Raw genomic sequence first — 67,894 nt, 5'->3', positions numbered from 1 at the left:
TGTCACTAGGTTCAGCCTAACCAACTCATTCATGCTTATTTTTATTTCATTTTCATTTTTTTTTTCAATACACATGACAACTACAGCTATCCAACCCCATTAGGCTCTAGTAAGGTCCATGTAGCGAGCTTTCAGTCAATGACCCCCGATCCAGTTGGCTCAAGACATTAGGTGAAACACCCCTCGGACTTAATTACTCGAACCAGACTACGCCACGAGGCCAGACTTGTCATCATAAGTATTATTATTATTATTATTATTTTTTGAATAATAAATATGCAAGAAAAGAAATGATAGACTGAACCATATAAATATTTTTATTATATATGTGACTGCATCGTGACTATAGGTCAACCAAAGTCGGATCATAAGGCACCTAAGTAATCTAGTCGGGATATTTAACCTCTATCTTTATGTGAAAACCAAATCCTGAACTTTATGGTACGAACAAGGATACTCATACTTCTTTTATGGATAAAGCTAACAAAAATGCAGTTAACAAATATGAACTCCTGAGGCCTTCCTATTGTCATTAAGTACACGTGTGGGGATCTAATAATAGGTCTCTGATCAGTCATAGTATGCATGTGTTCCTTGCCTTAATAGTTGTACACACTCAATATGAAAATACATGTGCATTTGCTCAGAAAAGAAAGTAGTAGAATAAATCAAATGCAAAAACAAGTTTTTTTTTTTTTTTCAAAATATTTTCCTCCCCCCAACTTAAACATTGCATTGTCCTCAATGTAAAAAAAAATGCAAGAAAATTATATATTAGAGACAATAGAGAAAATAATAGAGAGAAGAAGAATACCTTGAGCTGTTGATTTTCAGAAAAGAAGACCTACAAAATAAGAAGAAAACTAGAAATAAAAGAAAAAATTTAATTCTAACTAATATACACATACCTTGGCCGTCATGCTCAGTCATAAGAAGGCTCCTCCAAGGGAAAGGAGTCCTCTTCATCTGCAAAATTCTCAAGAAAAGGTTTTAATCTGTGTCCATTTACCTTAAAAATTTGACCATCCTGTGGATTCTCAATTTCAACTGCCCCGTGTGGAAAAACAGTTTTTACAATGAAAGGACCTGTCCATCTTGATCGTAACTTTCTAGGAAACAGATGTAAGCGAGAGTCATACAAAAGAACTTTTTGTGCAGGTTCAAAAGATTTTCTTAGAATTGATTTATCATGCCTAATTTTCATTCGTTCTTTACAAAGTCTAGCATTGTCATACGCATCCCGACGAATTTCATTCAACTCACTTAATTGTAATTTTCGAATTAAACCAGCATCTGACAATTCAAAGTTCAATTTTCTAATGGCCCAATATGATTTATGCTCTAATTCAACAGGTAGATGACATGCTTTTCCATAGACTAGCCGATACGGGGACATACCAAGAATAGTTTTATAAGCAGTACGGTAAGCCCACAATGCATCAGAAAGTTTTAAAGACCAGTCTTTGCGTGATGGATTCACCGTTTTCTCTAAAATTCGTTTAATCTCCCGATTGGCTAGCTCTACTTGGCCACTAGTCTGCGGGTGATAAGGAGTTGCAATTCTATGAGTGATACCGTACTTTCGTAATAGGATCTCAAAAGGCTTATTACAGAAATGTTTTCCCCCATCACTAATTATAACCTTGGGCATCCCAAATCGTGAAAAAATATTTTCTTTTAGAAATTTCAAAACAGGTTTGTGATCATTAGTTCTACAGGCAACAGCTTCTACCCATTTTGACACATACTCAACACCAACTAAAATATACTCATATCCAAACGACGGTGGGAATGGGCCCATGAAATCGATGCCCCACATGTCAAAAATTTCAATAGCAGTAATAGGCTGAAGAGGCATCATTTGCCTACGAGTTAGACTTCCAACACGTTGACATGGGTCACATGTCCTACAGAACTCGTGGGCATCTTTAAATAGTGTAGGCCAATAAAAACCACATTGCAACACCTTAGCTGCCGTTTTCTTAGATGCAAAGTGTCCTCCACAAGCACTGGCATGACAAAAAGAGAGTACACTTTGTATCTCATGTTCCGGAATGCATCTTCTAAAGATTTGATCATTGCAATACTTGAACAAATAAGGAGCATTATAATAATAATTTCTTACTTCACGCAAGAAATTATTCTTATCATTCGATCCCCAATGCTCCGGCATCCGGTTAGTGACAAAAAAGTTTACAATATCAGCATACCATGGCATAGTAGAAAGTGCAAACAATTGCTCTTCAGGGAACGAGTCCTTGATGGGCAACTGTGGCACCGAATCATTAAAAACTAGCCGTGATAAATGGTCAGCAACCACATTCTCTACTCCCTTTTTATCTTTGATAGTGATGTCAAATTCTTGGAGTAGAAGTATCCATCGTATTAAGCGTGGTTTAGCCTCTTTCTTATCCAGTAAATATTTTAGCGCTGCATGATCCGTAAAGATAACAATAGGAGCACCAAGGATATAAGAGCGAAATTTGTCTAATGCAAATACTACTGCAAGCAATTCCTTTTCGGTGGTGGTGTAATTCATTTGAGCATCATTTAAAGTTTTGCTTGCATAGTAAATGACATATGGCTTATTATCCTTGCGTTGTCCTAGGACAGCTCCTATCGCAGAGTCACTAGCATCGCACATGATCTCAAAAGGTAATGACCAATCGGGTGGTCGCACGATGGGTGCAGTGCTAAGCATAGACTTCAACTTTTCGAATGCCTCTTGACAGGTTTCAGTCCAATTGTACGGTGTATCAAGGGATAGGAGGTTACATAATGGTCGGGCTATGACACTAAAGTCCTTGATGAACCTCCTATAAAATCCGGCATGACCCAAAAATGATCTAACATCTCTAACCGTCTTGGGTGCAGGTAGCTTGGCGATTAAGTCAATCTTGGCTCTATCAACTTACATGCCCTTCGATGAAACAATATGTCCTAGGACAATTCCCTTTGGCACCATGAAGTGGCATTTCTCCCAATTCAGTATCAGGTTCTTTTCTATACACCGAGCTAAGACAGCTTGTAAATGTAGTAAACAATCATCAAAAGAATCGCCAAAAACAGAAAAATCATCCATGAACACTTCCAAAAACTTCTCATTCATGTCTTCAAAAATACTGAGCATGCATCTTTGAAATGTTGCAGGTGCATTACATAACCCGAACGGCATCCGACGGAAAGCGAATGTACCAAAAGGACAAGTGAAAGTAGTCTTCTCTTGATCTTCTGGTGAAATCTCGATTTGATAGTATCCGGAATAGCCATCGAGAAAACAATAAAAATTATGTCCTGCAGCTCTTTCCAAAACTTGGTCTAGGAAGGGTAAGGGAAAGTGATCTTTCCTAGTGACCAAATTCAATTTTCGATAGTCAACACACATGCGCCAACTCGTGGGGACACGAGTCGGGACTAACTCACCCTGCTCATTTTTGACTACCGTTAGACCTGCTTTTTTGGGCACAACTTGAGTAGGACTTACCCACTTGCTATCGGAAATTGGGTAAATAATACCCACATCAAGCAACTTGAGGACTTCTGCTTTAACCACATCTCTCATCGTAGGGTTCAACCTGCATTGCATTTGCCTTGTGATTTTGGCATTATCCTCCAAATATATCCGGTGCGTGCAAATCAAAGGGCTAATCCCCTTCAAGTCTGCAATAGACCACCCTAAAGCTCCTCTATGATTCTTTAGAACACCAAGTAATTTTCTTTCTTGGGCATGATCAAGATCAGATGAGATGATTATAGAAAAAGTGTCATCGGATCCAAGAAAGGCATACTTGAGTTCCTTCGGTAAAGGTTTCAACTCGAGCTTAGGTGCTTGTTCATGGGATGGTACTATCTTTATTCCTCGAGATGGCAAATGTTCAAATTCCTCTATTCGCGGTCTCCACCCATTGACCATCATAACATCCGAATTATCTAAACCAGGTGGGACCTCATCATTAGCAGTACCTTCAGAACACCAATCTATCAAACCATTGTCGGCCGATTCAGTAAATGTTTCTTTTAACAAATATTCTTCCGCAATGGTTTCAACCCATTCAACTTCTTTACTTTCTTCATGATCACTGGGTTGTTTACCTATACTAAAGACGTTCAGTTCCAAGGTCATATTGCCAAAAGAAAGCTTCATGACACCATTCCTACAATTGATCAATGCATTAGAAGTTGCAAGGAATGGACGTCCTAAGATGACCGGAATCTGATGTGGTGAATTGGAAGCCGGATGTGTGTCCAGTACGATAAAATCAACAGGAAAATAGAACTTGTCTACTTGGACCAACACATCTTCGATAATCCCTCTAGGGACTTTCACTGACCTGTCAGCTAGTTGTAAGGTCACAGTTGTTGGCTTCAACTCACCCAAACCGAGTTGCTCATATACCGTATATGGCAACAAATTCACACTCGCTCCTAAATCTAGCAATGCTCGCTCAATCCTAAAATTGCCAATGATGCACGAGATAGTTGGGCAACTTGGATCCTTATATTTAGGAAGAATGTTATGCTGTAAAATTGCGCTCACATTTTCAGCCAGAAATGCCTTCTTCTTGACATTTAAACGACGCTTGACAGTGCACAAATCTTTTAAAAATTTTGCATAGGAAGGCACTTGTTTTATTGCATCAAGAAGAGGTACATTGATTTTTACTTGCTTAAAAAGCTCAAGAATTTCAGAGTTTGGTTCAAGCTTTTGCAAGGGCTTTAACCTTTGTGGAAATGGTGCAGGAAAAGGACATTCAATTTTTTCAGTAGATGTTGATGCTTCAGTTTCTTCATTATCCTTTTCTTTTGTCTTGGGAGGGTCAAAATCAGGTATGACTTGAGTTTGTTCCGGGACTGGTCGGTCAATAATCTTTCCACTTCGCAAAGTTATTATACTCTTTGCTTGCTCTTTATGCGAAGTTGAAGATGATGCATTGCTACCGCCGTAGACTTGAGGGTTAGTTTGTGGTTGAGCTGGTAGCTTACCCTTCTCTTGAGCACTTAAAGCAGTGGTCAGCGTTGTCAGTTGATTTCTTAATTCATCATTGATTTTAGCTTGACCTTGCATGAAAGATTGTAAAGTTTCTTCGAGACTGGGTTTTTGAGGGGGTGCGTGTGCATAATGAGGTGGCGGAGGTGGAGGAGTTGGGTTATATACTTGTTGAGGTTGGTCATTCCTCCACCTGAAATTTGGATGGTTCTTCCATCCAGGGTTGTAAGTACCCGAAAAAGGATTATTGAAAAATTTTTGATAGGTATTCATAACATTGGCCTGATCGTGCAAGACTTCCTTGAATGCGGGTATTGTGGGGCAATCAGTGATGAGATGGCCAGGCATCTCGCAAATCCTACAACACTCGCTGTTATGTTCTACGGTCTTGACGGGTTCAATCCTTCTAAGTTCAATTTCCTCTACCTTCCGAGTAAGGGCTGCCATTTTAGCTTGAATATCATCCTGAGTATTAAGGTTGTAAAGGCCCCCGTGTGGAATGCTAGTAGGCTTAGGCAAAGGTTTATTCACTCTATCCCCTGTATCCCATAATTGTGCAGTCTCTGCGAGAGAGTCTAAATAGTCCCATGCCTCATCGGGTTGCTTTTCCAGAAATAGACCATTGCACATAGTCTCTATAAATTGTTTCAACTGTGGGGACAACCCTTCATAAAAGAAACTAATGGTTCTCCATGTTTCAAACCCATGATGAGGACAAGAGAGAAGCAAATCTTTAAATCTCTCCCAGCATTCATAAAATGTTTCATGGTCTTTTTGTTGGAAATTACTAATGTGCCTTTTCAAAAAGTTAGTCCTTTGTGCGGGAAAGAACTTTTTCAAGAATTCTCTTTGCATATCATGCCATGTTCCTAACGATCTTGGTCTCAAGGAGTTCAGCCATGTTTTGGCTTTATCCTTCAAGGAAAAAGGAAACAAGGTTAATTTAAGGACATCTTCCGATACATTTGGCACTCTAAATGTGATGCTAATTTCCTCAAAATCCTTAAGGTGAAGATAAGGGTTCTCGGATTCCATCCCATGATACTTGGGCAGCAATTGAATTACTCCTGGTTTGATTTCAAAGTGTCCTACATTTTCAGGAATAATCATGCATGAAGGTTGACTAGTCCTAGTGGGATGTAAGTATTGTCGAAGTGTCATAACTGGGGGTCTACCTTCATCACCATGGTGACTTCCTACATCATCATCAGCCATCTCACCAGATCTGAGATTTTGCGAAAAAGTTTCAATAATGTGATCTAAGGAATTGTCAAATGTTTGTCGACTCAGACGTCCAGTGTTGTCCCTATTCCAACCTAGCATACAAAATTTCAGAGTTTATTTATTTGTTTGTTTTTTTTTTGTTTTTTCTTTTTGGTTAAATGATTACCCTTGATCTTTTCTTAAAGTTCTTATCAATTTTCAAGTAGCAACAAGGGTTAATGAGATATGATGATAATAAAATTCTGATTCTAAACAAAAAAATTAAACACAGAAAGTTCAAAGCAGACAGCAGCAAGGTTGTATATTAATTTAATGGTCGAAACAACTCAGAATATCAATCAGACCGTTCAGATGAAAGCATCCTGTGTCCTACACCAGTCGACAAAATTTGAATGCAATCAGACGGTGGATTACTCAGATATCAGAGTTTGATGCAGACTGTGCAGGAAATAAAAACAGCAGAAAAAAAATTTTTTTTTTTTTTTTTTTCTTTTTGGAAACAGGGCCTCCCCTGTTTCCTCTCTCTGTTTTTTTTCTTTGAATGGGGACTCCTCTGTTTTCACCGAATGAGGGATATTCGGCTCTCCCCCAGCCGAGCGGAAGATATCAAGCTGGCCTTTGATCCCCTTCTCGTACGCGGTGGAGACCGACGGATAGGATTCTGATGCCCCCCGGATGAAGACGCTTGGATGGCTGAGATGAAGCTGAGACGCGAACGGAAATGGATTGCGGATGCTGGGATCGCGGAAGAAGTTTGAGGTGCGGAAACGGACGACTGCAGGGAATTGGACGCGGGAGAATCGCCACGGACGGCTGGATCGCGAGCTCGGGACGCTGGGATTCGGTTGATGCGCTGGTTTGGCTGAAGAACGAGATGCTAGGACGATCGCGAGTCCGGAATCCGCTGCTGTTCCATCGCGGAAGAAGGAGATGCTAATCTCGGCTGGGAGGAAGGCTGATCGTGGGGTGATTGAACGGCTGGCGCCTGGAAGATGCAGAAGAGGCGGACGGCTCGATGAGGCTGTGGCTCGTAAGGCGAACGGGATGAGCGGACGAGGAGTGCGTTCGTGAGGAGCATCCTAACCAGCTGCGAGATACCCGGACGCGGATGCTGAGGATTGTGAGACGCGCTGGATGGGGAAGGAAATCGTGAGAGCTGGACGTGGAAGCTTGGATGCGGACGGATGAGCCTTGGGAGGAGCGGACGGACGCGTGGGATAGCACGAGATTGTCGACGAAGAAGCCTGCCGCGGGATCTTTGGCATGCATTGCGAGAGGGTCGTGGACGGCTGGGAAAGGGAATGCTCAATCTGGGAAGTCCTTGATTTGGAATCAGGAAGCTGACTGCAGATGGCTGGATTGGGGGCTTGGACAGCTGAAGATGAAGCGTGGGATAGCCAGCCAATACTCGGAATAATTCCCCAATTACACGTGATCTTTCTTTATTTTGATCCCCAATGTGCTCAAAAAGCTGTGGCATGTAGGCTTGTGTAGCTCCGGTGCAAGTATGCTTGACCAGGTTCAATTACGCTCCTAACATCATCAGGCTTGGAACCATGCCTTATCCCAAACTATACAAAATGCGTATTCAAACTCTAATTTACAATAACCTGTGCCAACAAAAATATAATATTAAATCAGCCATATTATCATTGTCTTGTTAGCAATAATACTAATTTAAGTGGTATGTAGATCGCACTTTTGTGCTCTCATCAACCTCCGACCCGGAAAACTCCCGACATCCGAGGTCTGTTTTTATCGACCACCTACTACGGCCGTACCCCCCGAGGTCCGGCCGAGGGCCATATCCTGCCACTGCCCCGGCATTTATTGCGCATGACCCCTGCAAACCCCCGGTTCACTCAACAATTAATGCGGATCTCCGGCTTACTCCACAATTAATGCGCATGGCTCCTGTTATCTACGGACCCGCAGCTCTCCACGGCAAGTCAGCTCCGCAGAGTCCAATCAACCATGATAAGTCTCTGATCTCGGCCTTACCTCCGACATCAATGCAATGATTCACTCGATCGCGTGCCAGCTCGGGTCGTACAACGACCTCACCTCCGACATCAATGCGATGATTCACCCAATCGTGCGCCGATCCGAGCAACATGCCGAGCCGTACAATGGCCTCGCCCCATCACATCACAGGTAAACCGACCCCCCCTATAAAAGGGAGCCCTTGCTTCTCAGAGGGGGGTTGGAGACTCCGCACTCTACAAATACTGTTCTTCTTCTTCTCTTCTCATACAATTTGCCCCCCTTCTGACTTAAGCGTCGGAGGGCCGGCGCCGGAAGACCCGGCCACCGGCTTTCCTGCAGGCACCCGGACGGAGGACGCCGCCCGCCGACGGACCGCCGCTCCCCTGTGAACACCTGCCGCTCCCTCTCTTCGATCGACGATCGCCCCCGGATTCATTTTCCAGCAACAGTTGGCGCTAGAAGGAGGGCCCGAGTAGCGATCATGAAGTTGAGAAGCAAGGGAGCCTCCAACATCTCCCGGCGTCCCCCACAGAGTCCTGGACATTCCGTCCAGAATTCACCTACTCCGGCTGACCCAGTTCCTCAGGTCCGGCCGGAGCAATTCAATGCTCTGGTACAGCAAGTCCAGGCCCTGGCCGCCGCCGTTCAAAGCCTGCGACGCGAGGAGGCCTTACCAACGCTCCCCCCGCAGGCCCAGGTCCAGCCGGAGTTTCCTCCCAACGGCCCGGTTCTCCCAGGCCAGAACTTTCATGGCTCCTCCAGAGCCAACAATGAGGGGCGAACCTCCCCCCAGAGAGAGCTACTAGGGGAAGGTCTCGGCAGAAGACCCCAACCCTCTGAAGCTGAATCAGCCCCAGACCACCGTGAGCCGGAGCAAACCACGGCGACGATTCCACGGGTTGGGGAGCTCGACAGGAAAGTTGAGCACTTGGAGCGCCAGATTGAAGCGCTCCACAGTAAGAAAGCAAGGCAGGAGGGAGATTTTGAGTTCACCACCAAATCCCCCTTTTCCCGCCAGATCGAGGATGAGCCGGTCCCCACGAGGTTCAAAATGCCTCAGGTGGAGCCCTACAGCGGAATTACCGACCCCCTCGACCACCTAGAGAGCTACCGAGCCCTCATGGCTCTACAAGGATCCTCGGAGGCCGTACTTTGTAAGGCCTTCCCAGCGACTCTTCGAGGGATAGCTCGGCTTTGGTTTTCTGGACTAAAGCCGAACACGGTATCCTCCTTTGAGCAACTCGGCAGGCAGTTCGCTACCAATTTCGCTGCCAGCCGACGCCAACGGCGGACGTCAGACTCCCTCCTGGACGTCAAGCAGAAGGAGGGGGAATCCCTCAAGGAGTATCTGGACCGTTTTACTGCCGCTACGTGGGAAGTTCGCGAGCTAGACCAGTCAATAGCCATGTCGGCCCTGAAGACTGGAGTTCGCTCCTATCGATTCCTCTTCTCCATTGAGAAGAGCTTCCCGGCCGACTTCACCGAAATGCTAGCCCGAGCCCGGAAGTATGCCAAGGCCGAGGAGGCGGTCGCCTCCAGGCGGGGTGCGATTGAGCCCGCCTCAAGGAAGCAGAAGAAACGCCGCGAGGAGCGCGGCCGACAAAGGAGTCGATCCCCCCGTCGAGAGAAGAACCTCCCCCGACCGAGGAGCCCGCCTCGGCAGCAGGGACGACCTCAGCGGAGGACCCCACCTCGACCAAGGTCTCCACCACGGCCCCGGACGTACCCAGGGAGGTACGAGAACTACACGCCTATCAATGCCCCCCGGGCCGAGATCTTGATGGAAATCGAGGGTCGGGATTTCTTCCGACCCCCGCCTCCTATGCGGGATACGGGAGTTCCCCGCAATCCCAGGAAGTACTGCCGCTTCCATCGAGACCGTGGGCACGACACGGAAGATTGCTTCCAGCTCCGGGACGAGATAGAAGCGCTCATCCGTCGAGGAGTACTCAACCGGTTCGTGAGGAACCGACGTGAGGAAAGGAGGCCGACGGAAAACGTCACACCGCCCGAAAACCCGGACGACAACAGGCCTATCGCCGGCACCATCAATATGATCGGAGGAGCCTCGGCAGGAGAAGCAGCCCAGGGAGCCTCCCCGAAGCGCCTGCGTACTGATAAAGTCATCTCGTTCTCGGACGAGGACCTGGAAGGGATTGAGACCCCCCCACGATGACGCTGTGGTCATCTCTATGATTGTAAACAGGTTTGATGTAAAACGTGTCCTAGTTGACAATGGAAGTTCAGCCAACGTTTTGTATTATCATGCCTACCAAAAAATGGGGTTGCCAGAAGGACATCTCCGGAAAATCAATACCCCACTGGTTGGGTTCACCGGGGACTCGGTCCCAGTTGAAGGCGAGGCCAGCTTCCTTGTCACAGTTGGCCTCGCTCCCCAGGAGAGCACTGTGAGGACGGACTTCCTTGTGGTCCGCCTGCCCTCAGTCTACAACGCCATCCTTGGGCGGCCAGGGCTAAACGCCCTTCGAGCCGTGGTCTCAACCCGCCATCTGCTCATGCGGTTCCTCGCCGGCCAAGGAGTAGGCGAGGTCCGTGGAGACCAGTTGGTTGCCAAGCAGTGCTACATGGCGGCCTACCGAGTAAGGCAACCGACCGAGGCGCCGATTCAGCCAATGGGCCCCTCACTACCCATAGAAACCCTGGATGCGAGGGACACCCTTTGGAAGAAGCAAGTAGAGCCTGGTGAGCTTCTTGTTCAAGTTCCACTACGAGAAAATTTTTCCGAGCTAACTGTGCAGGTCGGCTCCGGCCTTGGCGCCCGCGAGAGGAATCACCTCATCAGCTTCCTGCGGGACAATGCCGATATCTTCGCCTGGTCGCCCGCGGACGTACCGGGAATTGACCCTGAGGTCATGGTCCATCGACTTCAGGTGAAGCCAACCAGCAGACCTATAAAGCAGAAGAAAAGAGGCTCCGCCCCGGAACGGCAACGAGCTGCGGCCGAGGAGGTGGATAAACTCCTTGAAGCCGGCTTCATCCGGGAGGTCTCTTACCCAGACTGGCTCGCCAACGTAGTCTGTTCGTCCGATTCCTGTCTAACTAAAAATATGCTAGACAGATCGTTGTTAGAACCGACGGACAAAAGTTAAATTTAATTTTACTCTTACCTGTTCTACTCGAAGAATAGTGGTTGTAAGAGGTCGATCCACAGGGAGGTGATTGGAGTTGCATAAAAATTAGAACGTTCACTCGGATTCAAAGTCGATTTTTGAATAATAGAAGAAAAACATTGTATCGGGGATGATGATGAATTCTCTAGTCTACTGGAGAATTATTTTTCTATTTAAAAATAATAAAAAGACATGTACTTAGATTTAAAGAGCATTTATATTTTTAACTAATCAAAAAAAAGCTCTGGCATAAATAAAAATGGATGAAAACAAGAAGAAACTGCATAAAGGAAAATTTAATGTATTGTATAAAAAGAAAAATTAAACCATTGCATGAAGAAAACAGAAATTAAACTAAACCTAGAACAAGGATTGCATGAAAAAGAAATGATAGATTTGATAAAAAATAACATCGATTACAAATAACAATGGAGATTAGACCTAATACTCCTTCTCTTTTGTAAATAAAATAAAGAAAAAGAAAGTAGAACAAGTCACTTTTCTTCTCCCTCTCTCTCCCACGGTGGAGCTCCCAAAATAAAATACTTTCTTTATTCCTTTCTTCTTCCCAAGAACAGAGCCTTGCTCTGTTTCTTCTTCTCAACACCCAGCCGACTCCTCCTTTGGTTCCCACCCCAACCGAGCACACCCTCCTTCCCTCTTCCTCCTTCTCTTCTTATAGCCGCGGACGGACGCCTGATGCGGAAGGGAGATGGCAGACGCGGTGAGGACGCGGGGAGGAGTCGATCACGGACGAGATCCGGGCGCTGGGAGCAGGCTGGATCGCTGATCACGGGCGGAAGCTTCGTGGACGGCTGCTGGGAGGAGCTGGATGCGGTGAGATGGACGGCTGCGAGGCGGAGGAGGAGCGATCTTGGCGTGATCCGTTGAGGAGATTGACCACGGATGCAGTGGATGCTGATTCGGGAAGCAGTGAGATGCGGTTCCTTGATCACAAACGGAAGGAGATGCGATGAAGACGCGGTGGGGGATCGTCGGGATTGGAAGCGGAAGAGGAAAGATGCTGGAAGCTGAAACGGAAGGTGGGAACGCGGTGCAGGATCGCCGAAGATTGGATCACGGCTGGGGCTTCCTTCTTTGGGTGCTGGGATTTCGGGATGATGGGATTCCGGGCGTTGCTGGCACGGTGGCTGGCACGCGGAAGGACTTCCTTCTTTGGTTGCTGGGAAGGAGCGGAAGGTGTGGCCGGCTGGCGGGCTGAGGCGTTGAAGAACGGGACCACGGGAAGGACATGGATCCGTGGGTGCAGAGGTGTGTCACGGATGCGGTGGATCTTGAACGCGGAAGGAGGGAGGAGCCGGGAGCTTTGTGATGCGTGCGGACGGCTGGGAGGATATGGGAGACATCAAGTTCCATCCGATTAGTCATATAGTATGATACGAAATTTTGGGTCATCTATTCTGGCTGGAGGTCAAGTGCAATTCTTTCAAGTCATGGGTCACCCAGCACCTTATGGCAAATTTAGATTTGCCCAAAATTATTTTCCAAAAGCTCAAAAGAAATGGATCCGATTCGGACCCGATCTGAAGTCAAATTTGTACTCAATGTGCATTTTATCTATAATTTATACTAATCTATGTTAAATCCAAATATAATATTAATCTAGTGAATTTATTATTATCGGTTAACAATAACACTAATTTTAGTAACATGTAGGTCGCACTTTTGTGCTCTTATCACACCCCCCAACTAGCTTATTGCTAGTCTCTAGCAATTCAGTGCAAAAATGATAAAATGAGAGAGCAAAAGTGTTATTTATTATATAAATATCCTAAGATAAATACTCACTTTCGTAGAGCATTACGATTGCACTTAGCATGTGCAACAAGCCGTTAAACCCCTAGGTTACCCTTAGCGGACGAGTGTTGTCTCGTGAGGGTTTGCAGTGAAGTTACCCACAAACTTCATCAGTCAGGAATTTCCAAATTTTAACTCGAAATTTGAACAAGTATTATTGTATGAAACTAGAATTGCAAGGACAATAGAGACTTGTTGTTATCATATTTAAACAGACTCTAACTCAAGTTTCATTACACCCCATCTATCTGCTAACAAGTCAAGAATGTAGTGAGGTGCAAGATAGTATCATATAAATGAGTGGCTTTCACTTACTTCCAACATGATCACTCCAATTTTCAAGACTTTCTAGAGTTAAATGGTAATGAACACCCCGGATTTATTTATTCTTTTTTTTTTTTCAGACTGAATGCTAAGAAGAATGACTTGTGCAATATCTAGCCTTATTAAGCTTTCTAGCTAACCCATGTAGCGAGTGTTAGGCCAATGACTCCCGATCCAGATGGCTCAGGGCACTAGGTGTAGAGACACCCTAATAGGCTTAATAACTCAAGTTAACTAGGCTTCAAGGCCAAATTAGTCACTCAGAGTTTAATCTCAATGTCCTCACCTTTTTACGCGAACACTCGCTGCTTGCCAGGCAGGAGGCCCGGTTACTCAGTGAGGAGACTTAAATTAAACTCATTATTTTATTTTATCTCTTCTTCTTTTTTTTCTTTTTTTTTTTTTTTGGTTAGGTTAGGGTGTTCATCACACATATAACTCTAAATTATCCCGAAGATTAAAAGTATTCATATTAGTCGTAAGTTTACATACCCCACTATTCATGTGCTTATGTGTAGGTGCTAACTCATCTTGTATCATGTTAGCAGAAGATAGGTGGGACGACAACTCAAGCTAAAACTGCTATCATATTCCTTAACTCAAAGCTATTGTCAAAGCAATTCCTACTTTATACAGCCAAAAAGATTAGATTTTGAGTTAAAAATTTGAAATCCCCCTTTTTTTTATTTTTTTTTTAATTTTAATATTTTTTTTTAATTGCATCAAAAATATTCTCTCCCCCACACCTAAATCTAACATTGTCCTCAATGTGAAAGAAAATTTAAAACAGTAATAGGATAGAGGAGAAGTTACCTAATATGGGTAGGTAAAGTGACAATAGGGGCAAAAATCACAAACCTGCATTTTTTTTTTTGAAAATATTTACATGTTGGGTTGCCTCCCAAGAGCGCTAAGTTTTATGTCTTCAGCCAGACAAAATGTAAATCGCCATTTTTTTCAACCATTATCTAAGAATAGTTTTGGAAGAGTCCAAGGAAGAACAGTTGGCTGGTGACGATCTATGCTTATAAGAGGAACAGAACTAGGGGGTGCATGCTCGACCACTTCCTCAGAATGGGCAAGGTAAACTTCTAAAGGGTCCTTATTATAAGTTTGTAAGAAAGTCTCCTGAACCAGACTTTCAATCATGTCAACTTCATTGATTTCTTTGTCGTCTGGTGGTTGTTTACTTATATTAAAGACATTAAGTTCGACTTTCATATTGCCAAAAGATAACTTCAGCATCCCATTCCGACAATTGATCACAGCATTTGCTGTGGCTAAGAAGGGTCTACCTAAGATTATAGGTGTGTGATTGTCTGGATGTATTACAGGTTCGGTCTCAAGGATAACGAAGTCCACAGGATAGTAAAACTCATTTACTTTCACTATTACATCCTCTACAATTCCCTTGGGGTACTTCACTGTCCTATCTGCTAAGGAAAGGGTAATATTTGTAGGCTTTAATTCTCCCAAACCTAACTTTTGGTACACATAATAGGGAAGTAGATTTACACTGGCTCCTAAATCTAATAGAGCTCTTTGGATGATCGTCTCTCCTATTTTTATTTCAATAGTTGGGCAACCAGGGTCTTTGAATTTCGGGGCAATCTGTTGTTGAATGAGGGATGAGGCTTGTGCAGCCATAACAGCTTGCCTAGGAATACTTGTTTTTCTTTTGACCGTGGTGAGGTCTTTCAAGAATTTTGTATAGGAGGGAATTTGTCTTATGGCATTGAGAAAAGGTATATTTATTTGAACAGTTTTAAAGACTTCCATGATTTCATCAAAGTTAGATTGTTTCTTGGAGTCCTGAAGTCTACTGGGAAAGGGAACCTTGGGTTTGTATGTTTCTATGGGTTCTTCCCTTTTTTCCGGTTTGTCCTGTTCTTGACCCCTCTTCTGAATAGGGTTTTTATTGGATTCAGTTTTATTTTCTTTTTCATTTTCAGGAAGTTGGACTTTATTGTCCACTTGCTTGCCAGACCTTAAAGTGGTAATTGCTTGGACTTCATAGGTCGGATTTCCATTAGAATTGATTTGATACTGACCTATCTGACCTTGATTTTGTTGTCTACTAGGGTTAGGCACTGGTTGACTAGGTAGTTCACCTTTCTTCCTATCCCCTAGAGAGTTAGCTATTTGGCTCAGACTAACCTCAAGTTTTGCAATTGCTTGCGCATGGAATTGGTTAGTCTGGGCTTGGGCTGTATTGGTCTGTTGTTGTTGCTTGATAAAATCTTGTTGTTGTTTCATCATATTAGCCATCATGGTTTCTAATTGTGAAGGTTGCTGTGGGATAGGGGCATTATAAGGCGGTACAGATGGAACCAAAGGTTGGTTCATTTGTGGTGGACCTATCCTGGGGAAGTTGTTCTGAAAACCTGGTGGACCACTTTGATACTGAATAGGTTCATTTTGCTTGTATGAGAAATTTGGATGGAACCTATTATCAGGGTGGTAGACTGGACTGAATGAATTAGGAGTGGGCTTTTTGAAGGCACTATATGAATTTAGAGCATTTGCTTGCTCGGCCTTTATGGTGGGTAAACTAGGACAACACTCCACTAGATGCTCAGAACTATTACACAAGATACATAAACTATGTGACTCATGATCCACTTTCATGATGGGATTTAACTCTTTATATGAACTCGAGCTAGTGGAAACAGTGAAAGCATCAAACTTTTTGCTTAAGTTGTTCATTCCAGTCACCAGATTGGACATGACATTTTTGAGTTCTGGGTTTGCTTTCATTTCATAATTACTTAGTTTTCTGGACCCGAACTCATCTCTATTTACTTCCTCACCATAGCTACTCCAATTTTGGGCGTTCTCGGCTAAGTCAACAAGAAATTCATAGGCTTGATCCGGGATTTGGTCCATGAACCTACCCTTGTGCATGGACTCAATCATGTTTCTATGTGCCGGAGGTAGTCCTTTGTAAAAGAAATGTACTAGATCAGCCTTATCAAGCCCATTGTGTGGGCATTTGACCAACAAGTCATGGAACCGTTCCCAAGTTTGGGAAAATTCCTCCTCAGATTTTTCTCTAAAAGTTCTGATGGCATCCTTAATTTTTTCAGTCTTTACCATAGGATAGAACTTAGCCATAAACTTCCTAGATAGTTGTTCCCATGATGTAATGGAATTTGAAGCTAGGGAATACAGCCATGCAGCAGCACGATCCTCTAAAGTCATGGGAAATAACCTTAATTTAATACCCTCTTCATCTAAGTTTTGATTTCTAAACGTTTGACATATTGTCAAAAATTTGTTTAGATGAATATAGGGTTGTTCACTCTCGAACCCATGAAACTTGGGTAACATGTTTATTGTTGCAGCCCGAATTTCAAATTGGGTTGCATTATTTATTGGCAATACTATACATGTAGGTGGACTAGCGGATGCAGGAGCGAATAATTCATTCAGGGTTCTAATATGTTCACCCATTGTAGTGATCGACGGTTGGTTTACAGTTCGCAGGTTGTGATGAAAAGTTCTTTCAATCTCAGGATCAAATGGGGTTAACTTATCCCTTAATGACCTTCTACCATACATACATTTTCCACAACTTAATTAGACTCAATTTTTTAAACGAAATCCTAAAAGATAAGAAGAAGGGCTAGACCAAGATGACCACAATCAACACCACACAACAATTTGACCCTATTAGTCTTAGAGCTAAGTGAGGTTTAGTAGCTTCTTAAATCTAGTTGCACAGAGACTTATCAGGTTAAAAAGTTTCTGAAATTCTCTCTAGATTAGACAGCTCCTAATCTCTCTTTCAGATTAAGCTTGAGCTTACCAGTTAAGTGATCCAGTAACCAGTGACCAGGAAAGTCCCGGGGTGTGCGGTGGTGCCAGAAGGGATACACCGATACCACAATACCCGTAACAGTTCTTACTGTTGTAAAACTTTCCTAGACATCACCAATTACTAAATCCTCACTGGAGTGGCTTTCAGCCGCTTCTTTCCAAGAGCCTAATTGAGCTCGAAAACCCTAAGGCCAACGTCTAATTTGATTTTAATTTAATTTGGCTTAGGATAAGTATGCAAGGTGGTGATTTTTGGGCTAAGGACAGGTAATGACTTCCCGACCTTATCTTTTTAATGGGTTTTGCCCTTAATTACTTTATGCAAATGCTTAATACTAAATGCAGCAAATAATCAATATTTTTTTTTTAAAGTTTACGCAATGTCATTAGGTTGTATTGATTAAATGAGCAAGCAAAATTTTTTTTTTTATTTTATTTTTTTTTTATAATTTTTTTTTATTTTTATTTATATTTTTTTTTATTATTATTATTTATATAGCAATAACTTGAATGTAAACTAAACACAATTCTTATGCGTCAGTCAATCTCCGAATACCCGTTGAATAAGCTCTGGAGATTACTCCGTGAGGAGTCCCAATAGAGGCATGATAACCTCGGGGGATTGCACCCTATCAATTACTAGCAAAAATAATAATTTTTTTTTATATTTTTTTGATTTAATTAGAAAATTTTTTTTTTTAAACTTCAAATTTCGAATCTCAGAATTCAAATTTTGAATTTAAAAATTTTTTGAATTTTTGAATTTTTTTTTTAATTTTAATTTTTTTTTTTGAATTTCAAATTTCAGAATTTAATAACTACGAAATTATTAACTAGAAATTATTAAAATAAAGAAAATTAATAAAAATAAAAACTTACTACCGGAGTACGTTCACTCCGGGCATCCAAAATTTGATTTGATCTTCGTGATCGTTCTTGCTTCTCGATTTGCCTTCCCGGCAACGGCGCCAAAATTTTGTTCGTCCGATTCCTGTCTAACTAAAAATATGCTAGACAGATCGTTGTTAGAACCGACGGACAAAAGTTAAATTTAATTTTACTCTTACCTGTTCTACTCGAAGAATAGTGGTTGTAAGAGGTCGATCCACAGGGAGGTGATTGGAGTTGCATAAAAATTAGAACGTTCACTCGGATTCAAAGTCGATTTTTGAATAATAGAAGAAAAACATTGTATCGGGGATGATGATGAATTCTCTAGTCTACTGGAGAATTATTTTTCTATTTAAAAATAATAAAAAGACATGTACTTAGATTTAAAGAGCATTTATATTTTTAACTAATCAAAAAAAAAGCTCTGGCATAAATAAAAATGGATGAAAACAAGAAGAAACTGCATAAAGGAAAATTTAATGTATTGTATAAAAAGAAAAATTAAACCATTGCATGAAGAAAATAGAAATTAAACTAAACCTAGAACAAGGATTGCATGAAAAAGAAATGATAGATTTGATAAAAAATAACACCGATTACAAATAACAATGGAGATTAGACCTAATACTCCTTCTCTTTTGTAAATAAAATAAAGAAAAAGAAAGTAGAACAAGTCACTTTTCTTCTCCCTCTCTCTCCCACGGTGGAGCTCCCAAAATAAAATACTTTCTTTATTCCTTTCTTCTTCCCAAGAACAGAGCCTTGCTCTGTTTCTTCTTCTCAACACCCAGCCGACTCCTCCTTTGGTTCCCACCCCAACCGAGCACACCCTCCTTCCCTCTTCCTCCTTCTCTTCTTATAGCCGCGGACGGACGCCTGATGCGGAAGGGAGATGGCAGACGCGGTGAGGACGCGGGGAGGAGTCGATCACGGACGAGATCCGGGCGCTGGGAGCAGGCTGGATCGCTGATCACGGGCGGAAGCTTCGTGGACGGCTGCTGGGAGGAGCTGGATGCGGTGAGATGGACGGCTGCGAGGCGGAGGAGGAGCGATCTTGGCGTGATCCGTTGAGGAGATTGACCACGGATGCAGTGGATGCTGATTCGGGAAGCAGTGAGATGCGGTTCCTTGATCACAAACGGAAGGAGATGCGATGAAGACGCGGTGGGGGATCGTCGGGATTGGAAGCGGAAGAGGAAAGATGCTGGAAGCTGAAACGGAAGGTGGGAACGCGGTGCGGGATCGCCGAAGATTGGATCACGGCTGGGGCTTCCTTCTTTGGGTGCTGGGATTTCGGGATGATGGGATTCCGGGCGTTGCTGGCACGGTGGCTGGCACGCGGAAGGACTTCCTTCTTTGGTTGCTGGGAAGGAGCGGAAGGTGTGGCTGGCTGGCGGGCTGAGGCGTTGAAGAACGGGACCACGGGAAGGACATGGATCCGTGGGTGCAGAGGTGTGTCACGGATGCGGTGGATCTTGAACGCGGAAGGAGGGAGGAGCCGAGAGCTTTGTGATGTGTGCGGACGGCTGGGAGGATATGGGAGACATCAAGTTCCATCCGATTAGTCATATAGTATGATATGAAATTTTGGGTCATCTATTCTGGCTGGAGGTCAAGTGCAATTCTTTCAAGTCATGGGTCACCCAGCACCTTATGGCAAATTTAGATTTGCCCAAAATTATTTTCCAAAAGCTCAAAAGAAATGGATCCGATTCGGACCCGATCTGAAGTCAAATTTGTACTCAATGTGCATTTTATCTATAATTTATACTAATCTATGTTAAATCCAAATATAATATTAATCTAGTGAATTTATTATTATCGGTTAACAATAACACTAATTTTAGTAACATGTAGGTCGCACTTTTGTGCTCTCATCATAGTCCTCGTAAAGAAGGCCAACGGAAAATGGCGCATGTGCGTGGACTACACCGACCTGAACAAGGCTTGCCCAAAAGACAGTTTCCCCCTCCCAAGCATCGACCAGCTCGTCGATTCCACCTCAGGACACCAACTGCTGACTTTTATGAACGCCTTCTCGGGGTACAATCAAATTCGAATGGCGCCAGAAGACGAGGAGAAGACGGCCTTCATCACCGACAAGGGCACCTATTGCTACATGGTGATGCCCTTCGGCCTGAAAAATGCTGGAGCCACCTATCAGAGGCTGGTCAGCCAAATTTTTAAAGACCAGATCGGCCGAAATATGGAAGTTTACGTGGACGACATGCTGGTGAAGAGCCGAGCGGCGGAGCACCATGTAGCTGACCTCAACGAAACGTTCTCCAAGCTCAGGGGATATCGAATGAAGCTCAACCCAGCGAAGTGCGCGTTCGGAGTCACCTCGGGCAAGTTTCTGGGTTTCATAGTAACCCAGCGCGGAATTGAAGCCAATCCCGAGAAAATCCGAGCGCTGCAAGAAATGACGCCCCCGAGGACAGTCAAGGAGGTGCAGCGGCTTACCGGGCGGGTTGCCGCCTTGGGGAGATTTGTCTCCCGATCGGCTGAGCGCTGCCTCCCATTCTTCAAGATCCTCAAGCGGCCAAAGGATTTCCGGTGGTCAGAAGAATGCCAGCAGGCCTTTGAAGAGCTCAGGAGCCTTCTGGCCTCTCCCCCGCTGCTCACCAAGCCTCAGAGGGACGAAGTCCTTTACTTATACCTGGCCGTCTCCCCAGTTGCAGTGAGCTCAGTCCTCGTCCGGAAAGAGGACAAGCTCCAAAAGCCGGTCTACTACATCAGCCGGGTCCTCAGGGATGCTGAGACTCGATATTCCAAACTTGAGAAGACGATCTTTGCTCTTATCATTTCAGCTCGGAGACTCAGGCCTTACTTCCAAGCCCACACAATAACCATACTGACCGACCAGCCTATGAAGCAAATACTGCAAAGGTCGGATCATGCGGGGAGGATCGCCAAATGGGCGGTCGAGCTCGGAGAATTTGACCTCGAATATCGGCCCAGGCCGGCTATTAAAGCTCAAATACTCGCCGACTTCATCGTAGAGTGCACCCTGCCGGACGACCCCGAGCTACCATCCGTATCCATAGAGGAAACCCCAAGACTACCATGGGTCCTACACTCAGACGGGTCGTCAACTTCGGGGGGTAGCGGGGCTGGACTCATCCTCACCAGCCCAGAAGGAGTGGTGGCCGAGCAAGCCTTACGCCTCGAGTTTCCGGCCTCGAACAACGAGGCCGAGTATGAGGCTCTCATCGCCGGGCTCAAGTTAGCAAAGGAGCTGAAAGTAGAAGACCTGAAGGCCTTCAGTGATTTCCAGCTGGTAGTAAGCCAGATCCAGGGGGACTTTGAAGCAAAAGAGCCATCCATGCAGAAATATCTCCAAAAAGTACGGGAACTCGTGTCTACCCTGAGCTCTTTCAGTATCCAACACATTTCCAGAGCGGAGAATCTCAGGGCAGACCAGTTGTCCAACCTAGCGACCTCTCGCATGAGCGAGCTTTCCACGGGGACAACGCTCGAGTATCTTCGGACTCCCAGCACGGATGAACCAGAACCCACCATGTGCATCGACTTTGAACCGAGCTGGATCGACGGGTTCGTCTGCTATCTCCAGGACGGAACCCTTTCCCATGATGAGACAGAGGCTCGCCGGATCAAGCGCCAAGCTCCCCGGTATGTCTTATATGAAAACAGACTCTATCGTCGATCATTTACTTCTCCTCTTCTCAGATGCATCCGCCCCTCTGAGGCGGACTATGCCCTCCGAGAGGTCCACGAAGGAATCTGCGGCAATCACCTGGGAGGTCGGGCATTAGCCCATAAGATTCTGCGACAAGGATATTACTGGCCCACGCTCCAGAAAGATGCGACGGATTTCGTTCGGAAGTGTGACCGGTGCCAACGGAATGCTAACATCCAACGCTGACCTTCGGCCCTGCTAACTTCAATCATCGCCCCCTGGCCGTTTGCCCAATGGGGGATTGACATTCTGGGGCCCTTTCCTCTGGCCACCGGGCAAAGAAAATTTCTGGTCGTCTCCATCGACTACTTCACCAAATGGGTCGAAGCCGAACCTGCAGCCCGGATCACCGAGCAAAAGATGCGGGACTTCGTGTGGAAGTCCATAATTTGCAGATTCGGACTTCCCCGTATCCTTATATCCGACAATGGCCGACAGTTCGACAATGTCCACTTCAGAAAATTTTGCTCTGAGCTCGGCATCGACCACCGCTTCACCTCGGTCGCCCATCCCCAGACAAACGGGGAAACTGAGGTAACTAACCGTACCATTTTGCAGGGACTCAAAGCTAGGCTTGATCGGTCCAAAGGACAGTGGGTCGAGGACTTGTACAACGTCCTCTAGGCGTACCGGACTACGTTCCGACTGCCCACAGGAGAGACCCCCTTCAACCTAGCATATGGCACTGAGGCCGTCATCCCGCTGGAAATCGGCCTCCCTTCTTCAAGGGTGGAGCATTACGACCCCGACACCAACTCTTTCCGGCTCAGAAACAACCTGGACCTCGTTGAAGAGACACGAGAGGTCGCCCGGGTCCGTATGGCAAGATACCAACAGAAAACGGCCCAATACTACAACTCCAGAGTTAAGCCCAAGCTCTTCAAAGAAGGGGATCTTGTCCTCAGGAGAGCCGAGGCTTCTCAACCGACCGAGCAGGGAAAACTCGCCCCAAATTGGGAAGGGCCGTATCAAATCGCCCGAGTACAACGACCCGGAGCATACAAGTTGAAATCCCTAGAGGGAACTCCAATTCCGCGAAGCTGGAACTCCGAGAATCTACGAATGTACTACCAATGAAACCCCTAGGGGTTCAAGACGATCAGGAATATGAACTCAGTCTCCTTTCTACAAATAATTCGCCCATTTCAATGATTATGATTATTTCTTCTAATGTTGGGTCATCTGTGATCCTCAGATTCCTCGACTAAGGTCGGGATGCCCCGAGGGTCGACCGTAGAGTCCCAAACTCCCTCGACCTCGGGAAGCGTCGCAGGTCGATAGAGCGTACCCAGACCCGTCGACCTGACGAACGATTCCTCGACTAAGGTCGGGATGCCCCGGGGGTCGACCGTAGAGTCCCAAACTCCTTCGACCCCGGGACGTATCGCAGGTCGGTAGAGCGTTCCCAGACCCACCGACCTGACGCAAGATTCCTCGACTAAGGTCGGGATGCCCCGAGGGTCGACCGTAGAGTCCCAAACTCCCTCGACCTCGGGAAGCGTCGCAGGTCGATAGAGCGTACCCAGATCCGTCGACCTGACGAACGATTCCTCGACTAAGGTCGGGATGCCCCGGGGGTCGACCGTAGAGTCCCAAACTCCCTCGATCCCGGGACGTATCGCAGGTCGGTAGAGCGTTCCCAGACCCACCGACCTGACGCAAGATTCCTCGACTAAGGTCGGGATGCCCCGAGGGTCGACCGTAGAGTCCCAAACTCCCTCGACATCGGGAAGCGTCGCAGGTCGATAGAGCGTACCCAGACCCGTCGACCTGGCGAACGATTCCTCGACTAAGGTCGGGATGCCCCGGGGGTCGACCGTAGAATCCCAAACTCCCTCGACCCCGGGACGTATCGCAGGTCGGTAGAGCGTTTCCAGACCCACCGACCTGACGCAAGATTCCTCAATTAAGGCCGGGATGCCCCGAAGGTCGACCGTAGAGTTCCAAACTCCATCGACCTCGGGAAGCATCCCGGATCGGGAATGTGGCCCCGGCCCCCTCAATCTAGTGTGTTATCCCTCAACTATGTTCGAGATGTCCCGAGAATCGACCGTAGAGTCGCAAACTCCCTCGACCTCGGAAGGCGCCGCCAGGCTCGTAGGAAGCCCAAGCTCCCACGATCCCAAGCCGAAGAGTGACTCCGAAGGTCGACGAGGGAACAAGGCAATCCGCTCCGCTATAAAGCGCGCAACTACGGAGGCGCAAAAGGTACATCCCGCTCGACGCCCGCCTTGTTATATTTATCTACATATTGCTAGCGAAATCCCGATCGAGGTTGGGAATTTACCCCGGCCAAGGCCGGGTCGCCCCTACAAGTCGGTCTAAGACCAAGGTCCCATCGACCTCATGCATGCTCCCCCTACCGATAACCCCCATGACAACTCATGCAAACCTTTTCGAGCAAGGGTCCGATTCGGCCCCCATACATCGAGGCATCAATCGAAGATGACCTCGACCGCGGGCGTGCTAATCGAGCCCAAGAAGGCCGAGGTACCCTCTACAGTTTCCAACTCTGCTTGCCGGAACCTCGGCGAAGTCCGAGGGCAACGACCGTGAAAGCCCCGACGGCGGCTTGGCTATTGGCTCATGCCCCCGTCAGGGAACAGCCCTGACATTCTTGTGAACCTACGCCCCAAAAAGCCGAACTCGAAAGCTCGGCCAAGTGCCCCAATAATGACTTATGCAAGTCTGATAAGGCCCCTTCCGGGGGTCCGAGGCCCGAACTTGGTGCCTCAAGAATCCGAAAACCGAGCCCAACAACCCCTGTGAGCTCTAAAATCCGAGCTCCAACACCTGGTGAAATTTGTTGGACACTTAAATAAGCTAAGGAAAAGAAGAGCAAAACACAGCCAAAGAACATGTCTTTATCAAGCAGCCCAAAGGCTAGGACGAAAAGTCGAGGGTCGGTAAAATAATGAGTTAAAGCACCGGTCTCGCTTACGACTAAAGGAGAAAAAAGGAAAAGTAAGCACAGAATGGCAAAAAAAAAGATACTTTCATTAGCAAAATGCCGAAAGGCTAAGTACAAAATTGGAGGTCGGCCGTTTAACAAATGTGAAGGCCGACCTCATTTACAGTAAAGAGAAGATAAAAGCCTAAGTCCTAAGAGGCGGCAGCAGCGTCCGCGTCACCCTCGGGGTCGTCCACGGCGATGACCTGGGGGCCTTCGGCGGGTACGGACTCGGGGTCTGCGGCGGGGGCCTCGGCTGGCGCCGCGGGAACGTTCTCGCTGGTTTCGTGAGGGAGGGCCTCCGCCACCGCCGGCTCGGCTGCCTCGGCTTCGGCCTCAGCGAGATCTTCTTCGGACATAAGGGCGGCAGGAACGTCGTCAGAGTCGGAGCTGTACCCCAGCCTCATCCTCGGACGGATCGTCGAAAGGTCGAACTGGGGGCAGATCCGAGCCATCTGCTTTCGGAAGTTATCAAAGCCCCGGAGAAACCCGTCCACAGTCTCCTCCTCTAGCATGTCGCGGAACTCCTCCGACTCCTTGAAGAGCTCCACGGCATTCTCGGCTCGCTCGAGCGCCCTCTTCTCCCGGGCCTCAAGCTGCTCGATCTTGAGGCGGAAGACCCCGCCCTCGTACTTGAGGCCCGCGATCTTGGACTGGGCCTCCCCCAGTCGCGCCTCCGAGGCGCGCAGGGCCGACTTGGCCAGCGAATGGGCGGCCCTTTCCTCCTCGAGCACCTCGACCATAGCTAGGCGCCCGGCCTCAGTGGCCTCCCTCCGCGCCTCGGCCTCGGCCTCGGCCAGTGCTGCCTCCAACTCAGCAATTCTTTTCTTAGCCGGCTCCAATTGCCGGCTGAGCCGCCGAGTCTCTTCTTGACACCCTTGGGCAATGAATACCAGGGTGTCGACCTCGTGAATGTGCTGCAAGAGGAAAAGGATGAAGCAATTATGAGTCGAAAAACATACAGCGTGTTCGCCAGTAGCCTAAGGAAAGTTGGGAAAGTAGCTTACCCGAACGGTATTGCGGTAGGTACCGTCGACGATCTCTTCCAGCGGCAAGTTCCGGAACTCGGCCCGGTCCGCTGGAAGCATCGCACGCCGAAACACGGCTCGTGCGACATCGGCGTCGTGTATAGCCGAGCTCCCCTCGAGGAGAGGGGACCCCGGCTCGGCCGATTCCTCCCTTGGCCCCCTTGAAGAGCTCGGCTCTCCCGAACTGGGGACCTCGGGGCCTCTTCTCGGCTCAGGCCCCGATCGTTGCAGGTGGATCATGGTCGGCCCCCGCTGGGCGACGGGGGCAGGACAAGGCGGGGCCGCCGAGCCCGCATCACCGGCGGCCGACGTCCGCCCCTGGTCGGCTGCGGAGGCCCCCGCCTCTGGGCCTCTCGTCCCGGCCGATGAAGAAGCACCGGCCGATCTCGACTTTTTCCGAGGCTGGGGAATAGCCCCCCCGGCCTCGGCCTCTCGCCTCTTTATTCGAGAGAAAAGGGACGTGTTGCTGGTCGGCATGTGGGGGATATCTGAAACCAAAAATTTTCTTAAGTGTCAGACCAATATTTATGAGAAGAGAAAGCAGATAAAAACGAAGCGATGCGACTACCCTTACCCTCGGGGCGCGCTGAACTCAAGCCTACGCTCGCCAAGGCGTCCTCCCGTAAGAGCTCGGTCAGGTTGAACCCCTTCCCGAGGGCCCGTAGGGAGTCCAAGACCCTCAACTCCCTCCCCGAAGGCTCGGAGAGCCTATTGAGAGCCTTCAACCGAGGGTGCCCCCACCTCGGGTTGAACCCCCACGGCACCTCGGATGCAAGAAAGAAAAATTTCCCCTTCCACTCATGAATAGAGGAAGGGGCACCCTGAAAAAGTGACATACCGCCCCGTAAGGCGAAGTATAGCCACCCTGCATCCGCCGGATTTTTCTTTAATAAAAAACACCGGCGGAAAACACTCACCGAGGTCGGGATCCCGTGCGCAAGACACAAGGACAAGAACCCGATTATGGTCCTCCACGAGTTCGGAGCAAGCTGTGCTGGAACGAGTTGGTACTCTACCAGCAAGCTGTTCACGAACTCGTGAACAGGGAACCGCAGGCCGGCCCAGAGCGTCTCGCGGTGAACCGCGATCCGACCTGGGGGCGGCCGCGTCGCCCTATCCTCCGGTCCCGCAGTTTCGAGACGAAATCCGGGCTGGAAGAAGAACCGGGAGCGGATCAACTCCAACTCCTCCCCCGACAAACTCGACCCTACTTCCTCGGGACCGAGACCCATTTTGCAGAAAGATGAAATAAAACTGAAGATAGAGGAGGGAGGAGGAAAAGGAACCCTAGCTAGTACAGGGTGGGAACCTACGGGAAGTCGCCGGAAATCGCTCCGGGCACCGTCGGCAAAATTTGGTCGAAGGGTGGAGCGAAGGAGGAGACGGCAAAAATGAGAAGCAACCAAATAGAATTCTTAGGGCAGACTCGTGGGGTTTATATAGACCCCCCTGACGGCCCAGATCGACCGGATCGGTTCCCATCCCCCGACCGGATTGCGCCGCGTGTCGGCCTCAGAAGCCGAGGCACCACATTCACTCCGGATCAATAAGTCGGGTACAAAATCGAAACGCTGTCCCATCGGATCTCACGGCCTCATCATGGGTCCGCAAAATCGGACCTCCTTGAAAGACGAGCGGACGTCACCCCCGCTCCCTTCATTTAATAAGTCTCCGGGACACGTGGAGTGCCGATGTAGCCTCCACCTCCCCAGATCAGTGATCCACTAATACGAGATCGGAAGCGTCCGACCTCGGATCACGCCGCGTGTTCATTTTGAAGCACGAAACGGCATACTTATTTATGAGGGAGGCCTCGACCACGAGATCGAGGCGCCGCCTCGTCGGGCCCGGGGACCCTCATCATGGGTTCGCCGCACGAAGCGATCTCGGAGATCCAAAAGGCGTCATCCCCGTTGCGGCTGCTTCGGAAAACGTAAGGACGCAGACCCCATCATAAGCTCGCCGACTAAAGCGACCTCGAAGCGCCAAAGGGCGCAGGTTCCGTTATAAAAGCTCCGAGAAGCGTAAGGGTGCGGACGTGATTCCCTCCAACTTTAATAATAATAATCTCTACTTCCCGCGTCCGAGCCTGCAAGCTGCTCGAACTCGGAAGTCGGGGGGTAGTGTTGGGGGAATATGGTTTTCCCCCAGCGACATAATTACCCCTAAGGAGTCGCACAACCGCCGACCTTGGACAGCCGAAGTCGGCGTCCGACCTTGGAACGTCCGATCTCAGAACCTCCGATCCGGAAAACTCCCGACACCCGAGGTCTGTTTTTATCGACCACCTACTACGGCCGTACCCCCCGAGGTCCGGCCGAGGGCCATATCCTGCCACTGCCCCGGCATTTATTGCGCATGACCCCTGCAAACCCCCGGTTCACTCAACAATTAATGCGGATCTCCGGCTTACTCCACAATTAATGCGCATGGCTCCTGTTATCTACGGACCCGCAGCTCTCCACGGCAAGTCAGCTCCGCAGAGTCCAATCAACCATGATAAGTCTCTGATCTCGGCCTTACCTCCGACATCAATGCAATGATTCACTCGATCGCGTGCCAGCTCGGGTCGTACAACGACCTCACCTCCGACATCAATGCGATGATTCACCCAATCGTGCGCCGATCCGAGCAACATGCCGAGCCGTACAATGGCCTCGCCCCATCACATCACAGGTAAACCGACCCCCCTATAAAAGGGAGCCCTTGCTTCTCAGAGGGGGGTTGGAGACTCCGCACTCTACAAATATTGTTCTTCTTCTTCTCTTCTCATACAATTTGCCCCCCTTCTGACTTAAGCGTCGGAGGGCCGGCGCCGGAAGACCCGGCCACCGGCTTTCCTGCAGGCACCCGGACGGAGGACGCCGCCCGCCGACGGACCGCCGCTCCCCTGTGAACACCTGCCGCTCCCTCTCTTCGATCGACGATCGCCCCCGGATTCAATTTCCAGCAACAGTACCAAATTTTAGTTAGTTTTCTATATTTGGAATTAAATAATTCTAGCATATTTCCTTATTATTCAGCCTTATCTCAAATATGATTTGTGCCTAGTTTAATGTCTGAATTAGGATGAGGGGTCATATTCTATATATACTTCTAATACATTATATGAGAGTGGCTTTTTGACATATTGATAGAATTTTTTAGAGAGTAATGAAGGGTTCTTCAATTCAGTTTGCTTCAATTTGTATATTGATCTTCAAAGTCTAACTCGAGAGATCAAGTCACTATTTGCCCTTCTAACTGTGTCGGTCTTGAATGACAAATTTTTTTTCTTGCACTGTAATCTTTGCAATTGTTTGGATTTTTCTTCCATGTTCTGACTTCTAAAATCTTGTTAAAGATTTTGTCATTCCAGGTGATAACATTGTTTGTCGTAGCAATAATGATAGAGGTCATATGGCTAGATTCTATTAATTATTGGTTGAAATATACTAAAATTCCTCTTATCCAGCTATGACCAAGCCAGCACAGAGGTTAGATCACTGAAGGGACCTATCATGTATTACCTAGTCTGAATCAATCTTAACTTTTAAGAATTTGTGATACAATCACTATAATAAGAGTTATTGAGGTGTAATGAGCAGGCTTTTTTTTTAAATGTCTTTCTATGGCATGTGCTCTGAAGGATACAGGAACGGGCAGGGCAAATATATCACCATTCAATATGTGTCAATTCAACTAGCTTGCCTATGGTGGTATTTGTTTTATGTTCATGAATAATTCCTGAATATAATGACGATTGCCTGAAGTGTTTAGCATTTGCTTGCCCTTGGGGTTGGTGAATCTGTAAGGATTGGAGGGTATCTTTTAATAATAATCATAAAAAAAGGGTTGATGCTGTGTTTGCATCTCTTTTTTCCTTTTACTTTTTTAGATAAAGTGATATACTTAACCATGATTCTATGGAAATGCCATGGTATCTAATGCTTGTGCATAAGATTGGTATGGAGAAATGCAGATTGAGCTGAATGTTATGATTGGAGTTATGGACGATAGCATTAGAGGATAATAGCCTGAGATTTATGTTACAAACTACAGTTTCATTTTGTGTTGGCTACATCCTATAGTTCTGTTATTTCTTATATATTATACAAGACCCTCAAGAGAAGCAAGGTGAGGAGGGAAATTAGCCGAGTCCATGACTCAATCTAACAGGAACCAATCAAACATACCGAGCTTTACAAAACTGGTCTTTGTTCTTTGAATTTATTTTCTGAAATTATTTCTTCTCCCAGATCCAAAACGTTCGTATTATTTTTTAAAGTTACATGCCATATACTAAGCTCATATTAGATGCAAATAGCCTCGAAAATTAGACAAATGTGGAGAATTGAGGAAACAATCTCCTTTTTCACACAATAGCCAAGTAAGACAACAAGGTTGCACTTAGAATGGCTTTTCGTCCCTGTTTCACATGTCACACTGTTCTTAGAGATCATGCTTAGCAAAGCACCATAAGCATGAGCAAAATTACAATATATGAGTTAATATTTCCACAACTTCCCCAACCAAAGAATGATGTTTTATGGGATTTCCTATAACCACCTCTTTATAATAAATGTCAGTCTTTTTTGTACTTGAACATATTTTTGTCAGCACATTTAAGAAATTTTCATTTGGTGTTCCTTATGTAGTAATTTTGGTGTAAGATGCCAGTCTTCTCCTAGTAGACCTGTTGCTTTATTTACCTTCATACAAGATACATATATTATTTGTACTCAGCCTTGCCTTTCAATTAAGATGAGACAGAGAAATTATACATTCTTAATTTTTATTATTCGAAATGGTAATTGAATTTTTCTTAAAGGAATGTTACATGAAAATGTACTCAAGTCAGCATCTTCAGAGACCAAGAATTTATGCACCCTAAAACAAGGCAGGGAGGGGGGATACAGTAGTTAATAATCATCGTAATTAAGCTTTAATATTATCCCCGGCAGAAAATTATTGGGCCCAATTTTCTTTAAAATAAGAGAAACATTGTGTATATCTAGTCTCATTACTTTCTCAGTGATCCAGGAAACCTCTTGATCACCTCCACCAAAGCATTGACTATAGCTTTATATTCTTAAAAATCACTTAATTTGAAAAACTAGCATGTATTAAGAGTTTCCAGCAATGAAGTACACATATTATTGCAACGAATTTTTTGCTAAATTATTATTATGAGACTTCTAAAAGAATATTACTGAATATTAGTGAATATTCATGATATCCGGTAAACAAGAGTACAGAATATTACTGAAACAAAATTGTTGCTCAAAAGAATGGAGTACGGTTCCAAAAGAATTCATGTTGAAGTAGTTTTAGTCTGCAAACTTTTGTTCAAAAAAATGGAGCATTGTGTCCCATTGTAACAGGGGTTTATGAAGCAAATCTGTATTCAAAGGCTTACAAGAAGGATCAAGCATATTTTCACGGCCACGACACCTCTAAGAAGTCCAAGGAAAATGCTAAGCAAGAGTCCTACCATGAAACACAGAAGAGTACTTGCTTTATCGGATAATTCAATAGCTATGGTAACTAAAAGTTCTTGCCACATAGATCACTTCACAGGTTATTGGAAGATGAATTTAATGGTTCTAAAACTTCATTTACAAAGTAGAGAAATGACTATAATAACTGTAATGTGACTTAAAGTATACAACCAATTTAAATGTATGCAGCAAGAAACAGTCACCGAGGATTGTAAAAGGGGAAAAAAGAACAATACAGAGCTGAGTGTATAAACAATGGAAATATAGGAACAGTATGGACCAATAAAATTGCCATAAGCTAATGGGAACTTTCATGGCTGCATGAAGAAATGAATATTTCTGCAGGATCTGAAGGTACATATGGCAGTTTCTGCTACTCTCGTCATTACAGCTCGTTCCACAATTGGCAATCACGCTTACTATGAAAGCTAATAAACAATGTGCTTGTCATCTTAAATTAGAATAATAACTAATCTGGGGGAAACCATCAGAAAGAAACTAATTAGATACAAAAACATTGTCCCTGGCACTGAAATTTCCTTCAGTGGATGAGACCATAACACTAAAAAGAAACTACCCTTGATGGACAGTGGATATGCTTTGTCTTTCAATTTTCTTTTCATTTTTTGTTTCTTTAGTACTCCCATTTATCTGAACTGCAATTGCACATAGAAATCTGCAAGTAGTGGTTAAGCTTTATATCATATATCCTATCTCGGATAAAGGACAATCAATGCTGCATGATCATTATGGACCTTTGATATAATCATCTGCAAAAATATATAACCAAGAAAAACAATTGAGCAAGCAGATCCTAATGCATATCAATACTAATACAACTTGTGAGTGCTTTATACCCACAAGATACTAATCATATTACACCTGTAGGTCCAAAACAGGCCTACCACATCCATGAATGAAGTACGTCTTTCATAGTTTGTAAGACAACATTGTAGGACAACTGATTTAAGTATCATATAAGAAGAAGCATTCACCAGATGATAACTACAAAACCAGGGAGACATGTGCAAGACTGGTTCAGCTGACAGCATATCCTTCATATTTTACTACTCACGAGTTCACCATTCACTAATGATGGAAATATGGACAATTTGGAGAAAACATCATAAATCCAGTTTATAACAAGAAACAACCAAGTCTACGTCAATTTATCCACAGGTAGGATATAAAAACCATTCACTAATGACAATAAGAAGATGCATAGCTCTTCAGAATTGGAAGGTATATGTCACAAGTCCAATTGAACACCTAAATATCAAGCCTTATACTTTGTCTGTGCAATCTACTTCATGTATTAAAGTAGGGCACATCGCACAATGTGCCAAATCAAGTTCATTGAGATGATGAAAGGAAGGCTCCTCAAGTTAGACAAGGATCAAAGATACCACCTAACAATATAAGCCACATAACAGCAACGGAAAAAGAAAAACAAAACCCAGCCCAAACTTCCAACCATGTTTAAATACTTAAAGTTTCCTGAACAGATTTTCAACCCCCTGAATTTTGCTGGGGCACACTCTAAACCAGTCCTCCGTCAGCCCCTGACACTTCTGTTAATTTGCATTGCAGTTGCTTCTTCCTGCTGAAAATTCTGGCATTCCTTTCTATACAGATCGCCCAGCATACATCCACCATCACCATGTCCCATGATTTCCTCCAAAGTCACTTGATCAAGGTATGGTACATCAAAGTTTGGGATCCTTTTATTACCTGCCCCAAGTTTGTCTCAACCCGTTAATCTAAATTAACTTTTTAATAGATTTCTATGCAAATAAAATTATCCTCTTGTCCGTTCATCTTCTCAAAAGTCAAGATAGTAAACCATAGCCAAAGAATGGTGTCATTCCTTACATGCAATGGTCATACGAAGGTTTCAAAATTATTAATCTCTTACACATTGATGCAGCAGTCTTTCACATCAACTGGTCTAACTTCGTCCCCCATGACTACCTGAACTCTGCATAAGAATAAAAAAAACTTGCTTGTTAAGATGAAGAAACTTCTTAAGAGTTAAAATATTAAAACTGTCTCATAAAAAATGTCCTAAACAGTAGCCAACTAATTACAATTTGTTTATACTTCTTGGAAATCTGCATGTTCACTACTGCTGTTGGTGTACATGAAATCATTTTCTTGAGCACAAAGCTAATCAGAAGAGATAAAAGGAAAATCAACTCAACATTCAAAAGTTGGACATTTCTTTTCGGTAAAATAAGTTGGAGGTAGAAAAAAAGAGATGACATTTCACTAAACCAACACATCCAACACTAAGAATATACCTATAGTTGCATAGACAAGAATTATATGTTGAATCTCCTGTTTGTATTAAGGACATATTAATGCAAAATCCAAAATGCTTATAATAAACCCATGGATGTAATTGGAATGTCTTATACTTCTTTCTATCTATGCACTGTTTTAATGCTAATACATGACATTTTTCCATTACTGCTCAAGATGGGGAAAGGAAGAATTGATATGCTGTCATAAGGTTGCCGCTATTCTTTGCTAATAAGATACCTTTTATATTGTTTATACGCAAGATACGCAGAACCGAACGAATCGACGTACCAGTAAAGACTGGTACCGGTTTGGTACTGGTTGGAACCAGTACTGAACCGGTTCGGAAAAAAAAAAAAGGAAAAAACGCGCGGAAGCGTGTGCGTCCGCGTAATGCTACAGAGTGGCATTTAATGCCATTTTGCTGCATTAAAACCCATGTGGGGCAGCGCGTGGGCTCGCTGCCCCATGCAGGCTCGCCGCGCGAGAAACCGCGTGCGCGGTTCTCCGCACATGGACCGCAACTTCCACTGCGTGGACCACGCGCGGGCACGAGTCGGAGGATGCATTTCCCCACTCGTGCCCTCACCCCTGCGCGCGGGTGCATTCCCTGCGGCCTCTCTCTCTCTCTCTTTTCTTTTTTTTTTCTTCTCCTCTTCTTCTTCTCGAGCTCCTCCTCTTTTCTTCCCTCTCTCCTCCTCTCTTTCCCTCCTTCTCCTACGAGCAAGGGAGGTCTTCTTCCCCGCGAGGTGCTCGAGAGAAAGAAAGAGGCCCAGTAGTGAAGAGAGGTCTTCTTCCCCTCTCTCCTTCTCTCTTCTCCTCTCTTCCCCCCTTCTTCCCTGCGAGTACCAGTGCGGTTCGCACCTGTATTGGGCTTGTACCGGTGCGAACCGCACCAGTTCGCACCGGTACGGGCAAGCAAGTACCGTACCGGTGGAGGCTGGTACCGGTACGGTATAGGCTGAACGGTCGGTTCCGACCGGTTCAACAGACTATGTTTATATGTAAAGCTGCATACCAGGATAAATAGGCTTAGTGACACTATAAAGGACATAGATTGCAACATTATGATATAAGTGTCCAGTTTTTATTTATTGAAGCCAAAGTTTCCTATCTCAGTAGCGGATCCCGTACCGGTACCACACTAGCACAATGTAGGTACGGTACGGTACAGAGTTTTTTGGCATATCAAGTGTTGGTACGCCACCCGTACCGAGTACCGGTATGATACGATATGCCCTATATCATCCAATTCGGGCTGATACAATGTATCTTGATTGAAGCTATATTTTGTTATCTGTGGCCACTAAATATTATAGTTACATTGGAAAGAGGTAGTTTGAATTTGATATGGAAAATGTGCACATTTGATAGTTCTTGGAGTTACATTGACCACTACCAGGCTGACTCTAGCAAATTGCTGCAGCTTCAGGAGCCATGTTTTGCAAGGGATTACAAATACATGGGACCTAGGAAAATTTTATTGTAAGCCTATTTTTTTGCATAGATGCAGTAGTTTGAAACAGAGATAAGAAAAGTTGAGCGATGAAGTTACAAACAATGTTACCGATTCTTTCACCTAGCCTTAAGTTCCAATACTTGACACTTTATTGTTATGACACTGGGACATGCACCTGCATCCACACCCACACCCAACACACATATCTAAGTCCATCCATTATATGTCAAAGAATGAGAAGAATGTGCATTCTTATGGGTGTACTCTCAAGTGGTGTTCTTTTTTGACGAGCCTTCTCCAAAAATACTATATTCAATATTCTATCTAGATAGGTGCCTTTTTTCCTTGAAAAGGTGACTGTCGCATCATCTAAGAAGAGGAAAAGTATTATAGAAGTAGGACGAAGAGGAAAAGGATTCTCATGGTAGCAACAAAGCAACTGGAGAATGAGGGAAAGATAATAAGAGTCAACTTGGATTCATGGATTCAACCAGTGTGTCCTTTCTACTGTTGGTTGTCATGGGGTTTGCCACTGATCAAACTTTCCATCCACAGATCAAACTTGCACGAATTGGCTCAGCTTTTCCACAAGATTATAAGAAGATTGGCCACTTACTACTTTTCAACTATTTACTGAACTTTCCAATTTAAGTTGATTTTTCTCCTATATGCATTTTGACGAGGAATAAATGGACAAAACCAGATCTTCGTTTGCTGCTTGGTAAGCATCTATCAAAATCATATATTTTTGGGATCCTAGACTGAATTGCTTTCAGCAATTCAAATCCCTTTCTCTCATCACTAATTGGGCATATCATTGCCATCCTTTTCCCACCATTTTCCAGTACAACCTCTTCTATATTGACCTTTCAATTATCAATAATTAAGAGTTATGTTAATGGAATCTTTTATCCACACTTCTACTTATAGTACAACCTCTCCGTGTGTTTGTCTTCGCCTATAGTTTTATGTTAGAATTTTAAAATTTTTGTTGAATAGGCTTCAAAAGCGAATTAGCGTCATTTGAAAGGTTTCGGCTAAGTCCGCAGTCTGAATACCAAGTACTATACTAGTCAGGTACCAGCATGGTATGGTACAAACTGAACCATACCAATATGGTACCAATCAAGTACCAGTATAGTACAAACTGAACCGTACTGACACTAGGTACGCAGATACAAATCGGTTCGGCACCAATTCAGTATTTTTTTCCTTTTATTATTTTTTTATTTTTTATTTTTAAGGTTATTTTAAAATTTATGAATCTTTAAATAATCATGTTAAGGATGTTTTCATGTTATTTTATTTTATATTGGCCCGAGCATGGTATGCTGTACCGGTCGGTAATGAACGGTACCGGACGTACCGTATCCGTACCGATGGGTACCGGTATCGGTACGCCAATGCCGGTATGCCTGGCGTACCACATACCGTACCGTACCGACACTTGGTACGCCTATACTAGTGCGGCACCGATACGGAGTTTGGTACCGGTACGGCGAACCTTGGGCCCGAAAGACCATAATATTGTTTAATAGATGCAGTTGTAATAATTAAATCTAGATAACTCGATACGCAAATGCATGTCATCGTATGCTCTAGTTTTTGTCATCTACATCATTTTTTGAACACCTACCTTTTTCTCAAATCTACTTTCGACTTTTATCATCCTTCCCTTACTTTTAACTCTATTGCTTTTGCCTTCATTTATGGATTTAGATAGCCATAGTATCCCAATATATAGGCAGACGCGACCCCCAAAAGTCTAGCTATTGTCTAGTTACTGTCCCTAATTGCAATTGAATAATTGTAGCATGTTTCTTTATTATTAGGTCCTATTTCTAGCATGATTCTATACCAAATGCCCGATTTAGAGATCATGTCCAAAATATGCACTCCGAGTTACAAAAAGCCTAAAAATTAATTTTATTTTGAATTAATGTAAATCTCTAGCAAGCGCACTATAAAATTTTGACATGATTTCTCCTAATGTTGCCAATTTTCAGCCTATTTAGGCATGAAAATGAAAAACGAGAAGAATGAAGAGATGGGGATTACCTAATTGGCTTGAATTTATGCATAAAAATCAGCATATCTTCCCTCTTCCCTAAATTTTTCTTGCAAAAACCATTTTCTTTTTGTAGAAGAAAGAGGAGATGGTCACGGGATGCCTTCTCAATTATAGCGAAACCAAGTGGTTCCACTCAGTTCAAGCTGGTTTGGGCCCCTTACCTGCCTTTGCGACCTGATACACCACCAATTCCAGTCGGTTCACCCCGAATCGAGCAGTTCGGGTTGGTTTGGCATACCTCTTTTAACTTTTGACCAAAATCAATCCAAATTCACTCTTGTTTCAACAAATTTTACTACCTTCAACTAAATTGACTAGGAGTTTCAGTGGTGTCTTCCAAAATTGACTCAAACTCACTAAAGCGAAGCTTAAAATAAAATCTCACATAACTAGTGTCATTCTAGTGTTATTTGTTTATTTCTTTAAATATATGTACGTAATTAGATTTATATTTAAGTCATATCTTTATTTCTTTGAGTTAAAAAAGGAACTTACTTTTGGGTTATAAAACCAAAGCCTCGCGATACATTTTCCTAATATGAAACTTGGGCTTTTTCCTTTCGAGTTAGAAACATTTGTTTCCAAGAATCTTGTGAAAAAGGCAACTTTTTCCAATGTTTGAATGATATTTGATACAAGAAGTGAAGAAGATGAGTTTGTGGAGTAGATCAAGACCTAGAAAAGACGAGTTGCATGATCTGAACTTGGATTTGAGATCAAATCTCATAGAGACAAAAAGTTCATATGTTAAAAATGTCATCAAACATAAACTATAGTTTGCACACTGAAAGGAGGCTATTGATGATTTTTTTTTTTTTTTTGAAAATCATCCAATTGTCCTGGCTTAAACAATCAAAAGAACCATACACCAAAACATATCTAAGAACCAACACAATCTAAATTAGCATTTGGAATATTTTTTAGACTTTTTATTTATTATTTATTTTTATTTCTCGGATTTTAGTTACCGAAACCACCAGAACTAGTGAAACAAATAAAACTACTAAAATCAAAACTTATGTGGCCCAATTAGGGGGGCTAGGTACACAGAACTATCGGAAGGGAGCCTAGGTATTGCTTTTTCTTAACAAGTGGATGTGATAGTTATTGCAAGACTATTTTGAACCTTGGAAGACCCAAATCTCAAGAATATACTACAAAAGAAGGCTATTAGATAGAAACTAGCCGCATATATTTGACCCTTTCGCATAGTGGTCCAACAACGTAAAGAGGATATTCTAGCCTCCCAAACTTCTTTTTGTTTGTGATGAGGATATTCTAGCCTTAAAAACCTTTGAGATCAACAGTTCTATTTCTTATCACCCATGATTTTGATGGCGACATTGACAATGATCTAGCAGCATAATTCACCCATTTATTGAGCATCCTCCATGACCTAGTTCCATCAAGGTATTTCAGTGTTGGAATTATTTTGAATAGTTCTTTGTGAAATCTTACCACTTCTTCCTCAACACCTTCATAATTAAGAGAGAAACTACCAAAGCCCATTGTTAACCTAAATACAAATGTAAATGAAATTGTTCTTATGGTTAGCAATCAAAAATAGGATACTTATATAATTCTAGAAGAAATGCTTTACAAGAGGAATTGGTCGTGAATTAGCTCATGCTTCTTTTGGAGTCATTTGCTAGAAACTAGCCCCATCTCTTTTTTGGTTCCCCAACTCTCATGAGATTTAAAGCTCCTTCAAGCGCCTACTACAAATACAAGGCTAGGCAAGCTCCCACTACTCCTTATGGGCATTTGGAGAATAAAGTAAATCAAGGCATTCGACAAAGGTGGCATTTCTTGATCATCACCCTCCTTTGATGCACCTGCCTTTTGGCTTTAATGCACAAAAACTTTGAAATAAAATCTCCCTCGGCCAGACAATTGCAGAGAAGATCTCAAATTAACTCGCCAAAGGTAGTAAAGTAATTTAGTGATATGCGGTGGCCAAGCATTTTAGTAGTTTTAGCAGTAACAAGTATGAGACGAAAAAAAATATAGATTCAAAGGTCGATGTTCATACAAAAGTAATACAAGTAATTGATTTTTGTGCATCATATTTGCATGATACAAATAACCCAGAGCACTTATTATAGTATCAGCATTGAAGTGATCGGACTCTGGCCATGTCGATGCACTGGAAGTTTAGATAATGGAAATTGCATGCCAAGTTCTTATCCAATATATATCATATACTCATCGCAGAAGGTTAGGATATGTGTTGGATACTTGTTTTGACATATTCTATTTTTTAAAATTAAATAAGGGCTCCAGATACTTCTGCAACATGCCCAAGATGTGTAGCATATCCAAGATGCGGAGGAGGTGCTTTCTTTCTTTCAATCAATGTTGAACTTTTCATGATGGATGGTCAATTTTAGAGTACGTGATGCTGAAGTTACCACATAAAGTGTGGATTGTGATCTACAAACTTAAATGTTCATTAAATGATGGAGTTTTTGGATGTTATATGTTTTTATACAAATGGACTTTATTGTCCGATTTATGGCTGCTTTCTCATAATATGTGTATAATATATATATATATATACATATATATTGCTGCATACTAGGTTGTCATGCCCTTTTTTCAAAACTTGTTCTATCCACATATCCATATCATGATGTTGCCGCCTTTTGTTTTAGCGTCCATGCTTTGTAGTTCTTGCATGAAGCAGTTTGGGGCACCCATCTCAACTCTTTAACAAGCACTTGCATAAGGACACTGTAAAGATTGCCGGATAATTAGCACTACATTTGTACACCTTTTCGTATTGTTCTCATCAAGGGCCGGTGTACTAGTGCCGGTCGGTGTACCGATGGCGGCCCGGACCGGTACGTACCGGTTCCGTATCGATCCGTACCGGTTCCATACCGGTACGGCAGTCGTACCGGCTGATTTTTCAATGAAAAACTTTCGATACCGGATCCCACGCTGATCCGGTACCGATCCCTGCCCGGACTGGTTCGTACCGGCCCATACAGGCCGGTACAGCATACCTTGTTTCTCATATTTGGCTAACCAATTACATGCATTCAATTATTTTGAAATTGGTTAAAAGGCGAACACTCATTTGTAAATATCCCCTTTCGAGATATAATATTTATCCATGAGTGAGGCTTCTTAAGGACAACCCGTTGAAGTGTCAGATGACATGAAACATTCACCATATGAGAAGGAGCCTTCCCATGCCTATGCAGGGTGAACATGCATAACACTTGCACGCTAACATGGAAGTGCACCACTGTCCTCGCTGGTCCATGAATGATTCAAGAGGCGCATGGCTAATCACACTTGGGAAAGCCATTGCATAATCCTGTGCGAGCACATGGCTGCATGTGCTCATGGACTTTTCATGTGAGGATTTGGAACTCGAGAGAGGGACAAACATCATTGACAGCAAGTATTAAATCGGTCATGTAATTTTTAGTTTCATTTTTAGTGGAAGTAGGAAGCAGTTAAGACCAAATATTCTAAATACATTATTTAGAAGCAATTTTGTTTCATTAGTTCATTCAAAGACAATGTATGACCAAATTAAAGACAAACAACTTGAGTTTATTGGAATCAGAAAGTATTACATAAACAAAATGGAGAAACTAGAGAATTTAAAGCCATATAGAAAATCTCATGATTAACAACATGCTACTTAAAATGTTATTCACTATAAAGGCCTCTCATTTTTGCCCGTCTTAAGTTGGACTTATAAATGATAAAAGAGGAAGCATCAGAAAGTAAATCAGTAAGCAGATAAGGATGGACATAAAAGATATGCAACTTATAGCATAACCTCTTTTATTGGAAATATTTTCTAGACATACCAAATTCTCTTGTTAGTCTGCAAGATTGTCACTGTGAAAACAAACACCTACAAGAGTGAGCAGCTGCCATGCTTTTTGGGCAGATGATTGCCTCAAATTAAGTTAGACGGACCTTATAGCTAGGGCACTAGAGAAGACACTTTGTTGCTTATGTAATACTCTTATTAATTATAGTCCTATTATCTTTGATGGCTTGATCAGATCTTTTTGCTACCATAATATTTGTTTCCTTCAGCAACATTTACTATGAGGCTCTTGGATCTGATTTTTGCAACAGAAAGTTTAGGAATTGGCAGCATTTATCTTGGTTCTTTTTGCCTTTTATACTAATATTTACTCCATATGTAAACTTCAAAAGTTTTCTCCATTATATTTCAAAATAAGTGATTTATGTTAGTGAAAATGATTTGAGATGTAACAAATATCCTTAGTTCTTCTTTTTTGTCAAAGCCCATACTTCAATTTTTTTTCAAAAAAAAAATATATATTCTTCTTGTAATTTTTTCTGCATTTCATAGTTCTTAAGAGTTAAATAATTGCTAATTTCATTTTCAAAGTTCTGAGGATAAAGGTTTGTAAAGTTCATGCAAGTAAACCATATTTTGGACTTTGACAACCATATTGCTCAAAAATTTCCTTTTACTTGATTCATCATTCTCTAGCAGTACTTAGTTTTTTATCATTTTTCTCCATCACTTTATCCTGAAATGGTGCAAAAAAATTAAGATGATACAGACGGATAGAACTAAGATCTGAGGGGGGATCCAAGAAGCAGTGCAGCTTAAAATAACATTAAAGATAGCTATAAATCGGAATTCTTGGCAAATGAGAATTTGTAGAGGCTAACCAAATAGTTGAGATAGGACTTGATGATTCTGGTTATAATTGGCTTTCTTCAAAGAACAATGAGTCTTGCTTCCAGATTAGCAACATAATGAGCACAGTGAATTGCATTAAGTTTTTTTAATGTTTTAATGGTGTTAAAGTTCCTAAGCACTGGATTTTCTTGGATCAGAATGTTATAGTATCTGTTCAAGTTAATGATTGACCGCAAGACACTTTTTGGGAAAAAGATTGGACAAAATTAATTCATTAATAATAATGAATAAACAAACAGCATTTCCCCAAGAAGGAGTAGAAAGAAAGAAGGGAAGACACAATCTTAAGAATAGGAAAAGTAGTCATCTATATTAGCATATAAAAGCCATCTATGAGGTATAGCTCAGTGACCTTCAGAACCATCAGACTAATTAAAAGCTAACTAGCAGACCTACTTAGAATTCAAAGTTACATACTGTACATATACTAAATACTGAATAGATATAAACTAAAAGAAAGAGCAATTTTAATTTGGAACACACCTCAGACTGGGATTCTAGATCCATAAGTTTTGCTTGCATAGTAGCAATCTCTTCCTTAAGCTTTTTGATCTTCATTTCTTCTTCTAATTCTTTAGCTTTTCGCTCTTGTTCCAATTTGAATCTTGCTTGTAGTAGAAATGGAACAGAAGCTTCAGGTTCCTTTATCTGAACATCTTCCAGCAGTTCCCTATACATCATTTCCAATGGATCAGGTGGACAAGCTTCTCCCAGTTCTGTTTTGTTCTCTATTTTGTTTTCTCTGGTTTCCGCTGCAATCTGGTTGCTTTGCTCTGCATGTTCTTTAGATAGCTTCATACTTATTTCTGTTCTCTCAACATCTCCCACAGCCGTCTTGTCCACAGTTGCCTCACCCTCCTTGTCCAGTGGTTCAGATGCCAAATCTTCTTCAGTCTGTGCTCTCTGTTCTTCATTATGCCCCAGAGCCTCCAAATTTTCTTTGTTCTCTTCTTTGCCCTCTCCAGATAGCTTCTGGTTTTGAATTTTATTAGCAGCTGATGAAGTCTTGTCAGATTTTACATGTTTTTCCTCACCATCACAGCGACGATTTTCAAAATCAGGCCAATCTGAGAGCGGGGTATCATAGAAATCTTGCAACTTTCGCTTCTTATGAATAGTCAGAGAGACATCTTTCTTCTCCTTCTTATTCTTCTTCACTGCTGCTGCATTCCGCGGAGCTTTTTCGCCAATCACCAAGGAAATATGTGGACCTACAACACTTTTAACCACATCAATACAACAAGACAGCATGTACTTCTTCCACCAAACTGAATACTGGAGCGTGACATCCGACTCGAAGAGCTGAGGAGGAACATAGAACACGACATTGTCTGCATCAATTTCATATGTTTTCCATGCAGCCTCCCATGTCGAATAAGAACGGGGGACATAAGCAGGCAAGTCCTGATCCAATCCAAACTGCATCGCCACCCGATGTGGAAGATACTGTTTGACACAATCTACTCCTACTAGCGCAGAAGCTCTCAAGCACTGAGCGAATGATCTCAAGTCCTCATCTTTATCTGCACAGCCATGAATCCATTCACCATTCTCTCTATAAAAGGAGGGTTTCCTCCAATTATCCAGATTACTAACGTACGGTCGCCACTGAAACTCGCTAGGCGACTCAAAAACCCAGCGAATGAATGAGAATTCCATTTTCTTACTTATATCATGCCATCTTTTGGTCCTTGGCTCGCCATAATCCACAGAATTTTTCATTTCGGGCCTCAGAGCAACGAACCGCTCCCATACCCACATTTGCAATAGATCAAAAGGTGCCCAGACAAATAAAGATGGTACCTCTTCCCTGCACTTGCTGATGAGACAATTCTTCACTGCCTGCAGGTCCCGGTAGAGGCTCGCGAGGAGCGCCGGAGCAAGGGCTATCCTCGCCCCTCGTGCCAACCGAACGGCAATTGGTATCATCTGCAGAGACACAGTTTTCTCTGGATGAGCAGGGAAGACAAACCTCGACAGCCACAGCGACAAGAAGGCCACGTGCTCGAACTCGTCGCCCTCGCCCTCGACAAAGTGCCTCATCCACGCACTCTGCTCAGGTTTCTTGCAAGAATACTTATAAAATTTCTTGTGCTCGACCGCCAGCCTCAGCTCCATCTCTGCAAGCTCGCCGTCCAACGATCCCCTCACCGGCTCGCCGACCACCGGGAACCCACCGAGAACCATGACATCTTCTAACGTGATAGTGGCCTCCCCCCAGGGGAAGAGAAAGGAGCTGGTCTCCTCGCACCAGTACGCGGCGATCCCCAAAACCAGAGCGGCGTCCCTCCGGATTTTGTAAACAGAGGCCTTGATCGCCTCAGAAATCCCAGCTTTTTTCCAAGAATCGCCATAAATGGGCTCCAGCTTGTGGACCCACTCCTCCCACTTCCTCAGGTGGGACCGCCATCCTTTGAAGAGGATCTCTGGGGCCTCGGGAGCGGCAAAGGAGGCGGCTTTATGCCGCGAAGGCACAAAGGGAGCGCGGCCAGAGCCCCCGCTGGGATTGATGAACCAACCCATTCTTCTGACGGGATTTCTCTGCTCCGTTACTCCCACCATGTCTTCCTCTCTTTCTTCCACCAGAACCTCCTTGCTTTCCTCTCCCTCCATTTTTGCTCCCCTTTGGTCTCAATGGCTCATCCAAAGGAGCACAAGATAAGAGAGAGAGAGAGAGAGAGAGAGAGAGAGAGAGAGAGAGAGAGAGAGAGAAGGAGATACAGAGAAGAGAGAAGAGGAGAGGAGAAAACAGAGGTCTAATGGGTGAATAAGGGGAAAGAAGAGAAACCCGGAGAAGAAAAAGAGTAGATGGGTTCAGTGAAAGGAAGAGGGCATGGGAAAGTGGCGAGGGGGGGTGAAGAAGGGTTTAGAGAAGGAAAGAATTCAAAAGGTTGCCTTTTTTTTTGTCTTACCGTATCCGGCCGTTGAGGTGGTTGCTAAATCTGCCACCTGTCATCCTATATATACATAACCTTCGCGCTAGGTGGCAGAGGGGTGTGATGTTCCGCATGACCAAAGTCGTTCCTGCGTGGAAGATTGGAGGCTAGCACTTGATTCCGGGTGGAAAGCAGAGTTGGCACTTTGCGGGGGGGGCGAGAGCCAGCTGATTCATTCATTACGTGGGGCCGGGATGGTCAGGAAACCGAGACCCGGGACGTTACTAAATTTATTGGTCCGTTGTCACCAAGCATATCCTGAAATAAATCCATTCAGATAAACTCAGGGAAACTTAGTACCATGTCCCTCGTTTGACTGAACTCTAACAATTAGATCCATTACTTACGTTGAAACAGTATAATATCACATTGATATCCAAAATCTCATAAATATACGCTGAATTAAATAGCTAGATCCATCAAGGATAGCTAGAAAAGTTTTGAACGCTATCCTTTATCAGGCTTCTATTTAACATTTAGATCCAATTGACTAAATTTGAAACTAAGGTAGCAACATTGAAAGGACACTCATAAACAGTGCATAAGACTCCACTCCGAAGCACATTATTTAATCTATTTCCAAGGTACATTTCAGTCGCAAACTTCTAATCTAGCGTTATATAGAGAAAACTAGAATTGGACAGACAAAAAAGGTATTTGTAACGTATGTCCGAAGCTCTAATCCACTATCATATAAAGGGAACTCCTAGAATTGGAAAAACAAAAAAGATTTTAAAAATAAAACTAACAACTACAGGACCCACAGTGTAAATATATGTGGTCCCATAAAAAAACACATTTTTCTTACAATCAAAAGTTTTTAAAAAATGGATGCTGCTATGTTTATCCAATAATCTTCTCACATCGGATGTAAATATTGTACCAAACATGACAAGCCATGGTTTATTAGGGCCAAGATGCCAGCTTTGCCATTCAAAAGACAACAAAACATGAATTGAACAAATTTTGGAGAGATTTTGAAAGAGATGAAGCATTTTCTTAAAAAATAATCCTAGCGTTCTATATACCTGCTGTCCCATACCTATTTTGGAAGAGATGAAGCATTTTTCGAGTTCACCTAATAGTTTAGTCTAGTAGCATATAACTGATGAGATATACGGATATGATTTTTTTCTCTATTTTCAAATTATTCTTGAAGTGTAATATAATAATATAATAAATTATATTTAAGATATTATGTAGGTTTGTCCCAACTATTATGGTATAATAATGATATTGTAACAACTGCTACTTGAAATCACAAAGCAATTTACGTATATGCATATTAGAGTATAAATTATACTAAATTTCAAGGTCATAAATGCATCAATTGGCTTGAGTTTAAATTAAAACTTAATTGTGAACATGTAATTATATATAATATTAAATATATTTTTTATAATAAATTAAAATATATTTATTTTATATATATTATTATATAATTATTATATTATATTAAATAAATAATGAATGTTGGATATATTATTTTAATTATTATATAGATTATTTCCTAATTGTTATAATATTTATATAACAAATTAAAAAACCATTTTTGTAGCCTATAATCGTTTGTTTACTCTTGTCCCATTGATTTAATTAATACATAGTTTTCACCTCATTAATGATAAAATGCAATGCGGAAAGGATTTAGATCATGTCATTAATGTTAGTGTCCGTGTGGCCAATGATTAAAAATTATTATTTTAAAACCAACATTCAATTAATATATTATTCTAATTAATATGTTGATTTAATTAATATATGGATTTCAACTTTTTAATGATAATGTGGAATGCGGACTTAAGTTCTATCATTAATAATAGTTTCCACTCTTAGTACAAGCAGAGACTTCATTTCGGTGTGTGCATATATATATATATATATATATATATATATATATAGACAGAGAGAGAGAGAGCATTAAAAAGTGTGTGGGTGTTACCGATTCAGGAGAGTTTTATTAAACAATCTCACTAGATTAGCCTCACTCCCCAACTCTCTCTCTAGCTCATCCCGCTTGATCTCAATAGATCCAACATCATTTTCTCTAACACACCCTAAATGTAAGACTGCATGTATCCAATTTAAGCTAGTCGTTGTCCTGTGCAAGAACCAAATCAAAATTAATATCATATACACACATATATACACATACATATATAATACATACATATATTTACATATATATACATTTATATACATATATATACATGTATATATAGATGTTAGACTCCATACTAATACTAATAGTGGTAGTTAAATGTAAAATTCTCTCTGTCAAAATTCAACTACAAGTCGCTTGTGTGTAGTTAAAACCAGGACTACAAATAGGTCAGACTAGGTCATGAGTCACCCCAACCCTATCTAGTTTTTTATTTGGGTCCTAATCTTGGACCCAAACACAACCCAATAGAAGATCAGATCGGGTTGGATTGAGTCCACGGCTACAATTTTTGATCCAATGGGTCATTCAGGACAGGTTGGTGACGTGGGAATTTATTTCACACATTTTCTTAGTCTTAATTATTTTGTTTTAGAGTGTTTTGTATGTTCTTAGCTCATTTGTCTAGAATTTAGGTGTCTTTTATATTTATTTAATTCTTGAAAATTCTTGGTATTTTGCAGGTGTTTAATTATTGAATTGGTTGAAATTGGGCTGGTCTAGTCAACCCAAAACACTGTTCGGTTTTTGGGTTCTAACCGGAGCTACAGACCTCCGTTTTAGATGTTGTTTAGCTTGCTGGAAAGATAAGATGGAGACCTAAAACTTTTATGAAGATCACAAAACCAAGTTCTGCCGTTTTAAAGTCCAAAACTTAGCCGAAACGGAGAAGTCCGAATCTGTCCAGAATTTTACTGCGGCCCAGACCCTATTTCGGTTTTCAGCTTGTATCTGGAGTTATATAAGTCAGAATAATGCAAACCCAGATGCGTTGGAAAGCTGAGAACTATATCTAAAACTTTCGTGAAGGGTCCAACTCCAAAGTATATCGTTTTGGTGCTCTAAATCCAGCTGGGAGTCGAGTCTAAAAATCAGCCTAGAATTTCGGGATTTCAGCTAGCAGATAGGGAGGAAATCTGTTTTAAAATTCAAAAAAAGGAAATTCCGAAAAAGAGAAGGAGAGCTAGCAGATACGAAGAGGAGGAGAAGCAGATAAAAAAAAAAAGAAGCAGAGAATCTGAAATTCCGAGAGGAAGAAAAAGCTGGAATTCTGGGAGAAAGAACGGAACGGAGGATTTTTGCAAATACAGAGTTCTTTTCCTTTCTCTTATATATTTTTTTTTTATTTTTTTATTTGCTGAATTGTTATTAAGAATGTTGAATGCGAATTTATGTTTGAGAAATAATTGGATTGATTTATTAGTTATGATTTGCTAGTTTTCTTATCCTAGGGCTAGGACGTAGTCATTGAATTTTTGATATGAATTGAGTATGGTTGTATTGAATATCTTTTGTTAATTGCAATTTGATGATTTCGGTTTTCATTCTTGCAATTTATTGGCCATGAATTGCATGCTTAAGATGTTGAATGAAGTAACGAAAGTTGAAGTTCGATATTAGTTGGTGAATTTATCAAACATTGGTGGTGTAGTTTAGAAATAAATGCACACCATTGTGACCTACAATCAAGAATTTCACAGATCATAATGAATTTATATTAATTTCTATGATCACGAAAGTAGACATAGGATTAATATAGGTATAGGTCTTATACCTTGAAAGAGGATATCACATAAAAAAAAGGGATTCGGTCATTGTAATTAGCAGAATATTAACAATCAGATTTAAATTCATTGAAGGAATTCAATTGATGAAATCCAAGCCCTAGGAACCTTTCACATTTGATTTTTCAGGTCAAGAAATTGCAGTCAGTCACATCAATTTGGGGTTGTCTAAATAATATAGGAAATTTATAAATTGGTACTTGAATCGCCTCCTTGTGGAAACGATACTCTTTTTGCCCTATTCTACTTGTCATGACCCATGCACTTGTGGTAGAGTTTAAGCTAGTCGTTGTCCTGTGCAAGAACCAAATCAAAATTAATATCATATACACACATATATACACATACATATATAATACATACATATATTTACATATATATACATTTATATACATATATATACATGTATATATAGATGTTAGACTCCATACTAATACTAATAGTGGTAGTTAAATGTAAAATTCTCTCTGTCAAAATTCAACTACAAGTCGCTTGTGTGTAGTTAAAACCAGGACTACAAATAGGTCAGACTAGGTCATGAGTCACCCCAACCCTATCTAGTTTTTTATTTGGGTCCTAATCTTGGACCCAAACACAACCCAATAGAAGATCAGATCGGGTTGGATTGAGTCCACGGCTACAATTTTTGATCCAATGGGTCATTCAGGACAGGTTGGGTCCATGTATAACCCGATCCCAATCCAAAAAATTTAGGTTTGAAATGAGTCCCAGTCAGGTCCGATTCGGATATGTGTTGGGTCATGCTATAATTCATAATAAAGAAATATAATTTACTTTTTCAAAGTTGAACTTTTTATCTGAAATTTTTCTTCACCAAGCTTAGTCTACCATAGACAATTCAAAGAAGCTTATAAAGAGAACTGTTGCATAAAAATCTTCAATTTGCTAAAGAGAAATTAAATAAAGCAATCACACACACGGAAACAAAGAACCAGTAAGAAAAAGAGCAAAAAAGAAAATCAAGTCAAAAGTTACGTGTGAGAACCAAAAAAAAAAAAGAGGAAAGGGTGGACGGGCCGGCCCGAAAAGATCGGACCCATCCCCCTTATTACGATCGTGCCCTAGGTACGATCGTGGAAGAAGAGGGGTGAAGGGGCGGCGGCGGTGTTCGAGGGGGGGGGGGAGGGTTGATCGCCGGAGAGGACTGAGCACCGGAGAGGAGACCGAGATCCGGCCGGCTGCGGAGGAAGTTTTCTTCGGTGAAGACCTCCCGCAAATCGGGTGAAGAAGCTTGGGATCCAAGGGTTTTGATCCGAGCTTGCTCACCGATTCATCCTCCGATACCTCGCCGGAAAGGTCGCCGGAACATCCCGTCGGATCGAGGTAAGTGTGGCTTCTTTCTTTATGCTTCATTTGCTAGGATTAGGGCCTTGTTGATGGGGTATTTGGTCGGTGAAACGTTGGAGAAGAGCCCGAAACAGGGAACCCCTGTTTCGGCCCCTCCCCTTTGGATCCTGCCGCCACCGGCCGCCGAGTTGGCCAGGATCCATGCCATTTGGGGGGGGATCCTTCCGGTACTTGGGGAAGAAGAAGAAACATCTTCTTTCCTCCCTCGGGTTCTGCCGGTTCTTGGAGAAGAAGAGGAAAAGACCTCTTCTTCCCTCCCTCTCTTGGCCGGCCACCATCGCCGGCGACTGCAACGGTGGCGGTCAGCGATGGTTCGGCCGGTTGTGGCCGAGATGCCGTCAGGTGGGGGGGGGCGAGCCACCATCTCGGTGGTTCTTCTGTTGATGATGGAGGAGGGGGAAGGGAGGAAAAAGGGATTCTTTGCCGGTTCTTGGGAGGAAGAAGAAGAAGAGGAGATCTCTTCTTCTCTCTTTCCCTTGGCCGGTCACCATCGTCGGCGACTGCAACAGTGGCGGTCGGCGATGGTTCGGCCAATAGTATTGTCGGATTGGGGAAGGAGAGGGCACAGCCACCATGGCTGTTGCCCTTGGATCAAAAAGATTTGAGGGAGAGAGATGTATTCCCAACCATGAAGAGAGAGGAATCATCCCTTTCTCTTGGTCTCTTCACCGGGACCGGCCAGCGTCGCTGGCGTGGCTGCGGCCACGGCTGGCAAGACATAGGTCGGTGGTACAAGGTGGAAGTCGGGCCACCCCGACTGCCCTAGATCTGGAGGGATGGAGATGTTTAGGGACCTGGTGATGGACCCCATAGTGGATGTGAATTATGTCTTAGAATATTTAAATATTAAGTAATTTAGTTTGTGGTTTATAATTGATGTTGTAGGGGAAGAGTCAGCGGTGCCAGGAGATTTTGATCAGGGGACTCAACACCCCAGCGCGTAGGTTGTGACTCGGATCCGTGATTGAGTCAGTCTACAATTTGTGTAAGAATCCCTACATCTGAGCACTTCTATGCATACATTTGATATATCATTGGAATTATTTTATAATTATGTTGTTATTTGTTTATGAGTTGATATGATACATATGAGGTGTGCATTTTGTTTATTATGAAAGTATTGGAATAATTAAATTGGGAAGGAATAGCATATTTTTGAGAATTTATGAAAATATGTATGTGATTGAAATGTGATTAAACATGTAAAACTAGACATGTAAAATAGGTTGGACTAACCTTATCATGAGATAGCCTCTACGAGCTTATGCGTAGGATAGCTGCCACGAGCTGATGCGTGGGATAGCCTCCACGGGCTTACGCGTGGGATAGCTGCCACGAGCTTATGCGTGGGATTTGTGCAGTCTTGGACTGGGACATGAACTTGGTTAGTCCAAAGCGAGAAGTGAAAAGTCTGAAAATTTGGGAATCAGAGTAATACGGGAATGGATTACATAATGTGAAAAAGGATTTATGTATATGAAATGGTTATATATATTTGTTGTTTGTTGAGCCTTTGGAATGATGAAATGATATTTATTTGATGCTTTGATTATTTTATTATTATTACTGTGTGTGGCTGTTGGGATTCTTACTGGGCTGGAAAAGCTCATACTACACTTACATTTTTTTCAGAGGCACTGGATTCGTAGAATCTATCGAGTGGGACAAGAAGTGAGCTCGATCTAAAGTCAGACTGCTAGATAGATAGAAGTTAATTTATCTTTTGCTTATGAACATTTGAATTTATGTAATCATTCAATACATTTTAGTTGGTTTGGTTTAAATACATTAATTATGGATTATTTGGAATTTTTGTTTATCTTAGGCCTTGCATGATCTTTAGGGCACTACTCTAGGGCTCATGCGGCCGGTGACATACCGGACCCGGGTGATGGGTACGGGGCGTGACAGATTTGGTATCAGAGCTTAAGGTTTAGGAATCCTAAGGTTTAGGCTCGAGTAAACCTGAGTGAGGAAAATCACTAAACACGTAAGATATTAAAATGGTGTGATTAGCATATGAAGGATGCAAAATTTTCTCAATATGATAATCTTGATGTTGGAAAAATTGTGTAGGTTGATATGGCGCGAGGGCGTGGTCAGGGGCGTGCTAGAAGGCCGACCCGATTTGCGGACGGCTCCACGGCTTGGGCACCCTTTGGACAGCAGGAAGGTACCTCATCCACGCCGACTCGGGGTGTGCCACAGCAGGAGCACACTATAGACCCTACTGGCAGTACTCCAGAGATGGGAGATCCGGAGATTGGGACATCCGAAGGACCAAGTATTTAGCTTGAGGAGACGATAAGTGCTTCACAGTTGATGCAAATGATGGTGCAACAGCAAGCTGCTGGCAGAGCAGACATGATGAGGATGGTAGAGGTATAGCAACAGTTCTTGCAGCAACAGTTGCAGCAGCAGCAAGCAATGTATCAACAACAGCAGCAGCAACAGCAGCAGTTTCAAGGCACTACAGCTCAGCCGGAGCATCGAGTCAGTCTGTTGGATTTTCAGAGATATGCACCCCCAGCATTTAAAGGTACGGCTGACCCATTGGAGGCTGAGAGCTAGCTGAAACAGATAGAGAAAGTCTTTCAAGCTCTGAGGTGCCCTGATGAGGAGAAAGTCCTTTTTGCCACCTTTATGTTACAGGGTGAGGTAGCTGACTGGTGGGAGATGGAGAAAGGGAAGCTTGGTCCGAATGATGCCCCCTTCATTTGGGAGGAATTTAAAAAGGTTTTTCATGAGAAGTACTTTCCCTAGGGTATCCGATTCCAGAAATATAGGAAGTTTGACCGACTGGAGCAGGGTGATATGACAGTTGTCCAGTATGCAGCAAAGTTTGAAGAGATGTCCCGATATGCTCCGACCTTGATATCAGAGGATAGTGACCGAGCAAAAAAATTTGAAAATGGACTCAGGGGACGGATTCAACAATAAGTCGCTGCTTTTGAACTGTCTAGTTATAAAGATGTGGTTAACAAAGCCCTGGTGATAGAAAAAGGGCTTGACAATGCCCAAGCTGCTAGAGAAAATAATATGAAGAAAAGATTTCGATCCACTGATTCTTCGAGCCAAAATAGTAGACCCTTCAAGTCGAAGGATCAGAGACCGAATCGGTTGTCACCAGAGACAGAGGTCAAGCCCGAGGTGCTATTAGATGCTAAAGATGCGGAGGACCTCATCTCAAGCGAGATTGCACTTGGGTTGGAGGGACATGTTTTTCTTGTGGACAAGAAGGGCATAAGGCTATTGAGTGTTCTAATGGGAAAGAACCGCAGAGGCGACAGGCACCACAGTCCTCTCAAAGAGTTCCTGTAAACCGAGCACCTCAGGAAGGATAGCAGCAAGAGGGAGGGCAGCAGAGGCCTAGGACCCAGGGGCGGGTCTATGCACTCACAGAGCAGGATGCCAAGGCTTCTAATTCAGTAGTGACAGGTAATAAATCCATCCCTAATCCTCTCTCTTGTTTGGCATGTCATAAATTTTGTTAGGTTATATATGTTTGTGCATGTATGGTTAAAGATTGTGATTAGGTGCCTTGTTAGTATGTTTATAGGAATGATTAGGTTATTGTCTAATGATGAGAATGTTTTATTTGACTCTGGTGCTATCCACTCATTCATATCGGCCAATTATGTTAGAAAGAATACTGAAATATCACATGTGCCATTAGAATTTGCTCTCTGTGTCTCAACGCCAAGTGGAGATGTTATATTAGTTAATTCAGTTTGCAAGAACTGTATTTTGGGCATTGAGAACAGGAAAATGAATGCAGACTTGCTGGTCTTAGAGATGAATGATTTTGATTTGATCTTTGGTATGGACTGGTTGGCAGCATACCATGCTACTGTTGATTATTTTGAGAAAACGATCAAGTTTCAGATCTCTGGTCAGCCAGTGTTTGGTTTGGTAAAATTATTTAGGCCTATGGGCTATAATAATTATTTAGGAGATCCCAGGGGTGGTTCTATATACACCCCCCCTATTGCTCAGGACACCCCCCAAAAATTAAAAAAAAATTAAATACTCTCTACACCCCCCCATTTGCTAAGGACACCCCTAAAAAATTAAAAATTCCTAAATTACCCCCCACCCTCCCCACCCCCTCACCTAAATTGCTCTCTACACCCACCAAACCCCCCCCCACCCCGCTCTTCCCCTCCAAAACACCTCGCCAACGCCCAAAACCCCCCTGTTCCCCCTTCTCCCTCTCGTCGCCGGCATTCTCCCGATCTCCGACCACCTCGCCGGCTTCTCCCGGAACCACCTCGCCGGCTTCTCCCGAAATTTTTTTTTTTCACGGTTCGTGCTCCGTTCGGCACTGGATCGCCGAACAAAAGGCTTCTGTTCGGCTGAACAGTGCCGGACAGAAGCCTTCTGTTCGGCACTGTGCAGCCGAACAGATCTGTTCGGTAGAGGGTTGCCGAACAGAAGGCTTCTGTTCGGCACTGTTCAGCCGAACAGAAGCCTTTTGTTCGGCGATCCAGTGCCGAACGGAGCACGAACCGTGGAAAAAAAAAATTCGGGAGAAGCCGGCGAGGTGGTTCCGGGAGAAGCCGGCGAGGTGGTCGGAGATCGGGAGAATGCCGGCGACGAGAGGGAGAAGGGGGAACGGGGGAGGAGGGGTTTAAGGGGGGTTTGAGGGGTGTTTTTTTTTTTTCTTTTCAAAACGAAACGGAGGAGGAGGAAGGGGGTGTATGAGAAAATTTCAAGGGCAATATGGTAATTACACTAAAGGTTAGTTTGGGTATTTTTTTTTTGGTTTTTGGGGGGTGTCCTGAGCAATAGGGGGGGTGTATATAGAACTACCCCAGCATACCATGCTACTGTTGATTATTTTGAGAAAACGATCAAGTTTCAGATCCCTGGTCAGCCAGTGTTTGGTTTGGTGGGTAGCAAGTCACCTCATCAAATGAAGTTAATCTCGGCTCTACAGGCTAAGAAGCTTCTCGCAAAAGGTTGTGAAGGATTCTTAGCTGCTGTGTTAGACACCCAGAAAGAGAAGCCCAAGTTAGAGGATATCCCTGTGGTGGTAGAATTTCCAGATGTGTTTCCAGATGAATTGCCAGAATTACCCCCTGATAGGTAAATTGAATTCTCCATCGACTTGATTCCTGGCACTGGTCCAATTTCAAAAGCTCCCTATAGAATGGCTCCAGCTGAATTGAAAGAGCTGAAGGAACAACTACAGGAGTTACTGGATAAGGGTTTTATCAGGCCTAGTGTTTCTCCTTGGGGCGCTCCTGTATTATTTGTGAAAAAGAAAGACGGTAGCCTCCGACTCTGTATAGACTACCGAGAATTAAACAGGGTGACAACACGGAATAAATACCCACTACCAAGAATTGATGACTTGTTTGATCAGCTGCAAGGGGCTCAGGTTTTCTTAAGATTGATTTTCGTTCTGGCTATCATCAATTGAAAATAAAGGCAGAGGATGTGCCCAAGACAGCTTTCAGGACCAGATATGGGCATTATAGATTTTTGGTCATGCCTTTTGGTTTGACAAATGCACCGGCTGCCTTCATGGATCTTATGAATCGGATATTTAAACCTTATCTGGATCAGTTTGTAGTAGTATTCATTGATGATATTTTGGTGTATTCAAAGAGCTCACAGGAACATGAAGAGCATCTAAGGGTAGTATTGCAAATTCTTAGAGAAAAGAAGCTGTATGCTAAGCTATCAAAGTGTGAGTTCTGGTTGGATAGTATTTCTTTTCTTGGGCATGTAATCTCCAAGGAAGGTGTCTCTGTTGATCCAATGAAAGTGGAGGCAGTAGTTGGGTGGTGTAGACCTACCAATGTAACTGAAGTGCGCAGCTTCTTAGGATTGGCTGGATATTACAGAAGATTTGTTGAGGGATTCTTCCGTATTGCCATGCCTCTAAGTCGCTTGACTTAGAAGCAAGTAAAGTTTCAATGGACCGATGACTGGGAACAGAGTTTTCAAGAGCTGAAAAAGTGTCTGGTGACAGCCCCAGTGCTAGCTATTCCATCTGGAACAGAAGGCTTCACCATCTACAGTGATGCATCTCGTAAAAGACTAGAGTGTGTTCTGATGCAGAATGGGAAGGTGATAGCTTATGCCTCTAGACAGTTAAAGTCATATGAACAGAATTACCCTACACATGATTTGGAGTTGGCAGCGGTAGTTTTTGCTCTGAAGATATGGAGGCATTACTTGTATGGAGAACACTGTGAGGTTTTCACAGACCATAAGAGTTTGAAGTATATCTTCACACAGAAGGAGCTGAATTTGAGGCAAAGAAGATGGCTAGAACTATTGAAGTGTTGTCGGAGCCCACGCCGGAACCCACTCACACCGGCGCCGCCACCGACGTCGGACAAGCAAGAGAGAAACAAACGGATAAGCACTCTCTCGCTCCCTCGACTCCGGACTCAAGGATCACCTCTTCGCTCCGCCTACGAAGGGCAAAAGATTACCCCGTGGTATCAGTAGGGTAAAACACTTGAGCACCGCAACGAATTATCAAAGATCAAAGGAAGGAGAAGGAAGAAAATAGCAAAGCAAACACAAAGATGTAACGAGGTTCGGCTACAAATAGCCTACGTCCTCCACCGCTCCAAATCTCAATTAGGATGAACTGATTACAGAGATAGCACACACCCGAACGATCACAAGCGATCGATCTACAAGAGATTCACACAGAATTCTCTTTGCACAAGAAGTAGGATCCCAATCCTCTTCTTCTCTAGAACCCTAGCCTCACAAAACAAGAGTCTCTCTCAAATATACGGCTAATACTCTATACCCTAGGGCTCTCATGAGTCCTATATATAGTCTCAAGACCTTCAGATGATCATAGTCGTCGAAATGCCGACAAAACACCAAAAGAAAACTCATCCGTATGATTTCCCGCGAGCCCGAGTCGACTCGGCTGAAGTCCGAGTCGACTCTGGCACGTCTGGACAACTTTCAGTATAACTGGCACGATCTCGAGTCGACTCGACTGTGGCTCGAGTCGACTCGATGATGCTCCGAGTCGTCTCGACTGTAGCTCGAGTCGACTCTGACAGTCCAGACAGAAACATGGTTTTTGCGGCTTTTCTCCTCTCGGGTCGACTCGACAGACCTCGAGTCGACTCGACTGTTCCCGAGTCGACTCGACTGTAGCTCGAGTCGACTCCGACAGTCCGCCAGACTGAACTATGCAGAATTAATTCTCCTTCAATTCTCTTCATCATCAAAGGTCTCCACATACCCCAACAATCTCCCACTTGGAGACCTTGGGTATATCCTCTTGTTACTTGGTTCTCCTCTGTGCTCCCACTGAAAATTGGATCATCCTAGTGAAATCGGTACGATGCCTCCTCAACGTCTTCAAGCATGAAGACCAGCAGAAGCTGAACAACTCCTCAGCTTCTCCACCGTGACGACCTTCGTCAACATATCTGCAGGATTCTGACTTGTATGAATTTTCTCCAACTTGACGAGTCCCTGCTCGAGCAATGACCTCACGAAGTGGTATCGTATGTCAATATGCTTCGTTCTTGAATGGAAAGCTGAATTCTTCGCCAGATGAATTGCACTTTGACTATCTGAATATAACATGCAATCCTTCTGTTCCTTCCCAAGCTCCTTCATCAAGCCTTGAAGCCATATTAGTTCTTTGCACGCCTCTGTGGCTGCCACATACTCCGCCTCCGTAGTCGACAATGCAACAACTGGTTGCAACCTGGAAATCCAACTGACGGCTCCACTGCCCAAGGTGAACAAGTACCCTGTCGTGCTTCTCCTGCCGTCCAAGTCCCCTGCCATGTCTGAGTCCACATAGCCCTGTAACCGGATCTCAGAACCTCCATAGCACAATGACATGTGCTCAGTGCCTCTCAGATACCTCAGTATCCATTTGACCGCGCGCCAATGCTCCAAGCCTGGGCAGCTCATGAAGCGACTCACAACTCCCACTGCTTGAGCAATGTCTGGTCTCGTACACACCATAGCGTACATCAAGCTCCCCACTGCCGATGCATACGGGATTTTTGACATATTGAGCTCCTCCACCCGCGTCTTCGGACTTTGCCCTTTTGAAAGCTTAAAATGGGCACCCAGCGGTGTGCCAACAGGTTTGGCACCCTCCATGCAGAATCTCCTGAGTACTCGGCTGATGTACTCCGCCTGAGATAGTCTGAGGATATGTTTAGACCTATCTCTGCTGATCCGCATCCCAAGGATCTGTTTTGCTGCTCCTAGATCCTTCATTGCAAATTTTCTTGACAGCTTCAGCTTCAATTTTGCAATCTCATGCATGCTAGCTCCTGCAACTAACATGTCATCAACATACAATAGCAAGATAATGTAAGATGTACCGAAGTCTCGGAAGTAGCAACAGTGATCCTCCTGACATCTCCTGTATCCTATCTCAAGCATGTAACTATCGAACTTGAGATACCATTGTCTGGGTGCCTGTTTCAAACCATAGAGGCTTTTCTTTAGTTTGCAGACTAAGTCACCCGTGCCAGCTGCAATGTATCCCTCCGGCTGCTGCATATATATTTCCTCATCGAGATCTCCGTGGAGAAAGGCCGTCTTCACATCAAGCTGCTCTAAGTGAAGATCCTCTACTGCCACCATGCTCAGCACCGCTCGAATAGAACTCATCTTGACTACAGGAGAAAAGATCTCTGTGAAGTCGATACCTGCTCTCTGCTGAAATCCTTTTACAACCAGCCTGGCCTTGTACCGCTTCTTCCCACCCTGCTCTTCCTTCAGCCTGTAAACCCATTTGTTTGACAGTGCTTTCTTCCCCTTGGGCAGATCCACCAAATTCCACGTTTGATTCTGCTCCAATGACTTCATCTCATCATCCATGGCCAACTCCCACTCCTTCCTGGCATCAACCTCCAATGCCTCCATGAAGCATTCAGGTTCGCCATTATCTGTGAGCAACAAATAACTAAGGGTCCCATCATACCTTTGAGGAGGCTTCCCATGAGTACTACGAGTGGACCTTCTTAGTTGTGGAGGGGATGCCACTGCTTCAGGTTCTTGCTCTGACTGAGTCTTCTGACCAGAATTTGTAGACTCCTCTTCAGGATCCACAAAACACGGCTCAACAGGTTTTGTTTCTGATTCATAGCTCTGCTGTATTTTCTCGTTGAATACCACATCATTACTACGAATAATCTTCCTGTGTTCGGAATCCCAAAGCCGATACCCAAACTGTTGACCTCCGTATCCAACGAAAATACACTTCTTTGATTTGGCGTCTAGTTTGCTTCTTTGACTGGAATCAACATGGACATAACCGGTACAACCGAATACTCGTAAGTGCGCCAAATCAATCTTCTTCGCTGTCCATGCTTCCTCAGAAATCCCAAATTTAAGTTTCTTTGATGGCCCTCTGTTGATCAAGTAGGCAGCAGTGTTAACTGCTTCCGCCCAAAACTGCTGTGGCAATCCAGCATGTATCCTCATACTCCTGGCACGCTCATTAATTGTTCTGTTCATCCTTTCAGCAACTCCGTTTTGTTGTGGTGTCCCTGGAACTGTCCTTTACCTGACGATCCCAGCATCTGCACAGTAGTCCTCAAACTCCCTGCTACAATACTCACCACCGTTGTCCGATCTCAGGCATTTCAACCTCTTTCCTGTCTCGAGTTCTACCATCGCCTGCCATCTCCTGAAGACCCCAAATACCTCTGATTTGTGCTTCAAGAAGAACACCCAAAGCTTCCTGGTAGCATCATCAATAAAAGTAACATAGTACTGAGATCCACCAATGGAAGAAACTGGTGCAGGCCCCCACACGTCCGTGTGCACGAGATCTAGCTTTTCTTGCTTCCGAGGTTTACCTTCTTTGTTGAATGAAACACGCTTCTGCTTTCCGAGAACACAATCCTCACAGAAGTCCATCTCAACACTCCTGAGACCCTGCAGCTTTCCCAACTGGTGCATCACCTCCAGTCCCTGATAACTCATGTGCCCAAGTCTACAATGCCATAACTTGGTGTCCACATCTGCTGCAGCAACTCCAATAGAGTTCTCCGTGCCGTTGGCGACATAAAGTGTCCCAACCTTCTTGCCACTAGCCACCGTCAACGAACCCCTGGATATCTTCCACTTATCAGCTGTGAAAGTAGTGTTGTATCCCTGGCTCGCCAACTGTCCAACAGAAATCAGATTCCTCTGCAGTTGAGGCACGTGCCGTACGTCCTCAAGCTCAAGTGAAGATCCAGAAATCAACTTCACTTCCGCGCTTCCCCTTCCTTGTATGGTGCAAGGCTCTCCATCCCCTAGGTAGACTTTGCCGAAGTCTCCCTTCTCATATCCTCCAAGAAGCTTCCGTTGGGATGTAGCATGGAAAGACGCGCCCGAGTCTATCACCCAAGACTCGTCACAGGTAGATAAAGATAGAACGAGGGCATCCATATCACCGTCTTCAGCAAGATTTGCCAGATCCTTGCTGACTCCTTCGGTGTGGTCGCCTTGCTTCCCTTTAGGAGATTTGCAGTCCCTCCTAAAGTGCCCCATCTTCCCGCAGTTCCAGCACTTCACTCCCTTGTTCTGAGGTGCTCGAGACCTGCTGGATCTCGACTTCGAGTCGCTTCGAGATCGACCGTCCTTCTTTTGTCTTCCCCGGTCAGAGGTGTTTAATACACTTCCAGACGACTCCGTAGCTCCAGAAGATTTTCTTCTTGCTTCTTCACTCAGAAGCACTCCCACAACGTCATCAAAGATCAACTTCCCCGTCGCCGAAGAGTTGCTCACTGCCATCACCAGGCCCTCCCAGCTATCAGGCAATCCGGAGAGGATTAGCAATGCCCGAATCTCATCGTCAAAACTAATCTCCACTGACTCCAACTGGGCCGTGAGTCCATTGAATTCGTTGAGGTATTCTGCTATGCTGCCGCCATTTTTCATACGAAGATTAAACAACCTCTTCATGAGAAATACCTTGTTTGATGCTGAGGGTTTCTCGTACATCCGCGACAATGTTGCCATCAACTCCATCGTCGTCTTCTCGTTTTTGATGTTGAATGCCACTTGGGATGCAAGTGACAATCTAATGGTGCCGAGCGTCTTCCGATCAAGGACCTCCCAGTCTTCATCGGACATCTTCTCAGATTTCTTTGCTCTACCTCCAAGAGGTAAATAGAGATCCTTCTGGTAAAGGTAATCTTCTATTTGCATCTTCCAGAACCCGAAGTTCGTTCCATTGAACTTCTCAATTCGCACCTTTCCTTCATCCGCCATCGCAGAAAACCAATAGCTCTGATACCACTTGTTGTCGGAGCCCACGCCGGAACCCACTCACACCGGCGCCGCCACCGACGTCGGACAAGCAAGAGAGAAACAAACGGATAAGCACTCTCTCGCTCCCTCGACTCCGGACTCAAGGATCACCTCTTCGCTCCGCCTACGAAGGGCAAAAGATTACCCCGTGGTATCAGTAGGGTAAAACACTTGAGCACCGCAACGGATTATCAAAGATCAAAGGAAGGAGAAGGAAGAAAATAGCAAAGCAAACACAAAGATGTAACGAGGTTCGGCTACAAATAGCCTACGTCCTCCACCGCTCCAAATCTCAATTAGGATGAACTGATTACAGAGATAGCACACACCCGAACGATCACAAGCGATCGATCTACAAGAGATTCACACAGAATTCCCTTTGCACAAGAAGTAGGATCCCAATCCTCTTCTTCTCTAGAACCCTAGCCTCACAAAACAAGAGTCTCTCTCAAATATACGGCTAATACTCTATACCCTAGGGCTCTCATGAGTCCTATATATAGTCTCAAGACCTTCAGATGATCATAGCCGTCGAAACGCCGACAAAACACCAAAAGAAAACTCATCCGTATGATTTCCCGCGAGCCCGAGTCGACTCGGCTGAAGTCCGAGTCGACTCTGGCACGTCTGGACAACTTCCAGTATAACTGGCACGATCTCGAGTCGACTCGACTGTGGCTCGAGTCGACTCGACGATGCTCCGAGTCGTCTCGACTGTAGCTCGAGTCGACTCTGACAGTCCAGACAGAAACATGGTTTTTGCGGCTTTTCTCCTCTCGGGTCGACTCGACAGACCTCGAGTCGACTCGACTGTTCCCGAGTCGACTCGACTGTAGCTCGAGTCGACTCCGACAGTCCGCCAGACTGAACTATGCAGAATTAATTCTCCTTCAATTCTCTTCATCATCAAAGGTCTCCACATACCCCAACATGAAGGATTATGACCTGACTATCAGTTACCATTCTGGGAAAGCAAATGTAGTGGCTGATGCTTTGAGCAGAAAATCCTCAAGTGGACTGGCAGCATTGATCACTACACAAAAGCATATTTTATTAGATTTGGAGGGATCAGGGATCGAGATACGACTACATGATCCTAAGGTACAATTGGCTACCCACACAGTGCAATCTACTCTGATTGAAAAGATCAAGATGTCTCAGAGAGAGGATCCAGAGTTACAGAAGATCAGAGAAACAGTAGAGTCAGGTGTGCAGTCAGAATTCTGAGTGCATGAAGATGGCTCTTTAAGATTCGGGAACAGGGTATGTGTGCCGAAAGTACCAGAAATGAAGAAAGAGATTCTTGATGAGGCCCATAACTCAGCTTATATAGTGCATCCAGGAGGTACTAAAATGTACCAGGACTTGAAAGAAAATTTTTGGTGGAGTGGCATGAAGCGAGATATAGCTCAGTATGTTGCACAGTGCTTAGTATGTCAGCAAGTGAAAGCTAAGCATCAGAGGCCTGTTGGACCATTACAGTCTCTTCTCATTCCTCAATGGAAGTGGGAGCATATCACCATGGATTTTGTGACTGCTTTGCCTAAGACCCCTCGGGGTAATGATGCAGTTTGGGTGATTGTTGACCGACTGACCAAGTCAGCACATTTCTTGCCTTTTAGAGTTGGCTTTCCTCTGGAGAAATTGGCAAGTTTGCACATAGAGCAAATTGCGAGGCTGCACGGGATTCCAGTTTCAATTGTGTCTGACAGAGATACTAGATTTGTGTCACAGTTTTGGAAGAGCCTTCTGATGAGAGCACAAAAGTACGATCTACATACCGCTTAAATTAGTATTATTGCTAACAAGATAATGATAATCCCACTAGATTAATATTATATTTTTGTTGAGTGTAGGTGATCGTAAATCGAGGCCAAAATGCGCATTCAGTATAGATTGGGCTTAGACAGATGCATAACTCAGACTGCATATGCCCAACCTCGTCATGGTCCGATCGAATCACCATTTATCGAAGGACCAGCGAGGAGATCCCGATCAGTGTACATCCTCCCAGCATCTCGTGAATTTTCATCTTCGCCATCCAGGATGATCCCGCAATGCAAGCGATCGTGATCTTCGGAGCGCATCCACAATCTCCCGAAATCCACTTCTTCAGCCATTCACATGAGATCAGCCATCTAGGTCCCCGCGTCCACGCTCCTTCCTTCTATGCATCTCCCGTGTTCATGAGCCAGCATCAGTTCCTCCTAGCTGTTCGCGAGCGTCTCCGCATCCAATCGTCCGTGTCCAAGGCCCAGCTTCTGAGTTCATCCGTTTGCGTCCCAGAGCATCACAGCAACCGTGATCCCAAAGCATTCGCGTCTCAGCCCCCAGCAACGGCAATTGCAATCTTCACGAGTCCCAGCCTCCTCCAATGCGTTCGTATTCTCCTCGAAGCAATCCTTCCGCGATCAGCTCCTGCATCCGTGAGCTTCCACTCAGCATCCCGAGTCCAACACCCAGCTGTCCGTGGTGGTCTCCTTCCTCACGGATCTGTGATCCGATTTTTAGCCTGGATCCGTCCGCGTGCAGCCTCCCAGCATCATCCCGTGCACAATCTCAGGCATCCAAACTCTTCATCGTCCGTGTCCCAGCTTCCACCCAGTGTCCGAGCTTCCCGCATCCGGATACTCCGCGTCAACTTTCTTCTTCAATCGATTCCAACATCCCGTGAATGGTCCCAGCCAGCCGTGAAGCGTCGCAACGTCCGCAAGCCCGTGATCCCATGCTTGTTGTCCGCCTCCTCCATCACGATGCATTTTTCGATAATCTGAACGGTCTGATTGACATTCTGAGACTTTTAAGACCATTAGATTAATATGAAACTTTGCTGCTTTTTGTTTTGAATTTTTTGTGTTTAAATTTTTTTAAAGAATTAGAATTTTATTGTTATCATATCTTATTAACCCTTGTTGATAATTGAAAATTGAAAAAAAAAACTTTAAGAAAAGATCAAGGGTGATCATTCAAAATAAAAAAAAAAAAAGAAAGAGGGAAGAAATTTAAAATTTCGAATTTTAAATTTCAAATTTCAGAATTCAAATTTCAAACTTCAACTAATAAAAAAAAAGAAATAAATTATTTGCTTGATCAACTATTCAATATAATTTAATGTCATGTCATAAAATATTAAAAAAATCTTTTGATTGTTGCATATAGTATGAGGCATCAGCATAAAATATTCTAAGGGCTGAACCCATTAAAAAAGATAAGGTCGGAATTTCATCACTCGTCCTTAGCCCAAAAATTAACCTAGTGCATAAATATCCTAAGTTTAACTAAAATCAACTAGACGTTGGCCCCTAAGGACATTCGAGCTCAATAGGACGAAGATCACCGAAAGTTGTACCAATTTAGCTCTATGGCCCAGTCGATGTCTAGGCAAGCTTTGTCCCTCTAAGGAAGACAGTCTCTGTTCGAGAAAAGTGGGTTTTAAGTGGGACCTTTGCTAAACGCATCGTGAACCCTTCACTTACCTGGGAGCTTACCTGGTCGACTAGGTTACTAGACCGGATTGGAGGCTTAGGTGTCTTCTTCAAACCAGTTAGGAGCTATCTAGAAATTTAAGAAAAACATTAGGAATTGAGGTGTAATGTTTTGATGCATGCTTGATTGTGAATAGATTTTTGTTTACTATATTAGGGTGTCGTTTTAGATATCTTTAGGTGGTACTTGTATTTAAAAAAAAAAAGGAGAAGAGAAAAGGCTTCCATACTATAACAGAAGGTGAAGCAGAGGGAGAGAAGCCCTCGTCCATCAATGCATGTGAGAGGTAAAGTTGAGTGTTCATCAGAGGGTCGGGGTATTTTGCATGCTAAAGTGGAATAGGGACGATACCAGTCGATTAAGTCGTACAACTTTAGATCATCTCTTAGGACACATCCCTGAAATTCCTTCGCAGTATCTCACACCTTGTGAGATGGCTGATTTAAATGAAGATGCGGGGAGTCACCACGATCAAGAACGTGAACCCCATGTTATGACTCTGAGACAATACCTACAACCGACTAGGACTAGTCGGCCTTCATGCATAATTTTTTCTGATAACGTAGGACACTTTGAAATCAAACCAGGGGTAATTCAATTGCTTCCCAAGTATCATGGGATGGAATCCGAGAACCCTTATCTTCATCTTAAGGATTTTGAGAAAATTAGCATCACATTTAGAGTGCCAAATGTATCGGAAGGCGTCCTTAAATTGACCTTGTTTTCTTTTTCCTTAAATGATAAAGCCAAAACATGGCTGAACTCCTTGAGACCTAGATCGCTAGGAACATGGTTTGATATGCAAAAAGAATTTTTGAAAAAATTCTTTCCCGCACAAAGGACTAACTTTTTGAAAAGGCACATTAGTAATTTCCAACAAAAAGACCATGAAACATTTTATGAATGCTGGGAGAGATTTAAAGAGTTGCTTCTCTCTTGTCCTCATCACGGGTTTAAAACATGGAGAACCATTAGTTTCTTTTACGAAGGGTTGTCTCCACAGTTAAAACAATTTATAGAGACCATGTGCAATGGTCTATTTTTGAAAAAGCAACCCGATGAGGCATGGGACTATTTAGACTCTCTCGCAGAGACTACACAATTATGGGATACAGGGGATAGAGTGAATAAACCTTTGCCTAAGCCTACTAGCATTGGAGACGGGGGCCTTTACAACCTTAGTATTCAGGATGATATTCAGGCTAAAATGGCAGCCCTTACTAGGAAGGAAGAGGAAATTGAACTTAGAAGGACTGAACCCGTCAAGACCATAGAACATAACAGTGAGTGTTGTAGGATTTGTGAGATGCCTGGCCATCTCACCACTGATTGCCCTACAATACCCGCATTCAAGAAAGTCTTGCACGATCAGGCCAATGTTATGAATACATTTCAAAAATCTTTTAATAATCCTTTTTCGGGTACTTACAACCCTGGATGGAAGAACCATCTAAATTTCAGGTGGAGGAATGACCAACCTCAACAAGTATATAACCCAACTCCCCCACCTCCGCAACCTCATTATGCACCCACACCCCCTCAAAAATCCAGTCTCGAAGAAACTTTGCAATCTTTCATGCAAGGTCAAGCCAAAATCAATGATGAAATAAGAAATCAACTGACAACGCTGATCACTGCTTTAAGTTCTCAAGAGAAGGGTAAGCTACCAGCTCAACCACAACCTAATCCTCAAGTCTACGGCAGTAGCAATGCATCATCTTCAACTTCGCATAAAGAACAAGCGAAGAGTATAATAACTTTGCGAAGTGGAAAGGTTATTAACCGACCAATCCCAGAACAAACACAAGTCATACCTGATTCTGACCCTCCCAAGACAAAAGAAAAGGATAACGAAGAAACCGAAGCACCAACATCTACTGAAAAAATCAAATGTCCTTTTTCTGCACCATTTCCACAAAGATTAAAGCCCTTGCAAAAGCTTGAACCAAACTCTGAAATTCTTGAGCTTTTTAAGCAAGTAAAAATCAATGTACCTCTTCTTGATGCAATCAAACAAGTGCCTTCATATGCAAAATTTTTGAAGGATTTGTGCACTGTCAAGCGTCGGTTAAATGTCAAGAAGAAGACATTTCTGGCTGAAAATGTGAGTGCAATTTTACAGCATAACATTCTCCCTAAATATAAGGATCCAGGTTGCCCAACTATCTCGTGCATCGTTGGCAATTTTAGGATTGAGCGAGCATTGCTAGATTTAGGAGCGAGTGTGAACTTGTTACCATATACGGTGTATGAGCAACTCAGTTTGGGTGAGTTGAAGCCGACAACTATCACCTTACAATTAGCTGACAGGTCAGTGAAGGTCCCTAGAGGGATTATCGAAGATGTGTTGATCCAAGTAGACAAGTTCTATTTTTCTGTCAACTTTATCGTACTGGACACACATCCGGCTTGCAATTCACCATCTCAGATTTCGGTCATCTTAGGACGTTCATTCCTTGCAACTTCTAATGCATTGATCAATTGTAGGAATGGTGTCATGAAGCTTTCTTTTGGCAATATGACCTTGGAATGAACGTCTTTAGTATAGGCAAACAACCCAGTGATCATGAAGAAAGTAAAGAGGTTGAATGGATTGAAACCATTGCGGAAGAATATCTATTAAAAGAAACATTTACTAAATCAGCCGACAATGGTTTAATAGATTGGTGTTCTGAAGGTACTGTTGATGATGTGGTCCCACCTATTTTAGATAATTCGGATGTCATGATGGTCAATGGGTGGAGACCGAGAATAGAGGAATTCGAGCAGTTGCCCTCACAAAGAACAAAAATTGTACAATCTCGGAAACAAGCACCCATACTTGAGCTGAAATCCTTACCAAGGAAACTCAAGTATGCCTTTCTTGGACCCGATAACACTTTTTCCGTAATTATCTCAACTGAGCTCGATAATGATCAGGAAGAAAAATTACTTACGGTCCTAAAGAGTCATAAAGAAGCGCTTGGATGGTCGATTGCAGACTTAAAGGGGATTAACCCTTTGATTTGCATGCATCGGATATATTTGGAGGATAATGTAAAAACCACAAGGCAAATGCAGTGTAGGCTGAATCCAACAATGAGAGACGTGGTTAAAACAGAAGTCCTTAAATTGCTTGATGTGGGTATTATTTACCCGATTTCCGACAGCAAGTGGGTGAGTCCTACTCAAGTCGTGCCCAAGAAAGCGGGTCTGACGGTAGTCGAAAATGAGCAGGATGAATTAGTCCCGACTTGCAT

At 43.7% G+C, this 67,894-nt stretch overlaps 2 protein-coding genes and 2 pseudogenes across 2 annotated transcripts; 2 read left to right on the top strand and 2 right to left on the bottom strand.

Moving 5' to 3' along the window:
* The first annotated feature begins 5,687 nt into the window (after positions 1-5,687).
* Positions 5,688-5,785, top strand: LOC120107048 (small nucleolar RNA R71; annotated as a pseudogene).
* Positions 5,786-32,398: 26,613 nt separating this feature from the next.
* On the bottom strand, positions 32,399-44,712 carry LOC103717142 (uncharacterized). Its single transcript, XM_008805418.6, has 2 exons — positions 42,361-44,712; positions 32,399-33,316 (listed from the first exon to the last, which is right to left on the bottom strand). The coding sequence occupies exons 1-2, from the start codon at positions 44,488-44,490 to the stop codon at positions 33,287-33,289; spliced, it is 2,160 nt and encodes a 719-aa protein (XP_008803640.6). The 5' UTR covers positions 44,491-44,712; the 3' UTR covers positions 32,399-33,286.
* Positions 44,713-52,238: 7,526 nt separating this feature from the next.
* Positions 52,239-62,396, top strand: LOC149752866 (uncharacterized). The gene is made up of 9 exons (XM_089925646.1): positions 52,239-52,289; positions 52,560-52,657; positions 52,871-53,224; positions 53,444-53,819; positions 54,847-54,995; positions 55,059-55,155; positions 55,341-55,782; positions 55,888-56,114; positions 62,082-62,396. The coding sequence occupies exons 1-9, from the start codon at positions 52,239-52,241 to the stop codon at positions 62,394-62,396; spliced, it is 2,109 nt and encodes a 702-aa protein (XP_089781772.1).
* A 3,115-nt stretch (positions 62,397-65,511) lies between these two features.
* On the bottom strand, positions 65,512-65,609 carry LOC120107286 (small nucleolar RNA R71; annotated as a pseudogene).
* Between the last annotated feature and the right edge of the window lie 2,285 nt (positions 65,610-67,894).

The sequence above is a fragment of the Phoenix dactylifera genome, chromosome 9, assembly GCF_051530095.1.
Source record: "Phoenix dactylifera cultivar Ajwa chromosome 9, Ajwa_hap1_PhDact_Kaust_v1.1, whole genome shotgun sequence".
Taxonomy (NCBI): domain Eukaryota; kingdom Viridiplantae; phylum Streptophyta; class Magnoliopsida; order Arecales; family Arecaceae; genus Phoenix; species Phoenix dactylifera.
The sequence above is the reverse complement of the archived record's forward strand: the minus strand, read 5'-3'. Positions and strand labels throughout refer to the sequence as shown.

Bases quoted from the DNA above. Each gene is read 5' to 3' on its own strand.
- LOC103717142 (XM_008805418.6), bottom strand. From the start codon at position 44,490: ATGGAGGGAGAGGAAAGCAAGGAGGTTCTGGTGGAAGAAAGAGAGGAA. The intron at 33,317-42,360 runs GTGTGTTCCAAA...ATTCTTATGCAG, and splicing joins ATCTAGAATCCCAGTCTGAG to AGTTCAGGTAGTCATGGGGG.
- LOC149752866 (XM_089925646.1), top strand. From the start codon at position 52,239: ATGGTGCAACAGCAAGCTGCTGGCAGAGCAGACATGATGAGGATGGTA. The intron at 53,225-53,443 runs GTAAACCGAGCA...GATTGTGATTAG, and splicing joins AGTCCTCTCAAAGAGTTCCT to GTGCCTTGTTAGTATGTTTA. The intron at 55,156-55,340 runs GTATTATTTGTG...TTGAAAATAAAG, and splicing joins TTTCTCCTTGGGGCGCTCCT to GCAGAGGATGTGCCCAAGAC.